Source organism: Heloderma suspectum, chromosome 3 (assembly GCF_057233095.1).
Source record: "Heloderma suspectum isolate Gila_16-S chromosome 3, 16-S_ref, whole genome shotgun sequence".
Lineage (NCBI taxonomy): Eukaryota > Metazoa > Chordata > Lepidosauria > Squamata > Helodermatidae > Heloderma > Heloderma suspectum.
Window position 1 is genome coordinate 281,968,593 of NC_139460.1, and position 72,089 is coordinate 282,040,681.

General features: G+C 43.1%; 1 protein-coding gene across 1 annotated transcript; it reads right to left on the bottom strand.

The window, feature by feature from the left end:
• Positions 1 to 400: 400 nt before the first annotated feature.
• Positions 401 to 43,619, bottom strand: SERPINE2 (serpin family E member 2). Its single transcript, XM_084847121.1, has 9 exons — positions 43,540 to 43,619; positions 19,745 to 20,020; positions 17,562 to 17,789; positions 15,970 to 16,167; positions 10,469 to 10,667; positions 10,253 to 10,353; positions 8,093 to 8,179; positions 7,558 to 7,641; positions 401 to 4,931 (listed from the first exon to the last, which is right to left on the bottom strand). Exons 2-9 carry the CDS (start codon positions 19,998 to 20,000, stop codon positions 4,894 to 4,896), a joined length of 1,191 nt encoding a protein of 396 aa, XP_084703247.1. The 5' UTR covers positions 20,001 to 20,020; positions 43,540 to 43,619; the 3' UTR covers positions 401 to 4,893.
• Positions 43,620 to 72,089: the final 28,470 nt, after the last annotated feature.

Below are 72,089 nucleotides of genomic sequence, written 5' to 3' on the forward strand. Positions count from 1 at the left end.
GGGAAAAGCTAGAGTACCAAGAATCAGAGTTTTCAGGGTTTTTCTTGTTTGAGCTAACATGTTACTATCCTGCACAATCATAGATGTGAAGGCAACATCTGCTGGTGACTCAGACTTGATAAGGCTTCTGGGAATCACTTTCAGAACACCAGCACAGTACAAATGTTTTCCTTCACAGATTGCCATCCTAAGAAACATAGTTTGTATCTATGGAATCAAATGTAGTTGTTCTATACCATTAAATAGCAATTTTCATGGTTTTTGTAGCACGCATCATTCTGTTTACAGATAATTCTATTTTGAGTTTTGGCTCAAAATAGAGGCAGGAACCACAGGGTTTTTAAAAACATTTGGTTTTTGACTTGACATTTTTGGTTTCCAGCCCTATAACAGTAACTCAAATCTTTTAAAAGTTTATTTTTAGCCATTTCTCCAACTTGTGCTTCCTATAATCACTTATAATGAAGTACAGTAATTTATGTGATAGACAAGATAAAATGTAAATACAAATAAGATTTTATTCAATGCTGTATCAGTGATCTGTCACAAGATGGTGCTGTAACCATTTTTTAAAACTTGAATTCAGTCTCAGAAAGCAAGTTAATTAAAAACATTCTGATACCAGCTTGTGCCTCAGTGACGTATTTTTAAAAGAGCATTACTCATTTTGAAGGTTTAAATATTGTGTAGGAGTCATCAAAGCCAGCCTGTATACATACTGACAACTCCACTATGGGTGGTTTCAGAGCACCAGACTGTAATTCAATGTGCCTGGTGCTCAGAAGCCACAGGAAGCTGCATCAGTCCTCAAGCAAACCCCCTGCTAATCCATATACCAAGGGAGTCTAGGCTCTAATACTCACACCTGGATTCATTGGGCAACTGTCACTTTCATAAAGTCACTTTCAGCAGTTTCCATCTGCAAATTGGAATCAATAGCTTTGCTCCTGTGACGGTTGTTAGGTTAAACTGAAGACTGTTAAGCACATCTAGACATTTTAGTAACCTAAAATGTCTGTGTTCCTTTTTGCAATTCCAGTTTAAAAACCAGGTGAATCAAAATACATGTTTGCTGTTGGCAATGCCTGTGCATATGCTTACTGTGTTTGGAGACTTGTTTTGCCTTTAACTTTCATCTGAAGTTCTCAAGGGAATGATCATTTTCCAAAGACAGTTAAAACTGCTATTTAAAACTACTTTGGGCTGCCATTTAGAAGCCAAGGATTAAAGCAGCTGTTTTATTATGCCCCATCCTGATCCTGTCTCATCCTCAGGATGGGACAGGATGAGACTTAAAATAAACCCCAATATAAAACATGGTTTCCTGCTATATGAACTCACAGTGAGTCTCAGGTTTATGTGCTCTCCCCACCCCCACCAAAAGGAGATTAATATCAGAAGTGAAAGCTTCCAAATGATCCACACTTCTATAATATCTTAACTGTACTTTGTTTAAAGTATGGTTAGCAAAAACAAGCCAGGATCAAACACTGTTTTCAGATTCTGGCTTATTCTCACTAGCCATAGTTTAAAGAAACCACCGTTCGCTAAATTCCACCATCATAGGAAACTGTGGTTAGCTTAAGCAGATACTTCTAATCTCTTCTGGCACATATTAAAGGAGATAAAACTGGGATGAATCATAATCTAATGCAAATGGGCAATGATAAACCTAGGGCCAAATGTAAGCGTTTAGAGGGGAGACAGGGAATGTGTGGCCTTCAGATGTTGTTGGACTGCAACTTGCATCAGCCCTAGCCAGCATCGCTAATGGTTAGGGATGGTGGTAGTTAGTCCAATAACCTGGAGGGGCACACATTCTCCATCCGTTTTAGAGCATGTCAAAAAGACAATCCAGTTTACCAATCTTTTTAGAATGAGGAAAGCCTCAAAGTGTAGCATACAACAGCAATCAATAGCTGTTCAGTTACCAGTAGGGATGTCAGAGAATTTTGCCACGAATCTCGGGGAGGCCGAATGCCAGCACATTCAGCCCCCCGAAATTGGTGGCGAAACGGTCTGCCCCCCGCCCCCCCTGGGACGGGACTTACCTTGGATGAATCCTCCTGGCGGCGGTGGCGGCAGCTCCGGCAGCGGTTCGGCGGCCAGTCTTCCGACCGGCTGCCGCCACCACCATTTCCAGTAAAAAAAAAAAAGTGATAGGCCACGTAAAGATTTACGTAGCCTATCACGGCTGAGTAAAAAATAACCGTGTGTACGCAAAAGGGGGCGCCCATGGGTGCCGCCATTTGCGTTCCTTATTTTGGCACGTCTAGTCTACGTAAACATTTACGTAGACTACAGCAAAAATAAGGGGAACGCAAATAGCGTAGCATCTACGCTATTTGCGTTGCCCTTATTTTCGCCATAGTCTGCGTAAATGTTTATGTAGACTAGACGTGCCAAAATAAGGAATGCAAATGGTGGCGCCCATGGGCGCTGCCATTTGCATACGCGCGGTTTTGTTTTTGTTTTGTTTTTTACTCAGCCATGATAGGCTACGTAAACATTTACATAGTCTATCACGGCTGACTGCAGGGACGCAAACGGCGGTGGCTACGGCCACCGCCATTTGCGGCCTGGCCAGCCAGGATTCGGGGGTGGAGGGACGGAGCGCCTCCCCCCCGGCCAGAATTTCGGGGGGGGGGGACGGAGCGCCTCGCCCCCACCGCAAATCAAATTTCCTTACAGGTAAGTGACTTTCGTACATCCCTAGTTACCAGATTCTGTCCTATTCTGCAAGTACTTTATTATTCCCCAAGGAGTGGGTCGCCTATTCTTCAGCTTCCCAAGTTACCATTCCTAACATGCAAGTGCTGAGAAGCAACTGGAACACAAGTATAGCTTAATAAACAAGTTTTCTAAGGGTGCAATCCTATGGCTGCTAGGCAGCGGCTAGACAGCCATAGGATTGTTCGGTTTCCAGGAACTGACCTTAGAGCCCATGCTCTGAGGTCAGTTCCTGGAAAACCGCCGTCCCGTCCCCTGCCGCTTTGTATGTGGCGTGGACTGTCCCTGGGCTCCACCCTCAGATGAGCAGCATGGAACAGGGCAAAAGGAGGCATTTCAGGGGGAGGGGAGCATAGAAGTGCCAGTACAATGCTTCCTATGTGTTGTCTGGCCTCCCCATGCCCCTGCTCCGAAGTCCTGCAGCTAGACAGCCAAAATCAGCTGTCTAACTGCAAATGCAGGGCGGCTGGAGCATGGAGGAGAAATTCCCTCCACGCTCCACCTGCCCTGCATTGGATAGGCAGTTGCCTCTGAGTTCGAAGGCAGCTGCCTATCCCAATAGGATTGCACCCTAAACCTACCATGGACAATTTGCTCATTAAGGTTTCACACCTTCTGACCTAATGGGTCTTGAATGCATGTTGGGAAAAGTAGGAAGCAGCCCTTAGAAATATAAATTAATAAGAAACCATCATAAGTAGTAGCTGGAACAATCCAAAACAAGTATGAAGATGGTAATCTGTACTAACAGCTTTTGAAAGTAGACTGTCCTACGTTAAAATATGAGATGAGTTATTTTTAAACTGAAGTGTATGAGCATTCAACGCTGTTACCTACTATGAAGGATCTTGTAATGTTTCCCTTTCACTTTACATTCAATATTAAAAAAGCACTACATTTCTGAAGCATGCATCCTTGCCACAGGAGACAATATGCCTCATGACCAGGTAGTTGATGCCAGAAGCAGCTTCCATTTAATTGTATCAAGATTAATGTTCATGTGAAACATTCCTGGAGGGGTACAAAGAAAAGTGTCTGGTCTCAGCTGGGACAGCTAAGATTCATTTAGCAGATGGGAAGAATGCATCCTTCCCATTAGACACAACCAAAGTAGTCAGAATCAAGGGACTGCGGACCTCATTTGTTTATTTGCTAAAAATTGCATTACCCAAGAAAGATGCAATGTCAAGTTAATGCAAATTTTTCCCATAGTTAGGGTGCTATAATGGGTATGGACAGTGTCCTTTATGTATGAAGCTATGGATTTTGATTTTCTTTCAACATAGAAATATCTTGCAAGGACAGTTGACATGACATGAGCCTCCAGTGATTATATTTTAAGTTACCTGCATACGTAGTACAGTCTGGAGCATCTCAGAATATTTATTGAACAGAGGTATTCTGACGTGCAGGAGGCAGGAGTAGCTTGTCACATACGAGAGCAGAGCAAAATTCCATCGGATCAGAAAATCAAGCTTGTGTTATCTTCCATTTGGCAGCTGAGTTTACAGTCAACTCCTAGTAGTACAGCTAATTATCTCCCCACCACCACCATCACTTTGAGACTATGCAGTTTTCAACTGTTCATAATGCTTTTATTTTTCCTTTGTACAAAAAAATATAAAATTTAAATCCATAGAAAGTGTATACTAGCAATGACTAGTTTACATTACACCAATGCAAAGGCGTTAACCGGGACATTAGTTGTTTAAGTCTCAGCAATACATGCACAAAATAAAATAAAAAATGGCTAAAGCTTTAAATTTCTAATGGCAATGCCTCATCAAACCACTTAATTGACAACAGTAGTAGTAGAAGGGCATGTACAAATCAAACCGAACAAAAATTGAAGTTGCCCCTTTAGTTCCAACTCTGGTTAAAAGACTTCTCAAATCACAATACAAAATACTTAAACCAAACAAAATTTCAAAAGTTGTTAGCACAGGGAAATAATCAGTAGTTTTAAGAATCTTTAAATTGTTTCGAAAAGGCATTTTATTTTTCCACAAAGAATCCCAGCTACTTAAGATTCCTTTTCAAAACCTAGTTGACCAACCACACTCAAAAGCTAGTTCATAGCCAAAGAATAGTGTACAAAAATATTTAACAGAACAAGGGCATCAATCTTTAAATTTGCTTCAGAAGGAAAATCTCTTCCCACGTTCAAGGTTTGTTGACTTGTCCCATAAACAAAACTGCACCTGAAGAAAATGTTATTGCAGATATTGTATTAATTCACAAACACCCTGTTTTGTACCAAAGCAAACACAATAATCTAGGCAAGAAAACTTTCAGTTAAGGAGCAAGTTTTCATCAATTGATCAGTCAATGACTTGGGTAGCAGCTGTGATCCTCAGAGACAAAGGGTCATTTTTAGGGCCATTTTGGATCTGGTACATTGCTGTAATAGGGAATGTCAAATATAGCACTGTCTTTAAAAAAAAAGAAAGCAGTAGCTTTTGCTTATTAAACAAATAAGGGGGCAGTCCTATACACTGTGCCGTTGCAGCCCAGAAGCCCCCAAACTTGGGGGCTTCTGAGATTTCTATGTCCTGCCAGGCTGAAGCCAGCAGGGTGGGAGGAGCAGTGGAGGCAATCCTTGCCTCTCCACCCTCCAGTCTTCTGTATTTTCACTAGAGAGACTTTTCAGCCCATCTAGCAAAGGCACTTTGGAAGGGGAGGAAAGGAGGTTCAGGATAACTTGTATCTTGGCCTTTCTCATCTTCTCGCCCCCCCACCGGAATACCCACTTTCCTCCTCCCCCAAGGTTGCCTTTCTGATCTCAGGGAAGCAGGTGGTACAGTTCTTTCAACACTGGCTATGAGGGGGAGGGTCAAGTCGGATCTCTGATTCCCCCTTCCTTGGAGGGGTTTCCCGAGCCATCCTGTGGCCCCTGGGATGTTCTCCAAGAGACCCTAGGATTGCTTTCCCAATGTATTAAATAAATTCTCACAAGCTCTTGAATTCAGCATCTCAAAGGCATGGCTTGGTAATATGCAAATTTAAATTTAATACCTCAATCCACTGGTTAGAAGGCAAGGTTTGTAAAAATTCTTTAAATCAGTAGACAGCCATGCATCCGATTTGAGTTTTGAACTAAAGTGGCATTTAGGAGTCAGACTATCCTAGGAGAAAGGACTATTTTGCTTTCATTGATTTAAAGTAGAGGTGAGTGAAAATAGCCTCCCCAAATTCCTAAACTTATTTGCATGTGGCAAAATTGGAGCGACTATTTCACTAGGGCGTAAAGGAATTCACCAACAGTTTCTTGGGGGCTCACCATTACTAGTGGCAGAAGCAGAGCTACTGCCCTCACCCCCTGGTTTGCTTTGCTGCTGTTAACTGCACTGGCAGCCCCACTGCTATTTTTCATGCTCTGCAATTCCCCACCTAGTCTTATTCTGTGCCACTGGGGAAAAATGGCACCCACTACAAAAATGGTGGAGATTATTCTGGAAATATTTGGCAAAATGGTGCTTGGGGGAGGGGGGGAATTCAGAAGAAAACCTCTTTTGAAAAATTTCAGCTTTAATTTAAAGACATTTTAATGCCTATTACTAAAACCTCACAAGATCTCCTTTTCAGTTTATTAAATATCAAGAGCATGATCTAGGAAAACTCAAACACTTTTAATTTTAATTGGAAACATTTAAGTACATACTTACGTACCCCACTGAAAACCTAATGAGGCTTAACAATGTTTAACACTTGGGGTACAACGTATCCACAATTACTAACAAGAGAAGGCAACCACCATCATGCATTTTCCAACCGAGTGCTATATATTGTCTACATTAAAGGTGACAGTAATGAGCAACTGAATTAAATAGATTTTAGGACAAACCCATCATGAATCTTAAACCTAGAGTATTTCATCCATAAATCCACTAAATAAAAAACCTATTAAATTATATACGCTGAGAACGCATCCTGAGTTAAAATTTGAACGTTTTGGGATTGCCAAGTTGACCTGTGTACAGCCCCTTCATGTTGTCTGGTAATTCCCTATATATCTGGATGTATGAAATGTGTTGCTTTACATTTGGTTTGTTATGTGAAAGATCTAACCAGCCATGTACAGCTTTAAGTAAAAGGCACTTACCCTTTTACTAAAGCACCACTTCCTAGAAAATTCAACTGAAATCAGCCTATACAATTCTGTATAAATGCATTTATGATCATGGCATCTTTAAAATATTCAGCCTTTTCCAGCAGATGTTGTTTTTTCCCCATATTTGATGGGGAGGGGAGCAGGGGGAGGGAATGAGACAACTGAAATATTGCATATAGATTTAGTTACAATGTCCTACTACTTTAGTTGCCTTCTCAGTCATTTTCTGAAAAAATGTGTTTTCCCTAAGCAGCTCACTTATGCTGAGCCTAGAATATCAATTAGAAGAAAAACAGAGCAGAGAAGTGGAGCAAAGAGAGGAGATGTGTGTTTTGACAACCAGCCAGCGCTCCTCTTCAGAATCACATAATGTGCCTTTGATGTCCTAAGCTGCCCATGTCTGAGAACTGATGCCAGAAGTCTTCTCCTTCCACAGGGTTGGCATTTTTACCTCAAGCATGCATCATATATGTAGATGAGCTAATGAATATGCTGGTGAAAGAGGGCCTATTAGTTCCTGGCAACAACCCTTGAGTGTTGAAATCGCATACAGCTGCAGATTGCTCTCGCCTCCAAGAGAAGAAACCTCTTATGCTCAATATTAAAGAGAGGAGTTTCAGAGCCTCAGGCTTTGTCTCCCAGGGAATGCTGTTTGTATTTAGTCAGTATTAAAAGAATGAAGACAACATAATGCAAAGCAACATAGAACTGCTTACCTGTAGGATTGTGTCGTATGAAGAATACAAATGGTCTGTCTACTACAAACCAAGGAGGTGATGATCTGGCTATTAAAATTGCAGCTTGGATAAACAAAAAAGAATGATTAGTCACTCTATGGCTCTAAACCAAAATCACCTGAACGGAAAAATTTAAGCAGCATTTGGGGGATGGATGCAGCAGCACAAAGAATCCATTTGCAAGACTAAGCATATTATTCTTAAACAATATTTTGGTTTGGGCAAATAACTAAGGTTTGTGAAATGCTGCCAATCAATAGCTATTGATGCTTACATTTCTCAGGTCAGTGTCCAAGCACCACTGCTTTAAGACTTATTTTTGCTTTCTGGAAGAATGGTATATCCATTAGGAGTTGGGGGTAAAATACAGGAGTGCTTTTTTAAAGTCTGTCAGATGATTCTGGCATGGCAATTCTGTTCCAACAATTCATTAACACTGATGAAATTATGTTAATAAAGTACATGTAGAAGTGTTAGATATTAGTGGTGGTTTGAATGGAAGTCAAATGCTTACTTGTTGTTGCAGAAGCTTTGGTTCCATCTTCACTCACTTCAATTTTTGCTTTTTGCAAGATCTGAGATACATGAATGCTTTCTGATCCTGTTAGAGTAAAAGTAACACATATCCATAAGTCTACATATATACACACTCATGTTACATTCCTTAAAGAATAAAATTTTAATGGGGAGAACCAGAGCAAGTTCTGATTCTATAAAATTCTATAAAATGTCTTGATTGCCATTAAGAGATATTAAAAATATCCCACATGCAAAGGATACTGGTCAAGGTAACATTTATTAGAGATATTTTTATACCACCCTTCAGTAAAAAAAACCTCCCCAGGTGGTATTCATAAGAATACAAAAACAAATTAAAGGACAATATGCAGATAAAATAATAACAGAGGAACTAGAAGACAGCAATTTGAAAAACCAAGTAAAAACAATTAAAAGAACTAAAATTATACCTAATTTTAGGCCTGCAGAAAAATATTTTAAAATATTTTTGCCTGTAATGACAACAGACACCAGTCAAACTTCTCTGGAGAGAAGGTGCCACACTGAGAAGGCCCTCTCGCTTGTAGTCACCCATTTCACGTCAGACAGCAAGGGCACCTGTAGAAGACCCTCTGCTGAAGACCTTGGTAGGCACGTATGTGGTTCTCCAGCTACCGGAGTTACAAATGGTAATGGGCTTTAAAGGTCAAAACCAGTGGTTTGAATGGAACGGCACCGAGAGTGGAACTATTCCCCATGGTCCTCCCTGCATGGCCTCAAAATCTCCTCTGGAAAGTTGGGGGATCCTCCGGAACAGATTTTAGGGGAGCAAGGAGGGAGGAGAGGGAAATAAAGTCCTGTTGCGCAAGTAGAGCCATGTTGGCTTGTGTCTTTTGAGTTTAGTGCTTCATCCCAGGTTCTCCCAATCCTTCTTTTAAGGGCTGGTATTGCACAGCCTACCTTCAAGGCTTTTGGTTCTTGTATAACAGAAACATTTTTGTACAATGGCCTCTTATAAAAACAGCCAGGAAATAGTGAATTAAAAAAAAAAAAACATTAGTAAAAAGCATCTTTTGTCCCTTCTGTACAGTGGCAACAGCATTGCTCTTAATACAGAGAACACAAACTGCACGGTTTCTGGATCTTCTACCAAATTTATTAACAGCTGCAGAACTAGTGGCACACACTGCCAGTTCTTTCCAACCATCGCTACAATAGATGATGCATTCTTTGAGCAAAAGATGAATTATTTCACAATATGAGGTGAAATATTGGTTTTCACTATTTTATAGGAAAAACTCAACACTGAAACCTAAGCACAGTTTTTGAAAACAGTTGTATACACAGTTTGAAGGATTTCGGTTTGGATTTAAAGTTGCAATGCCATTAAGTGTTTATCACTTAAGAGAAACTTATATTTCATAGTAAAGCTTGAGTGTGTGCTTAAAGTGGTGGCCAAAAATACTAGGTGCAAGCATTTTTAAGGAACAACTTTTCCTCCCATGCCAACCAAAGATTTTTTTTAATGGGTAACTGCAGTTCAATGCTGCCTTAATCAATATGTTTTGTTGTAACATGACCATCTTTACTTATACCCACACATTCAAAATTAAAGAAATCTCTGCATATCTAAAAAACACACACAACCCCAATTAGAAGCTGTTCTAATGGGAGTTGGTTGCATTAGATAATTCTAACATTTCCATGCAACTTCACTGAATACCAAAGTCAGTGTGTGCCTTTTAGTTAACTCTGCATATAGGGGATAAGACCTTGATTATAAGACTTATCACCAATTTGATTATCAGGCGTTACACCACAGGTCCAGTAGCAGGACATCTTGGGAAAAAACCTTGATGAGAACTGAACACATGGTTTGGAAATTTTGACACTGCTGCAGATCACAGAGCAGCCTACCCCAACCTAGTGCCCTCCAGATCCTTTACACTACAACTCTCATCAGGCCCTGTCAGCATGATTGCTGGTCAGAGATGATGGGAGTCATAGACCAATATATCCAGAGGGCACCAGGTTGGGGAAGACTGTCATAGAGCAATGTCATATTTTGTTAAATTCAAACATCTTTCACTGACAAGTGGCACAAAGCCAAATTAGGCATACTACAACTCTCTAGTTCTCTTGAAATCATAAACAAGAGAATCAGAGGGTAACTTACTTGTTATTTTTGCAAAGTTTGCCTTGGACTGTTCAAACATATCCCGAATGCCAAGCTCTTTTAGAGGTTCCTTTAAATCTGTTTCTGCTTCTGCTGTAAATCTGGTGGGAGCAACAGAAACAGTGTTGGTCCGAGACTAAAATTAGTGTGTAATTGATAAAGATTTTTCAACAGGAGTTTTCTTGATTCAAGTAAAGTGAGAAAAACAGTACATACTTAGGCAAAATAACCTGCACTCTCTTTTGTACCATAGTTGTCATCCAGCTCTGTATAGTTTTTGTGCTAATGTGAGGAATAATAGCAGACAAAGGAGTCGTACTTTCTGTGGGCAGAGCAATCAACATGCTGATACTTTCACCATGGTATGGCAATTCAATGATATTGTACCACAAGTCGTTGGGAGTGCTTGTTGTGCCTAAGAGAGAGAAAGAAATGGGGGGGGGGATTTAAGATTTAACAAAACTTTCAGCCTGAATTGCATAGCAAGACAACAACGGCTAATGACTCAATAATAAGTAGCTGTTGGATCAAATTTGATCAGGGTGCAGGGAGAGATCAGGGAGGAGGGAGATGTTGGGTTAACCGCTGTCTGGTTTTGCATATCATACTGACAGCTTCTGATTGTGTCGATCGGAGGTGGTTAATAGAAAGTGGCTGCAGCTTGTGCAGTGTGCATCCCTGCAGATTGTCGGTTAAATAACCCACAATTTTCCACTGTGACATGCGAACTGGCCCACTACAACTCCCTACTATTTTCAACAACTCTGGGGTGGGGTCTCTACCATGGGTAGACCAAGCCTGCAGAACACCCCACCCCCCATCTTAGCACTGTCAGAGACAAACATATAAACACAACAAAACGATCTTGGAGCACTTCAAAAAGACTAACATTGATTACAGCATAAGCTTTTGTGGACATGCCCCACCTCATCAGAAGAATGATGTGCTTACATACACAGGTATGGAGAGGGGAAGGGAGAATGCAAATAGTGAAGCTAATGGCCATGAAAGCAAGTGACAGCTTGTGAAAATTCTATGTAAAGCTTAAAATGTATACAAGGCATAGCGGCCATTGAGATAGCAGTAATTGGTGGTAACACAATCATTCTAGCTTTGTTCTGTTAATTAACACCTCTAGCAGGAAAGCAAACACCACCCTGATTTAAGCCTAAACAAATAGAGCTTATCAAGAAGTTTAATTCTAGCTCAGCAATTGTGGTGACTCTGCTGGTTTTGTTTTTACTGGGGAAATCAGAAATGCTGCCAAACCTCCCAAGTGTCATACCAACCATCTCTGTGTAACTTCAAAATACCATTGGTTATTTAGATATGAATTGATATGAATCACATATTCTAAGGACATCAGGACAACAGACAGAGAACACATTACAGTACAAAGGTTGCTCAAGAAGCTTTACCGAGTCAGGATCAAAGAGTAAAATTAGACACCAGTGCTAACGTAAGTTACATTGTACTAGCGTGAGGGACCTCTAGTGTAATGCTCATAGCATTGGCTGGTGCAACAGGATTCTCTAGAAAACCCATTGCACAGTTAATGTTTTGCCACTGTGCTAGAGCAGGGGTAGGCAACTTAATGGTGAGGAATCATGGGAGTTGTAGGCCAAAACATCTGGAGAGCCACAAGGCACCCGCCCCTGCATTAGAGCTCCCTTACACTTGCACAACATAATTTTCATGTTAATATGAGTGTCCAAAATATTATTACATTTCTATACTGCCCCACAGCCAAAGCTCTCAGGCTGGTTTACAAAGGTTAAAACACTAAAAATACAATATACAAACATTTAAAAATAAACTCACAAATAGAAAGTATACACAAAGACAACATATATCTAAAAAAAAACCTTTGAGCTATCAGCCAAACCATAAACAAATCCAGGATCCATTAAGACTCATTACATGCTGCCAAATACCTAGGAAAAGCAAAAAGTCTTGACTTGTCACCACAAGGATAACAATGTTGGTGCCAGGTGGGCCTCCTTTGGGCAAAATACTGCCTAAAGACCCCAGATACATTGAGCAAGAGTACGTAATAGACTTCAGGTGGCAAAATTCATCCCCCATCCCAACACTCCTAATGTTGTGGCCACTGAATATTTTCAGACCTTGTTGGGCTGTTTTACTAGGGGAGAGGCTGCTCCTTTGTTTGGTTTATTTTAATGTTTTGTACTTCTGCAAACTGTGGTAGCTCCATCTTGTTTCTCAGTAGCTCTGTTTTGGCTGCATAGCTGTCACAGTTCAGCACCTGAGTTCTCTATTAGTATATATAATGATACAAACTGCCTGGGTGACAGTGTAACAATAGTAAACAAACTGAATTTGCACGATATACATTTTAGGTGGCAGGAGGGGTACAAACCACTCTCAGCTACATATCATTAGGGCAGAGCCCTTTTCTTTGGGTCAAAGAAGAGAAAGTTTTGTTCATGTAAAGGTAGCAAATATAGCAAAGCCATCGGCACATTCTTCAGAAACAAGCCAAGTGTTCATATTGAGGGACATTTTAGGCAAAAACTACGGCCGAATAAATTACTTTTTTAATCCCAAAGAACGAACCATTGATCAGAAATAAGTCCCAGAAAGGAACTATTGTACTGCTTTGTCTGGATAAAAATCAGTGTTAATACTATAAGAAGATTGTAACTGGCCTGAAGATAACGTGTAGGAATTAAATGTTCAAGAGTATCATCAAAGAGAAAAAAGGATTCAAAGAGAATATCTATTCTTGACTTTGTATTTTAAATGGCTTTAAACAAACACTCAGCTAGTTAACATTCTTTTGCAGGATGTTTGCATGACAAGTCAACTGGCTAAGAAAATGTACAGTGTTCATGAAATACTGTGTACAAAATGCTTTCCAGGTAGGATTTTTTCAGGTTTTATTGTGTACAAAATGCTTTTCAGGTAGGATTAGAGTTTTAGCAAAAGCTTCCATTCTCAAATGCTTCTAGCTTAACATAATTGTTAAACACTGTAACTATATTCACAGTACAGAAAAAAGCAGTATTTTAGAAACTAGTTTCCTGTAACAGCTGGGGTTGGTAAAGAAGTTTGTGCTATTCAAGGACATGAAAACGTTACAATGCAGCACAAACAGTAGGAACAGAAAAGTCAAGATTTCATAGATGCTACCAAACCAGAGCAATTATAATAGCTTGATTGGAAATTAGATTTTGTGCTAGTAATTGTCTTACTGCAGTACTTTTATGATCAGTAGAGTTAGTGCTTCAAAGATGGAGAAACTTATCTAAAATGCCTGAGAAAATAGTGACCTGGTTTGCACATCTGGTGTACAAGCTGGAAAGAGCAGGCACTTTGCTTCCCATGTGCCCGCCACTTCTGCTTTTAATCAACAACCTCCAATCAGCTCGTTCATAGGCTGATGGGAGTGACATGCCAACCCAGACCAATGGGTTGTTTAGTGCTGTTCTCCATTCCTCAGCCCCTTGGCAATTGAGGTATGGTGTTCCACAAGGTACCATCTTGTCCCCAATGTTGTTTAACATTTATATGAAGCTACTGGGAGCAGTAATTAGGGATGTGGAGCCAAGTGCCATCAGTATACTGATGACACACAGCTCTATCTCCCTGTGACATCTGAATCAGGTGAGGCTGTGCAAGTCCTGGATCAGTGCCTAAACTAATAATGGGCTGGATGAGGGCCAATAAACTGAAAATGAATCCTGGCAAGACGGAAACCCTGTGGGTGAACGGTTCCCAGGTCTGGGAGATAGGCTAATGTCCTGTTCTGGATGGGGTTGTACTCCCTCTGAAAGATCAGGTTCATAGTCTCAGGGGTACTTCTAGATCCACCAATGTCACTGGAGCTGTAAGTGGCCATGGCAGCTCGGAATGCCTTTTACCAGCTTCAGCTGGTTCACCACCTACAGCCTCTCCTGGACAGGGGTAATTTGACCACAGTGGTATAGGCACTAGGAACCTCAAGGGTGGATTACTGCAATGTGCTCTATGTGGGGCTGCCGTTAAGGCTGCTCTGGAACTGGAGCTAGTGCAGAATGCAACAGCTTGGCTGTTGTTGGGAGCTGCCCCTTTTCAGCATGCAACTCCTTTACTGAGGGAACTGTACTGGCTGCCTATTTGCTACTGGGCCAGGTTTATGATTTTAGTACTAGTGTACAAAGCCCTAAACAACTTGGGACCAGGATCACTGAAAGAACATCTTCTCTCTTACCAACCTGCCTGGTCACTGAAGTCATCAGAGGGTGTGTTCCTGGTGGTTCCACATGGACCTAAGCCCAACTGGAGCCCAGGAAGAAGAGGCTTCAGTGTGGTGGCCCCTTTCCTATGGAACTCCTTGCCTCTGGAAGCCAGGCAGGTGCCAACACAGTGTAGTTTTTGGTGTCTCCTGAAAACAGCTCTTTTCCAGGAAGCCTTCCTTAGTTGACCAGCCAGTTTTATTGGCACATTGCCTTTAAAAAAAGTTATTTTAATATCATGTTTTATTTGTTTTATCTTTGTATCATTTTATCCCTTGTTGTTCACCACTCTGGAATCTGTTTAGATGTGGAGAGGTACACAAATGTTGTAAATAAATAAAATTTAAATGTTGGTTTTATGTTGTGTGAAACATTTCACATGGGCAAGCTAGAAATAAAATGAGATTCAACTGGCAGATTCTCAAAGCTATACAAGTAGTTTTATTTAATTTATGATGAGCCATGGCATCCCCAGGAACCACTTTGCATATCCAACCCACACTCAGGGGTTGTCATGTCATGTGAACCCGGCGAGTGCAAATTATGCAAGCTTTAAACAACCCTCACATAGCCTATGACCTGTTCTAGGGTTATGCGATGGTTGTTTGGTTGTTTAACCCTTGCATAACCCACGCTCACCAGGTTTGCATGACATGAACCACCCCCCACCCCGGGCAAGGTTTGAATATGCAAAATGGCAGCTGCACATGCATCACATGTTATTTACTGTTTCAGACTTGGTCTCCCCAACCCCCTTGAAACCATACTCTTGAGTACTAGACCTCATGGTACTTGAAACGAGTTGTAACAAGTAAGACTCACTTCCTCTGGCCAACTTCATAAGTCAGTATTTACAGACCATAACTCAGTGGTAGGGCGTGCATGCATATGCATATATATATATAAATATATATATATATATATATATATATATATATATAAAAAGAATTAATCCCTGGCACCTTCAGTTTAAAGGATGAGAAAGCAGGGAATGGGGAAGACTTTTGCCTGGAGACTGTGGAGTGCTGCTCCTCGAGTACACAGTATTGAGCTAGATGGACTTGTAGTCAGAGCTGGTAGAAGGCAGCTTCTTGTTATAACATGAATATTTACGTTTTCCCACATGAACCATATCTTAGTCTGTTTAGGAGTACCAAAGCTGTTTGTAAATATTTACTGAAAGAAACCCCCTCAAAAAATGTAATATTTGGATCTGAGACATCCATACAATTTATTTCCAAACAACAATGTTGAGATTTTATGTAAATTTCCAGAAGATTTTAAGTCACCCAGCTATTAAATATAAATTATGTTTTTACATAATCGCAGCAGAATTTTGCTCACCTAACAATTTATTTCAAAGGTCAGTTCTGCCATACAATATATCCACAATTAATAATCTTTGCTGAAGTTTAGCAATGAATTCTAGAAAAAAGCTATGCATATTTCTAAATTAAGAGTTTTTTTAAAAAAACATACCACATCGGAACACTGACAACTGAGCCAGCATAGGCACTTGGTAAGTCTTTCCATCAGCTCCATTAAATGTTCTCTTTTTTGTGTTCTCTGGCTGAAAACGGGATTTCCATAATCCTTTAAAGTATACTGCATTTACCAGCACTAATCTGGTGAGATCACTATCGATAGCATCTGGAGACAAGACACTGTCAATCATACCTGAAAAGAACAAAAGAAAAAACTATACATTATCAGCACAAAAAACCTGTTAACTATAACAAAGCCTGGGGAGGGGGGAGTAAAATATACTTTGATAACAAGTTGCATTAGTAAAAGCTGAAGCAAAATTCAAAGCAACAGAATCAACAGGAAGCTTCAGTAAGAATGTTCTAATGCACTGAGTGGGAGGTGAGCAGAAGGTTGATATGTACACATGTCCAATAAGACTCCTAGTTGTTGCTTTTCCTCCTCCTTAGAAAGGGGGCACAGAAGGAAGGTGTGATTTAATAAAGAAGGGCTAGGATTACCAACACCTGGGACTAGCCTAAGGTCTCTGATGAATACTCTTCCAGTTTGAGTTTGCAACAGATTTGGGGGGTTGCCTGGATGGAACTTACTGAAATCCACTATAGCCCACCTTGTTCTAAAGGATCCCACTTTCTCAAAGGCTTGCTATGCTTCTACAGAAAGCCCAAGTACGCATGTGCACCAGTCTCAGGATTAGCACGTGCCAGGGCCTTGAAACCTCCAGGCACCAAGACCCCAAAGATTCAAACACATGCCCTCCTCTGGAATGTATGCAGAAATCCCACTCCCAAATTCTAGGGGCATATTACTATACTATTTGATTTTTTAATAGCAATAGATAAAATATTAAGCAAAACGTTGAGCTCATAAACAAGAAATCAACAAGCCACAATCATGTTCAGCCCTCTCACCAGCTCACACACTACCCATCTACTGACAACTGGTGTGTGTTTTTTTTCTTTGAGCTCTATAATGAAAGAATTTAAAGAAACAAGAATAGATTTGTGTTGGTACAGGTGACAGAAGGGATTCTTTTTGCGGAGAATTTGTGCACTTTGGGCAAAATATCCAGATAAGTGAGTATCAAGGAAATTACTACTACTGTATTCTCAGAATGTAATCACGTGGTCTTAGCTTAGAGAATGAGATTTGACATTCTATAAAATCAAGCTATAATACTGCAATTATTTAAAGGTACAATATGTACTCACAAGTGAGGATGTATCCAAAGCAATACAAATGCTTCTGATGTTTTTTTTTAAAGCTCAGATTTTCTTAGAATTTGAATGGTAAATGGAAAAAAGGAAGGGGACCAGTAGTAGCAAGGGGGGCAGAACTATAGTCCCCAAGAAGAGATACTATCAGATCTAAAATACTTATTATTATGCACCCTCAATGCACAATCAATGCACATGGTGCTTTACAAAGTAACCATATCAAAACAGACAGGTGCCTTCTCCAAGCAGCTTACAAGTTAAATTTTAGAGGTAGGGAAGAAAAAGAGAGAGGGCTAATAACTAGAGGAGGAATAGAAAAGAAAGGGGTAACAAAGGGAAAATATAAATTAGCTGCTTATCATTACATACCCTTAGTTTCATTTTTGACCCACTGGTTGATCGTATCAGAGGCAGTGGTTTGGTCCTCAAAGTCAATGCCCTTGACACTGCACTGAAACACCTCATTGTTTCTTGAAACAAAAGGCACTTCCATTTTCAAGCCACTTTTTGCAAAGACTGCATTTGCAATTGTCACAACATCTTTATTCTTCTTTGAGACTATGGCTTTGTTTATCTTTTTCAGTACTTTACCAACTCCTAATGGAAAACAAGAAAGGATCCTTTATAACATAATACTTAAAATCATTAAAATAAGCACTAGTAAGGATGCGAAGACTGAAGATAGATTTGGAATAGTGAACCAACTAAAGCTATGTCCTGTTGTAGGCTTCCCGTAGGCATCTGGCTGGCCATTCTGCCTTTGGTCTGATCCAACATGGCTCTTCTTATTTCCAAAGGAGTAACCATCTTAGTTTGTTGCAGCAAAAACGATTCCTGTGATACCTTAAAGACTAACACATTTATCATGGCATAAGCTTTCACAGCCTAGGGTCCAGGTATGAAGTGTTGTCCTAACTAAAGAAGGGAAGCATGTTTACTCAAAAGCAAGTTCCAATTATTTCATTATAATCCAATTCAAAATAAGTTTGTTTAAGGGATTCTAGAGCCAAGCAAAGATTAGGCATCCTGGAACATGCCACCCACAAACCTAACACAGTAAAGCGTTTTTGCAGTGGGAAGAACTAAAATTGTACTCTTCCAATATTACAGCCTTTTTTGCAGTGTTCAAGCACTGTATTAAGACAACAGAACAATCAAATGCCCTTAACAGATGGAAAACTGCGAGAGAGATAAAACATCCTTGGGAAAGTCACCAAATGTTGGAGGACTTGAAGCCAAATTTCCTAGATCTACCACATTGGTCATAATACTGCATAGCCTCACAAACTCACCACAGACGCATACCCCCTCAGAACAAAGAGGGTCCTGTCCACTGTCACCAGTGATCTAAGTAGAGCCTGAAATCTGGACAACTGGTAGAACTGGGTCATGATACGTTGCTAGCTCTCCTTTTTGCTAAACTGCATGAGAGAACGCAGCCTGAGAGACTGCACTGCTGTAAGAACAACTGCTATGCCCACCATGAATGTCTTATGTTCTCCAGACACCTAACACAAATTGGCTGAGTACTCAACATGTAGGAGTATCGAAACCTTGCTGCAGTGTGTCTTTATCTTGTGTGACCAGGATTTTCTGACTATACCCAAATTAAAATCTCAGTGCACCAAGATTCTTGTGGATGACTTAAAAGTGCTCTGTCAGATATAACAGTGTGGTATTTAAGGTTACTCCATAAAATAATTCAAATCTTCAGGGCTTGGAGAGGGCCTTAGCCATTTGCCAAAAGAGAAAACAGGTAATTGGGTAGCATACCTGCCACAGGACATTACAGTATTCTTATTTCTAGAGGCATGGAGAAATATTCATTTTTGGAAGGTTTCAATCAAGTGAACTTTGTTCACAGTGGTCCTAGCCCTCTGAAATGTGCTCAGAAGCAGCACTGGAGCTTTCAAAACTCAGCATGCTAAGGAAAGCAACAAGGTCTAGGAAGCCCCTGTCAGGGGAGTGTTTCTGGCCGGGGAATGCAAGTCTGACGCCTGCCAATGTTCGGAATGCAGCCTGACAAATGCAAGACCTTGAGCAGCAAAGGAGAACTCTGGAAAGGCTACATGTTGCTACCGCAACAGCACTGAAGGATCCAAAGTGATAAAAGAGCCAAACAAGCGGGCTATGGATTTAATTTGTTACTTAATACAAGGATATTTTCTTGAACATCTGATGGCATGCATGAGAGGATGTCAATCCTACATAGAGGGGCATTTTATGCTTCCCAAACAGCCTTGGCAATGAAACTCGCTCCTGTTTGCTTTGGAACCAAGAGGACAGCCCTTGTTAAACTTGCTGTATTTAGTATCAATGCTGGACACTGTGGCCAAGGATGCTTTCTGGTAAGAGAGATAGTGCTTCACTGCCACTTATGTAATATGCACTAGACCAAGATAACTGGTTAGTGTTCTCAAGCACAGTAGCTACTGTTCTTACGACAGGTCCTTCTTTGTATGCTTATGGAAAATTATAGTATAGGTGAGATTTATTTTAGAGACTGATACAAACATGCCCAAACCCTGCAAGAACAGATCGGAAGAACTGACCATTTACACTGTATCTCATCACTGTTGTCAGCTGCTTTTTTGTCTTGCCATCAGCTCCTAGCTGAAGCATTCCAAGTACTGATGCAATTCCATGTGGAGAAACCACAACATTATCCTTAGATCTGGTTTTGACCAGCTGATTGAAAACTTGGATTCCAATGTCTGAGCCCAGTTCCTCAAGAGAGAGTGGATTTGGTGGGAAGCACATGCACGTTGAAGTCAAGCCAGCAAAGATGAGGGGGAAATGCCAGTTCATGGTTCCCAACCTAAAACAACCTAAAAAGGGGAAATACACACACAAAGTTAAAGAATGGTCAGAAGCATGTCAGTTCTCTATTTCTAGATGCTGTTCACTGGTTGAAAGTCATAAATAAGATTACTTACTATGACTTTATGCAGCTCCATAAATTCAGACATAAAGTCCAGCACTCACAGTTATAGGGTGAGCCTTTCACAAGAGGAAAAGTTAGCCATTGTATGTGGACAAGATGCCAGTAGGAATGAAAATAAATCCAAGTTCAGTACATACAAGACTTAAGCGACTAACTCAGGATCTGAAGCCAGAAAGAGCATTCAAGGTTCCACAGTACTATGCAGTATATATGCTAGCATAAACCATATTATTTTTAAGCACACCAACTCTTCTTACAGGTTACATGTGCCATTCTGTAAGAGAAAGAATTTTCAACATCATAGTGATACGGAAACCATGATTTGCTTGTTAATCTAAGCTTGTGTCTTAGTCAAAACCTCCTCATGTTTTATAATCTTATTACCTGGGCCAAAATCCCAGAATGAACGAAAATTTGTTTTTACTCTTGAAACATATGGTTTAGTAGGAGTCAATTACATATTGGGCTTTATACCTTGCATTCTCATGGCTTCAGTGCACTGGAAACTTCAGTATTATCTTTACACAGAATCTACCTTCTACACACTGTGCTTGTGGCAAGCCCCTTTGTATTCTTGAACCCTCTGTCCTACTTTCCTGAGTATTACTCATGGTTTAGCACTTGGTTCTGTGAGCTATAAGTAAGAGATTGGGATGTACCCTGATCAGCTTTAGACATCTTCTGCTCCATATTTTATTTCTGCCACTAGCACATGATTGAGGTTTCCTTTCTCTCCACTTCAAAACTCTGGAAAATTTTCTAAGTCAATTCTATTGAGTTAAATGTAGCAGAATGCAGCCACAGTTTCTTGATGGACTTGCCCCTCTGCTGCCACCCTTAAATGCCTTGGATTCAAGAGAAAATGCTCCCTTGCTCAGTGTAATCTATGTCACCCAACAGTTCCCTCCCTATTTGTCCCACCACTGCAGCATCCACTCCAGTCACCCTATGTGAAAATGCCCCACTGGAATACCAGAGAGTAAGGAGGTGAAGCAAAGTAAAGAGGTTAGGGAAGAAAAACTTTCTAAGAATGCGGATCTCCTTTTGTCCTAGACTTCTGGCATAGCTGCAATACTATGCAACAAGTGGGCACAGAAACAACAGCTCTGGGACCTCCAACTGCTGCAATTGTACAAAAACAGTAATGCCCCAAGCCCACAGATGGGATGAGCTGAATACTAAATTAAGCCATAACGTGTACTCTTTTCACCCTTCTATTTCATATCTAAGAGGGAAAAACGGTCAGGAAATTAGAGGTCCAATAAAGCTGATAAAGGACGCTCTGCTTTTAACCATGTCTGAGAATGGAGGCATTTTGTTAGTAGAAAAAAAGAACGCCTGCAATGCCACTATAAAAATCCTCTCCTCCTCCTTCATTGATTATGCCAGTGTTTCCAAAACAGGGTGTGGATGGGCTCTTCTATGGCAATATGGGGCATCAGAATAAAAGTGTAGTAGGGGGCAGGGAGGGAAGGAAAAAGGAATGTTGTTGCATAGCTTATCGATTAGAGATTTAGGGTGCAATCCTATACACGTAGGATACAACTCGCAGCATTCCCCACTTAGCATGTCTGGTTTAACAGCTTAAACTTCCCTAAAGTGCTGGCTGAAAAAGAACTATTGCTGACAAAGTAGCAAGTCCTAGGTGCCCTTCACACCCAACCACAGTTGCGTGGGGGCTGCTTCTTCTCCATGATGCAAAATCACACCATGTGCTGACTACATGGAAATACCCTCTGTGTGTGTATGTCCACTAAAATCACATCATAGAAAAGCATATGTATTTTAAGAGGGCACTCCAGAATCTAAAAAAAAAAAAATCTTGCTCTGAACCAGTTGCAAATGCTTCTACACTATTTAGGTAAGACCTCTGGTTGTTGCTGCTACATGATATAACATGTCATGCTATTGGCCTATTTCCTCCTTTATATTTAAGATGTAGGAATATTTAATTCTTCTACAACTTTTAGTATTTCAAATTTTGTATTTTTTGAAGAGTCTGTTCTCTAAACCTTTCCTTGGACACGTATAACTGCAGAGATAGCTTCTGTCAACCTTACAACACATTCTAAACACACACCATACAATTTCAGCCTTTTTTTTCATTCAGTTGACACACGGGATTGAGACAAAAAAACTCCGTTAGAGCTTTCTACCCTCCAAAAAGCCTATAATATATAATGAATTTGTTACGAATTCAGTAGTTTCAGTCATATGCACACTGACTTTACAATATGAAACATGTTATAGGCAATGTCATATATACTTCCCTCGTACTGGGTAGCAGTATGAAGATTTGTATTTCACATGATCAACAATCAGGGTGGGGAGAAGCCAGTCTAACATTTAGTGTATGCCCATGAAAATACAAAGTAATAAAAATTTGTAAGGATTTTGTTTGCTCGTGTATATACCCTTATAAATCAAGCAAGCAACAGTGGGCTGACATGTGGATGAAGCTGTCAAGTACACTCTAGCCTGCTTGAACAATGCCTCAGTTTACTCTAAAAATTATGTTCAGTACACAGGGAACACTTCCAGTTTCCTAATTATAGTTTAACCAAATCTTAGGAATACACACAGCTTGCTTTTAAAAAAGCTCTATTAAGACTAGATTTGAAACTGCCATCCTTCCTACACTTGGAAAGGAGAAGCCAGGATCAGGCCCATCATTTTTTCAGGAGCAAAGCAAACCATAACAACACAAACGTTCAGCTACACATCTGGTCACTAGAAACAGAGCAAAGAGTGAAAAAGCTAGAGACATTTATTTATCTTATCATGAAAGACATTCCAAACACATTCAATTACACTTTGAAGAGCTAACTTACAGCTACAGATTGTCCATTATAAACAAGCTGGTCATCTTTGCCTTCCTGAACCATACTTTATTACTTAGATTAGGTTCATGTAAAATAATTGAGAGCATTTATTCCCAGGGATAAAGAGACAACACAGCATTTCTAAGCTTTTAGCACAGGGTTCATGTTAGAGGGGCAAATCTTTCACTTTTAGACACTGCATTAGCTTGGATCCCAACTTGCTCCTTCGTTCACATAAGGTTGTGCGTGATTTCTGCCAATTCCCTCTCAATCTACAGCCTCCTGCCCCATATCTCATACCATTCCCAAGGCCCCCCAAATTCCAGGATATTTGGGGGGGGGTCACAAAATGCTCCAGGGGATAGGGAAATGTGGGAAAGCCCCGTTTAGTGAACTCTGCCCCATTAAGGGAAGAAACGAAGTCATTATCTTTGCCAGTGGGGGTTGGCGTATCAAAGAGTCCCACTTGCCCCAACACCATTCTAGCAATTTAGGTCCTCCTGCCAGCACAACTCACCTCATCCATGGCCTCTCACCCCTCTAGTTTTCTTGTTCTACTCTTAATCAAAGAGTATTCAAAACATTAAGAGTATATGTGCAGTACTATTACGATGTGAGCCCTATGGCTATTCTTTCTTACAGTAGTGCAGGGGTAATCTTTTAACACACATGTATTACTTCTTCCCTTCACTATCTCACCATTTTTATCTTAACAAGAACAAATGACTGCTAATGAATCACTATCTCCCTCCTCTCTGCTTCAAGAACCAGGCCCTGACTCTTTTTGGCAGACAGAAAGGTGCCAGGGTTTGCAAATATTCCAAGGAACATCCATCAAGATTATACCTGAGTGATAATTTTCAGAAACTGCAGACTGGATCTATAAAATGCAACTTTTTTTTTTTTTAAAGGAAACATCTAGCATGCCAACAATGAGAACCTCATAGATGTAAAATGTGCTGTTGGCTAAAAAAAACCCCTGCTGTTTCACCTATCAGTTCAACGATGGCTATTATGCTGAAGCTGACATCTAAAAAACTGACTTTTTTCAACCTTGAAGGACTAAGTTTAGTCAGGCATAAGCCACAAGCACAGGCAAAACTACAGTGCCTATTTGCAAGGAACCCCACACTGTAGTGTTATATGAAACTGCTTCGTATAGCATGGGTAAGGCATTGCGCCAAAGTAAGTGCCATTACATGAGGGTGCTTTTTGGCCTGAGAAAAACAGCTCTGCCCACACAGAAGCTGGAGGCAAATCAGACAGCTCTTCTGCCAAAGTAGTCGGAGTTTCAACTGAAGATATCTCAGCTTGGGCTGTGTACGTTTTCCCCACCCCACACACAAACAGAGTTCTGCATTCAGATAGTCCAGATTCTACCCCCTGCATAAGTTATACAAGCTGTATGAATCTGCATAGTTTATTCTCCTTTTGCCCAGCCATTGGTTCAGACAATGCACTATGCAGATACCCAGATTGCACAATCACAAGTCACACAGAACCATACAACAGCCAATGGGTTCTGGGTGGCTTGTAACCCATCGCAACAAGCCACCCTGGACAGGTTTGCATGACATGACAAGCTGTGCTGAGAAGGGTAATTATGCTAATCTCCTGGCACGCAACTGGGCAGCAGGGGGGAAATAAGCCACCATAGTTTATTTCTCCTATGTGATTGTGAGAACCCAGTCTTGAAGCACCAGCCCTCAACCACTGCAGATCTTATTCAGCAAACACTGATTTCAGCAGGCATTGCCCACACACTTTTAACTGTATCTTCACAGCCATAAAGGCTAGAAGCTTGTTTGCAAATTACAGCAGGGACTGAGGAAGCTGAATTCTGCACAAGGTACCAAGTTCTGCTCTCCTTGGTTCTTTGGCTGCAGGTCTTGATGGATGTTCCTCCATTCCAATTCTAACAGAACAGACGTAACATTTCACTGTTCAGGACTTAGTTTTTCAGCTAGGTTAAAATACTTCAATTAATCAGGCACCAAGCAAATCCCACTGCTGCAGGGATACAGCTGCCACAGCAGAGCCTTTCTTAAAAAGAGCCAGGGCCTGCAGGAGAAGCCACCACCACTGGGGAAGAGGCGTGCTTGCCGCCGCTGGGCCTGCTGCCGCCGCCGCTGGGCCTGCTGCCGCCGCCGCTGGGCCTGCTGCCGCCGCCGCTGGGCCTGCTGCTGCCGCCGCTGCCACCACCACCAGGCCTTCCTTGTGGACTTCTGCCTGGCAGACCGCCAGTCCCTGCAGGACCAGACCCCCGGGTACCGAGCCAGCTGTGCTGCTCCACCTGCCCCTCCCTGGAGGGGCTACATAAGCTGGCTGGCTGAGGTGGCCTGGGAGAGCCAGGGCCTGCAGGAGAAGCCACCACCACCACCACCACCGGGGAAGAGGCATGCTTGCAGCCGCTGGGCCTGCTGCCGCCGTCACCGCTACCACCGCCACCAGGCCTTCCCTGTGGACTCCTGCCTGGCATTTTTAAGGGGATTTTAATTGTTTTGTTTGTTTGTTTTATTTTGTTGGGGGGATTTTGTTGTGTTTTTAGGGGTGGGTAGCCTGCCTGATAGGCGGGAGCGAGGGGGCATGTGTCCACCTGATGGAGGCAGTGGGGGGAGTGTTGGGGGCCAGAACATACCGAGGCTGGGCGGCAGGCGCTGGCGGAGCGCTAGGGGCAGGCCATGCCAGCTAAGGGGAACAAGGGAGAGATGTGTAGTATCTGTCCCCTGCTCCGGGCCTGTCCAGAGCCAAAGGATGGCTGGGGGAGGCGTGACCCCATCTTCTGGCCTTCGTTTGCTGCTCTGCAATGCCAGGTCTGTTACCCAGAAAACCTCCCTCATCCATGACATGATCCTGGATGAGGGTGCAGACCTGGCATGTATTACGGAGACCTGGCTGGCCGAGGCTGCTGCTCCAACCCTTGCAGCCATGTGTCCAGCTGGATTTTCGTATGCACAGCAGCCGAGGGCTGGGGATCGAGGAGGGGGAGTGGCTGTTATCTACCGAGAGTCCTTGGTCTTCACCAGACCCCCTCTCCGGGAGACCAAGGTTGTTGAGTGCATGTACTGGAGGTTGGGCCCGAAGGGCAGTCTGGGGATTCTGCTCGTGTACCGTCCACCCCGCTGCACGACTGACTCCCTGGCCGAGGTGCTTGAGGTGGTCTCTGATGTGTGTGTACAGTCCCCTAACTTACTGGTGTTGGGGGACTTCAACGTACATTCGGAGGCCATCCTCACAGGAGCACCTCGGGACTTCATGGAGACCATGGCCTCCTGGGAGCTGCACCATATTCTAACTGGGCCCACCCATGTAGCTGGTCATGCACTAGACCTTGTGTTTGTTTCTGGAGAAGCGGGGAGTGATCTGGAAGTCGGGGGTATATCCACCACCCCCTTGCCATGGTCAGATCACTATCTGGTGATGTTGGACTTCTCGGTTCCACAACCCCTCCGCAGGGGTGGAGGACCCATTAAAATGGTCCGCCCCAGGCGTCTTATGGATCCAAATGGATTCCTGAACGCGCTTGGGGATTCTCTGGGGCATGCCAACGGCCACTCGGTCGAGACCCTGGTGGGTGGCTGGAATGCCGCAATCACTGGGGCATTAGATCGGGTGGCTCCGAAACGCCCTCTCCCCCTGAACAGGGCTCGGACTGCACCATGGTTCAATCCGCGGTTACGAGCTCTGAAACAGGAGGTGAGATGGCTAGAGCGCCGGTGGCGGAAGTCTCACTCCAAAGACGATCAGACAAGGGCTAGAGCTATATCTTCAGCCTATCACGTGGCGGTGAAGGCAGCAAAAAAGGAATATTATGCTGCCTCCATCGCGACTGCAGAGTGCTGCCCCAGGAGGCTGTTCCAAGTGGTCCGGAGCCTGGTCGGTCCTGTGGCTCCGGAACCACTGGAGCATTCTAAGGCCTCCTGTGAGGCTTTGGCAAGGCACTTTGCAGATAAAATTGATCAGATTAGGTGTGTTACTCTGCACACTGTGGATACAGTTAGTGAGCAAGAGGCGGCCTGTGGCAAACCGGTTTTGTGGGATCGGTTCCAGCTTCTTCCTCCTGATGAAGTGGACAAGGTGCTTTCATCTGTAAGGCCAACCACCTGCTTACTTGATCCTTGCCCATCTTGGCTCATTATGAGCTGCAGAGAGAGACTGGGTGAGGGGATCAAGGCGGTGGTGAACGCCTCCCTTGAGGAGGGAGTGATGCCATCAGCTCTCAAGGAGGCAGTGATAAGACCGCTCTTAAAGAAGCCCTCCTTGGATCCTCAAGTTCTGAACAACTTTCGCCCAGTCTCAAATCTGCCATTTTTGGGCAAGGTGATTGAGCGGGTGGTGGCGGTGCAGTTGAAGGCACACTTGGAAGAAACTGATTATCTAGACCCATTTCAGTCGGGCTTCAGGCCTGGGCATGGGACAGAAACGGCCTTGGTCGCCTTGGTGGATGATATGAGGAGGGCTCTGGATAGGGGTGAATGCTCCTTCCTCGTTCTCCTCGACCTCTCAGCGGCTTTTGATACCGTTGACCACGGTATCCTCCTGGACCGCCTGGAGGGGTTGGGCATTGGAAACACTGTATTGCGGTGGTTCCGGTCCTTCCTCTCCGGCAGGTACCAGAGGGTAGCACTGGGAGAGGAGGTTTCGGACCCGTGGCCACTTACTTGTGGGGTGCCACAGGGTTCCATCCTCTCCCCGATGCTATTTAACATCTATGTGAAGCCACTGGGGGCTATCATCAGGAGGTTTGGGGTGCAGTGTCATCAATATGCGGATGACACGCAGCTCTACCTCTCATTCAAATCTTCACCAAGGTTGGCCGTAGAATCCCTGTCCAAATGTCTGGAGACGGTGAGTGGCTGGATGGGGAGGAATAAGCTGAAGCTCAACCCTGACAAGACCGAGGTACTTTTGGTGGGAGACAAGAGGAGGCTGGGGGATGTTGACCTGGTGTTGAATGGGGTACGGCTACCCTTGAAAGACCAGGTCCGCAGCCTGGGGGTCATTTTGGACTCCCAGCTGTCCATGGAGGCTCAGGTGTCAGCTGTGAGCCGGACAGCGCTGTATCAACTCCATCTGATACGGCGGCTGCACCCCTACCTTCCCGACCATCTGCTCCCATCGGTAGTACATGCCCTGGTCTCCTCTCGTTTAGACTACTGTAATGCGCTCTACGTGGGGTTACCCTTGAAGACGGTTCGGAAACTGCAGCTGGTACAGAACGCGGCGGCTCGCCTGATTAAAGGCAGCCGCCGGCGAGATCACATCACTCCAGTGCTGAAGGAGTTGCACTGGTTACCAGTTGTTTTCCGGGCCAAATTCAAGGTGTTGGTTTTGACCTTTAAAACCCTATATGGTTCTGGCCCAGCCTATCTTAAGGAGCGCCTCCAGCAACACCAGACAGGCCGCTTAACAAGATCAGCCTCGGATGGCCTTCTCTCTGTCCCATCAGCCAGGACAGCTAGACTGGTGGGGACGAGGGAGAGGGCCTTCTCTGTGGTGGCCCCCACTCTGTGGAACTCCCTCCCTAGGGAACTCCGTCATGCCCCCTCTTTAATGAGCTTCTGTCGTGCATTAAAAACGTGGTTGTTCAGGCAGGCATTTGGGGTGGGTTAGGGTATTTTTTTTAAAAAAAAATTATGGTAAAATTTTATTGTTTTAAATTGTTTATGGTGGGTTGTACATCGCCCAGAGTGGCTGGGTGACCAGTCAGATGGGCGATTAATAAATTTAATAAATAAATAAATAAATAAAAACAAAATGGCTGCCCTGTTGGACTAGACCCAAATTATCTAGCAACTAGAGCAGTTTTGTTACAGCTCAAGCCTGTGGCCAGATGGAGAAGCCCAGCCTTCTCCGACTTGGTGCCCTCCAGAAGTTTTGCCCTATAACTCCCACGATTCCTGACCATTGGCCATGCTGGCTAAGGTTGATGGAAGAGGAAGGGCACAAGGTTGGGGAAGACTGGGGTACACCATAGATAGGAACTTAGGAAGCTGCCTCATACTGAATCAGACCATTGGACCATCTAGCCCAGTATTGTTAAAGACTGACTAGGAGTGGTTTCTCCAGGGTTTAGTGCAGGAAGCTTTCTGGCCCTAGCTGGAGATGTCAGGATTAAATCTGGGACCTTCTGCATGCAAAGTATTCACTCAACCACTGAGCTCTGGCCCCTCCTCTAAATAATGATGCCTTAGTATTTGCTATTTTATCTTCATCTGCTTTCCTAGGAATTCCCAAGACTGAATTTAGCTTTCTCAAGTTAACTATTTCAGTGCGCTTTCCACCATTACAAGATCTTTTCCCTAGGTAGTCGCAGCCTGTTCACATATTCACTGATGGGGTCTGAAGTTAAGATTACTTTTTGTCACACTGCCTCAGTTTTCATATATGCTGAAACATTATATGCCATTTTGCCACTTATTCATACTCTTAGGAAAGATTTCTTTTGAATTCTTCACCGGTTGCTTAAGCTGCCTTACATAGAATTGGTCCTCTAGCCCAGTATTATCTACTCTCTGAGCTGCTGCTGTTCAGAGGTTTTTCATAGACCTCATACCAGAGGTCTTTTTAATCAGAGATGCTGAATATTAAATCTGGGACTTTCCACATGCAAGACATGCACTGTACCACCAAGCTACAACTCATTCATCCAAAAATGTGGTCTCATCTGCAATTTTGATTAGTGCTCTAGATTTTCTGGAAAGAAGTGAATTGGAGAATTTGCAAATTAGGCATTTTGCATCTGAAAGTTTTCAGTTTGCATAGGAAAATTTTCAGATGCCATAGAGAATGATCTAATTTAGCATGTTTTACTTTTATATAGTAAACAACCTTGCTAAAAAAAAAAAAAAAAAAGGACCCCCTGTTAATTTGTCCCAATACACCACATGTATTTGATCTGAAATATTTGAGGGACACTTAAAGCACACGTCACGATTTAAGTGTTTATTATATAGACATTTTGACTGGAATACCTGTAAAAGTTTAAAGACAATAGCATGTGTTTCTCTTACATTGTTTAAATTTAAGAAAAAAGGTTAGTGAAAACTGTTCACACTAACAGTGCAATCCTATGGTCCCAGAGAGAGCATCCCAGGGACTGTAGAATATAGCAGATTTCCCCTCCTGAGGCCATAGACACTGCTATGACCTTGGACGGGGAACTTCGAACAAGAATTTCTCTACCCCACCCCTCAGAGCCACCACAATAAGTTCTGCAGGTGCTTCTCTTCCGTGATCACTATTGTGATCTCAGAGAATTGGGGAGGGTAGGAAGGAGGCATACTGGTGAGAGGAGAGGGGAGAGACCAAGGATCCACCAGATCCAAAGACCTCTCAAGCCCCAGCTCTGTCCCAGCTAGCACAACTCCACCAGATGGATTCAGAAGTCTGTTTGAAAATGCTGAAAAGGAGGAAGGAGAGGCAAAAATCACCTCTGTTGCTCCTCCCACCTTGCTGACATCAGCCAGGCAAGGAAAAGGATTCTCCAAGATCAGACGCTTCCATCTAGTAGGCAGTAATCCGGTAGGATTGCACCATAATAAACTTTAACAACCTGAGAAGTGTGCATGATATGCTGACAACCAGTCATATACAGACTGGCCCAAAAGTGGGTATACAGTATAGTTTATTTGCATTTTTTACATTGTTTATTACATTTATATTTGTTTAACACTGTTTAATCTCGTAAGTGCCCGAAATGCATTCCATCAGTGTTGCAACGTCCTACAACACCTTTGCTGGACAGTGCACACCACACTGTCTGTGACGCCTGGCTGGTTCAGTCTGAGATGTGATAGTCAAATGAGGATTTTCATCTGCCCAATACACACAGTTATGCCTGTTCATGTGGCCTGACAACTTGAAAGAAGCCTCATCTGACCAGATGATCTTATCAAGAAGGTCTGGTTCGTTAGAGACTTGGTTACGCATCATCTCACAGAACTGCAACCGACGGTCTGGGTCGTCTACTCACACATTCTCTCCCCCTCCCATCAACATTCTAAACAACTGTATACCTACTTTTGGGCCACATGGTATATCAACAGAGTTCAACTCTCTTCCACTGAGGCTGCTGTGGCACCTTCAGTTTTGCTGTCATTACTTATTAGTTCCATTTCACACTGAGATATATATGTATTTCAGTGACACATAAGATTTATCCCACATATTTGCTAGCAATAATAATCTAAAAACAATAATAATGTAAAACTGCCAAGCTTGCCCAATATTGTACCTGCAATTAGCATCCTTTCATTGTTACTAATTAACTTACAAAATGGAAATTCCATGGAAAATTTTCCACCAAACATCACTGATTTTGACTATCACACTGAATAAGATCCAGAGTCAAGATGACAAACAAGTTAAATAGCACCAGTTCCAATACAGATTTTTTTTTTGGGGGGGTGCCCCATTCTTGCTTACTTTTTTTTACTTACTAAGGAGTTAAAACCACCTGTTTAGCTCCCCAACACCCTCTGTTTTCTTCGAGGAAGATTAATATGTGACCCTCCCTCTTACCCCATTAAACATGGTAGCATTATTACAGCTCTGTCCCTCCTACCATGCCTAGATAGGAAACTGGGATAATCCCAGAGTGAAGAGATGGTGTAACTGAAGCAGTATGAATGAGCAAGAAAGCTGAGAAGCCACCGATGGCTAACAATCCCATTAATTACTTGCAAGGCTGACAAATGACAATGGCCATTTCCATTTCACATTGCTTTGTAGGGCTAAAATAAGAACACAAGCAACAAAAATATTAGGGAATAACAGACAATATCAGCCTGCTTGCACAACCTACCAACAAAGCAGAAAAAATTCAAATACAAATGTCTTACTGAGAGATGGCAATTCCATATTTAAGCAATAGACTTCATAAGCACAGACTATAATGTAAATGTATTCTTAAAAAAACAAACCCAGAACCAAAGGAAGAACCTCAGTGAGGATGTTGGAGAACTCTTAGAAATTTGATATTAGCAGAAGATTTTCATAAGAGGGCTTCATGACATGCTCAAATTACAAGAGTAAAGGGAATCTGACTGCTCAATAAAAATATGGTTCAACCCCACCTGTAAGTCCAGAACAATTACTTGTCAGGCCCATCATTTCATGGCAACAAGTGACAAAAATATACCGGATATCTGCTTCTTTTACTGACTCAAGTCATGTGGTTATTAGGACAACAGTGTCCCTTGCAAGGTCATTGTTGTGCAGTAAAACAACAACAACAAAAGAGCATGTCAAACACACTTGGGAGCTCATTAAGCACTCTCTGAAGGGCATCATTTTAAAATGAAGCTACCACAACAATTTGCCTGGCTTACAACTGTTCCAGTTAGAGAAAGAGCACCTACTCTGTGGCAAACCTTTAGGACTTGAAAGCAGCATGCAAGAACTGAACAAAATATAGACAAGTATGAAGAGTCGTCTATTATGAAAAGGATTAGACCCCAGCATCACTATGCAGTAGACTTTTAATCATTACAGGGCAATAAGTGACAATATCTGATTTCCACTTTTTCTACTGACTCAAGTCATGTGGTTATTTGGACAATGGTGTTCCTTGGAAGATCACAGTTGTGCATTTAAAAAGAGGGAACATGCCAAACACACTTGGGAGCTCATTAAGTACTCTCTGAAGGGCACCATTTTAAAATGAAACCACCACAACAATTTGCCAGGCTTACAACTGTTCCAGTTACAGAAATAGCACCTATTCTGTAACAGACTTTTAGGGCTTGAAAGCAGCAAGCAAGAACTGCAGCATGCAAGGGTTATCTCTTGTGTAAAGTGTTAGACCCCAGCATCACTATGCAATAGACTTTTTAAGAAAGCTTATCTTAATTAGACAATGGGCCTGTTCACATGTCATGCTAACCCATGGTGGGTGACTAGCCACCCAGGGTGGGTTGTTAAGCGAACAACCCACCCTGGGTGGTTAATGCACCCACCACGCGATTGAGCAAACAACCCATCATGGGTGGGTTGTTTGCCTGATTATCCCCCTCCCTCTCTCTCTGTCTGATCACAGCCAGGAAGGGGGGACTGTCAGGGGTGAAGGTGGTGGGTGACAGCCCCTCCAAGGTGCTGTTTGGGTGCCATTGGAGGTGCTGTCACTAGCAAGGGGAAAGTGATCACAGCCCCCCTGGGAAAGACTGGATGACCTTGCCAAAAGACTCTTTATTTGCCCTTTACCCTTGATGAGCTGGCGGACAACATGCCAACCCATCATAGGTAAAGTAACCCATTCTGCTGACTGTGGGTTCTCATGAAAAACAACTCACCCTGAGAAGCACAGTTTGCGTTCGCACAATATGCTAAGCAATTATGGTTTGTTCAGGAAAACAAACAATTGTTGGTTGGTGTGTCATGTGAACCCAGTTAATGGTTTTTCTTGGAGTCTTACTGAAAGTGTCAGAGGTGCTTTAAAAGGAAAAAAAGCACAATAGACTTAAGATTCCTTCTTCCAAACAATTCCACAAGTGTCCTGTATTATAAGCTGAATTTCTAGAAAAGATTGTACAGAACTTGGAAACTTTGGCTAAACTGTTACTTATTTGTTACTTATTTTTATAACTTTTAAATCTCTGTTGAATTAGGACCAAAGTAGTTGTGACTGCATGCATGAAAATAAAAAGCACACTTTTGTTATGTAAATAGTAGCCACAGAGGCTTCCCTGGAAATGCACAGAAGCTCTGGAAAGGCAATTTGTATTGGGACCACGGCAGGAAAAGAAAAAGTTAACCCCTGCACTCACCCACTGTCCCAAGGTTGCTCAGGCTTCCCTGAGGCTGCTATTTACATAACATTATTGCATTCACACTATTTGTGGCATCTAGTTGGCTCTTAGCTTTATGATTTTAATGATCAAACACTGAGCCAACTCACATGTAACGAGAAGTCATTGTGGGTGAATTTCCCCACAGAGTTTCTTGCTGTGGCACCGGCCACCATTTTGAAAATTCAAGCTGCAGCCGAGGAGGGGAAGGGGGCATGACTTGTCATTATGTGCTCACCCAGCAAGGGTGGGTTGTTGGAGTGGTTAACAAGCCACCCGCAACCTTAAAACAGGCCATGGGTTGAAAATGCAAATCAGCAAACCCCACAGGGAAATTCACCCAAGGTGGCTTGCCATTACATGCAAACCAGGTCATAATCTTGTAAACATTTAAGAGCATTTAAATGTCTGTTGACATTTAAGTCAACAGACATTAAGGATGTAATGTCTGTTGACTGGAAGACACAAGCTAGGATTCCCTTTAAATGACCACTTTTCCTTCCATTTCCAGGGATGTCTCTAAGAGTTGTTACCAACACTTTGCTCAGAAAGCTAGTCTCCCAAGCTCTTAGTGCTTCTCCTCACCTTATTAGTACAGGCATTCCACTGAGAAGGACAAGGCCTTCTTAATGGAAGCTCCGAAGTTCTGTAACTCTCCCCACCAAGGCTTGTCTTGTCCACTGTTACTGTAATTGGAAAAAACCTCTACTAGAAATGCAGATCTTCCTGTGGTTTGTGAGGACATAAAGACCTGGATCAGTGGCTACAGCAGGAGCAAGGGAGTACACTGCCATCCATATGCTCACCGCTTCTGCTGTACTTCCAGTTTGGGAAATAACCCAGGAACACCATTTAAATGTAGGTTTGTTGGGAGTGCTAGTCTGTTATTCATACCTTGGACAATAAATATTTTATGCACACATAACTACTTGAAAAGCTTTGATTCTACACAGATATTCTTATCCTTAAGTGACAGAATATTGAGACATTAACATACAAATTAATATAAAAACATCACTGACAAATTAGGCATCAGGAAATAGTTTGTTGTTCAGTCGTTCAGTCGTGTCCAACTCTTCGTGACCCCATGGACCATAGCACGGCAGGCCTTCCTGTCCTGCGCACTCTCCCGGAGTGTGCTCAGGTTCATATACATTGCATCGGTGATGCTATCTAGCCATCTCATCCTCTGCCAACCCCTTCTCCTTTTGCCTTCAGTCTTTCCCAGCATCAGGGTCTTTTCCAGAGAGTTTTCTCTTCGCATTAGGTGGCCAAAATATTTCAGCTTCAGCATCTGTCCTTCCAATGAGCACTCAGGGTTGTTTTCCTTTAGGATGGACTGATTTGACCTCCTTGCAGTCCAGGGGACTCGTAAGAGTCTTCTCCAGCACCACAGTTCGAAAGCATCAATTCTTCGGCGCTCAGCCTTCCTTAAAGTCCAGCTCTCACAGCCATACGTTACTACTGGGAAAACCATAGCTTTGATTAGACGGACCTTTGTCGGCAAGGTGATGTCTCTGCTTCTTACTATGCTGTCTAGGTTTGCCATAGCTTTCGTCCAAAGGAGCAAGCGTCTTTTAATTTCACGGCTACAGTCACCGTCTGCGGTGATCTTGGAGCCCAAGAAAGTAAAATCTGTCACTGCTTCCATTTCTGCCCCTTCTATATGCCAGGAAGTGATAGGGCCAGATGCCATGATCTTCGTTTTTTTAATGTTGAGTTTCAAACCAGCTTTTGCACTCTCCTCTTTCACCCTCAACAAGAGGCTCTTTAGATCCTCTTCACTTTCTGCTATTAGGGTGGTATCGTCTGCATATCTGAGGTTGTTGATAATTCTCCCGACAATCTTAATTCCGACCTCTGATTCATCCATCCCGGCATTTCTCATGATGTACTCAGCATATAAGGTAAATAAGCAGGGTGACAATATGCAGCCTTGTCGTACTCCTTTCCCAATTTTGAACCAATCGGTTGTTCCATGTCCGGTTCTTACTGCTGCTTCTTGACCCTCGTACAGGTTTCTCAGGAGACAGGTAAGGTGGTCTGGTACTCCCATCTCTTTAAGAATTTGCCACAGTTTGTTGTGATCCACACAATCAAAGGCTTTAGCGTAGTCAATGAAGCAGAAATAGACGTTTTTCTGGAATTCTCTTGCTTTCTCCATGATGCAGCGAATGTTGGCGATTTGATCTCTAGTTCCTCTGCCTCTTCGAAACCCAGCTTATACTTCCGGTAGTTCCGGTTCGCATACTGCTGAAGCCTAGCTTGTAGGATTTTGAGCATCACCTTGCTGGCATGTGAAATGAGAGCTATTGTGAGGTAGTTTGAACACTCTTTGGCATTGCCCTTCTTTGGAATTGGAATGTAAACTGACCTTTTCCAGTCTTGCGGCCATTGCTGAGTGTTCCAAATTTGTTGGCATATTGAATGCAGCACTTTAACAGCATCATCTTTTAGGATCTTAAATAGCTCAGCTGGAATACTGTCATCTCCGCTAGCTTTGTTGTTACTAATGCTTCCTAAGGCCCACTTGACTTCACTCTCGAGGATGTCCGGCTCAAGTTCAGTGACCGCACTATCATGGTTATCAAGGACATTACTATCATGGCTATCAGGGACATTAAGATCTTTCCTGTATAGTTCTTCTGTGTATTCTTTCCACCTCTTCTTCATCTCATCTGCTTCTGTGAGGTCCCTGCCTTCTTTGTCCTTTATCATGCCCATCTTTGCACAAAACGTTCCCTTGAGATCTCCGATTTTCTTGAAGAGATCTCTAGTCTTTCCCATTCTGTTGTTTTCCTCGATTTCTTTGCATTGTTCATTTAAGAAGGCCTTCTTGTCTCTCCTTGCTATTCTCTGGAACTCTGCATTCAGTTGGATATATCTTCCCCTTTCTCCCTTGCTTTTCGCTTCCCTTCTTTCCTCAGCTACTTGTAAAGCCTCATCAGACAGCCACTTTGCTTTCTTGCATTTCTTTTTCTTTGGGATGGATTGAGTTGCTGCCTCCTGAACAATGTTACGGACCTCCGTCCATAGTTCCTCAGGCACTCTGTCTATCAGGTCTAATCCCTGAAATCTATTCCTCACCTCCACTGTATATTCATAAGGGATATGATTTAGGTCATACCTGAATGGTTTAGTGGTTTTCCCTACGTTCTTCAATTTCAGCCGAAATTTTGCAAGAAGCAGCTCATGATCTGAGCCACAGTCAGCTCCAGGTCTTGTTTTTACTGACTGTATGGAGCTTCTCCAAAGTACATAATCAATCTGATTTCGATATTGACCATCTGGTGACGTCCATGTGTAGAGTCGCCTCTTGTGCTGTTGGAAAAGAGTGTTTGCTATGATCAGCATGTTCTCTTGGCAAAACTCTATTAGCTTTTGTCCTGCTTCATTTTGTACACCAAGGCCATGTCTGCCTGTTATCCCGGTGATTTCTTGACTTCCTACTTTAGCATTCCAGTCCCCTATGATGAAGAGGACATCTTTTTTGGGTGTTAGTTCTAGAAGGTGTTGGAGGTCTTCATAGAACCGATCAACCTCAGCTTCTTCGGCATCAGTGGTTGGGGCACAGACTTGAATTACTGCGATGTTGAATGGTTTGCCTTGGATTCGTACTGAGATCATTCTATCGTTTTTAAGATAGTACCCCAGTACTGCTTTTCCCACCCTTTTGTTGACTATGAGTCCTACTCCATTTCTTCTAAGGGATTCTTGGCCACAATAGTAGATATGATGGTCACCTGAATTAAATTTGCCCATTCCCCTCCATTTTAGTTCGCTGATTCCCAAGATGTCGATGTTCAATCTTGCCATCTCATGTTTGACCACCTCCAGCTTACCTTGATTCATTGATCTGACATTCCAGGTTCCTAAACAATATTGTTCTTTACAGCATCGGATTTTCTTTTCACCACCAGACACATCCACAGCTGAGTGTCCTTTCGGCTTTGGCCCAGCTGCTTCACTCTTTCTGGCGCTACTTGGAAATACCCTCTGCTCTTCCCCAGTAGTATTTCGGACACCTTCCGACCTGAGGGGCTCATCTTCCGGCGTCATATCTTTTAGCCTTGTGATACGTTCTATGGGGTTTTCTTGGCAAGAATACTGGAGTGGGTTGCCATTTCCTTCTCCAGTGGACCACATTTTGTCAGAACTCTCTGCCATGACCTGTCCGTCTTGGGTGGCCCTGCACGGCATAGCTTATGGCTTCACTGAGTTACGCAAGCCCCTTCGCCACAACAAGGCAGTGATCCATGAAGGGGCAGGAAATAGTTATTCATACCTTAAAACATTCCAAATGAACTTTTAAATAGACAATTCAAAACAGAGAATAAGGGTGAAACTCTATGCATGTTTAGACAGAACAAAGACTTAAAGGCAACCATGATGGTGGGGGGATGCTGGGAGTTGCAGGACTTTTTTTTTTTCTATCTAAACATGCATAGGATTGCACCTTAAAGTACATAGCTTTATTCCTCTATTCAATTTGCAGACAGCAGAGGGTGCACTTACATGCAGATGAATTCACAGACTAAAAATATTCAGAACCTGAACCTTTTAGACATAAGAGAGAGAGAGAGAGAGAATGAATGAATGAATTCCTGTTGGCTTCTACGGGAAAATATGCAGTACTGTGTTTGACTAAAATGAGTTTATTCAAAGTGTGTTTTGAGTATTCATTTTACTATGTATAACTAAACTGTCTAGACTGACAATTCTACTGTCACTGTAAAGATACTATTTTCAAACTTGGCAGACACACTTAAGACACTGTGGAAACAAAAGTGGTTTTATCTCTGTATGTAAACCTTGACAATACGAAGGTATAATTTCTCAATAAAGTACACTAACAGTTAGTAGAAAAAAGTTAAATAACCCATATTGGCCAGGCTTATGATTTACCATTACCATGTCTATGCCCACCTAAAAATAAGTTTTAAGAAACATTTCTCTACTAAAACTATATTCTTGTTGCACTCCATCATTCCTCTATCCAGGAGCAAAAAAAATAGCTTTATTGCTCCTTGCACTAATGCAGCCTTCCCCAATCTGCATTATTGGGGAATAATAATCCCTGATCTTTGGTTATGCTGGTTAGGGCTGATGGGAGTTGTAGCCAAAATATCTGGAGGGTACCAGGTTGGAAAGGCTGCACTAACAGGAGCCTTACTTGTTATTTTTAAATAAAAATGTAACAACCTATAAACTGTTCAATGACTCTTGTTCATTAAAGCTAAAGTAGTCAAGATGCCTAGACATGTAGGCCAATGTTGTATCTTACCCTAGCCTATGTCCAAAATGTTGGTTCCCAAATGAACTTCATAATGCTCTCCATAAAAATTTCTTTAGGATCACCTCCCTAGAATCCCCAGTAAAAAAGGAGCAAGTTACCCAGTGTTTCCTGAAGCACACACCCCTTTGATGTATTGCTATTCAAAAACATAGTACCCATCATCTGTAAGTACAGAGAGTTCAGTTTTGTTCTTAATACATGTGCTAATTAGCTGAGCAGATTTTAATCCAGAAGTAAGCTTGCATCAGATTTTAAGTTGTCGTGTAAAAAAAAAAAAAGTCAAGCCTGAATTTCCTCAAATGTGTTCCATCATCATCATGCTTTGATTTGTTGGGGCTTATCTTGTGAAATATGCTTTACATGGCAACTGTATGTTGATTGTAATAATTCAGAATTGACTCTTCCCAGAAGAGCCATACTACTTTAACCAATACCATATTGTTTTATCTGTTCACTACCTGTGAAGAGGCACTGAATGCTATCAAGAACGCATTATGTATATTTCACTGTTCATAAAAAAAGCGATTATTAAAAGCACGCAACAGCTTAAGTTTTAGATCTTCAAAAAGTCCTGATCTAAGTCCAGTTCTTCAGAAAGATACCATCTGTTTAAACAAAGTCTTATGGCAATGTAAAGACTAACATATTTATTCTGGCATAAACTTTTGTGGACACTGTCCACTTCATCAGATGCATGAAGTGTTAACAGCAGACTGGCAGATTTATATACACATGATAGGAGGGTGGGGGAGAGAGAGAGAGAAAGATTGACTTGGTTTGCATGATCACTGCAGCCCACCATGGCTTATTAGCCAGTGTGCCAATCCAAGCCCCTGCCACTGTGGCTTGTCATTACAGGCGAACCTGACAAGGGTGGGTTGTTGGGGTGGTTGACAAGCCACCCAGAACCCATGGGCTGTTTTAGGGTTATGGGTGGTTTGCCAATCACCCCAACAACCCACTCTCTCTGGTTTCACACATAACAGGAAGCTACAGCGTGCCCCTGCCACACCCTGAATACTCAAAATTGTGGCTGCTGCCATGACAAAAAGCCCACAGGGAATCCATCATACATGTTGGATTGTTGTTACGGGCAAACTGTACCTGTGTGTAAACTGAGTTGTCAGAGGGAACTGAAATGCAGACAGTACAGACAGTAATACTTTCCTTGGCAGTTGCCTTAACACTTCATGCATCTGATGTTCACAAAAGCTTACCCCTGACTACATTTGTATCTTGAAGGTGCTATAAGACTCTTCGTTGTTTTTCCTGCAATAGCATGGCTACCCCTCTGAAAACCATAAGTTTATTAATTTTAAGTAGGCTACAGTTTTATTTCTTAATCTACACTATGTTCCAGTTCACAAAACCTGATCTCAAATTATTTAAGTTTCAAAAACATTCACACATAGTTCCAAGGTTAATGCAAGACAAGCTGTCTTACCACACGGATATCTATTCAAAGTCACTGGCCACAAGCACAAGAGCTTCCAATGAAACTCAACCAAGGATGCTCACACCCCTCTCTCTAGGCCAAAGTACACATTCACAAACTTCTGAAGTATTATGAGTGAAAACTTCTAGTTCTTTTAGTCTATGTCTGTTATTTGTTCCAGCCATTTAGATTATCTCTTAGTTGTTCAGGTGGACTGTAAATAATTTTGGGAAAAGAAATGTTGCCTTTTTAGAGTGTGCATTTTGTGGCTGACCTAGTTCTTCACTCTGTGCAGTTTCTCAAAGGATGTTGTCAGCAACTGTTCGTTAGAGAGCCAAATGCCTTGCCAAGCTTTAACTAGGAAGACATTCCAGCTCCATGACTGAGTGAACAAAAGATTCATCCCATTTCCTATTAATTGTTTAGGTTCCCACTGATAGGAAAGTCACTCCATTCAGTACAGGTAAGCTAGCTGAAAGGGATGATAGCAGGAAAAGTCACTCCATTCAATATAGATAGGCAGGCTGAAGGGCCTGATAGCACAAATATAATTCCATCCATTATTAAGATAGCACACTCAACCAACAGTGGCATGTGTCTGCATGTTGAGCCCTTCGTTTGTAGTTTTAGAGCTAAATACTCCAGGTGAGCTGCAGTTCTTGGCCACGGTACAGTTTAGTTAAGAACCACCCAGTCACTATACACTTACCTTAACTTCTATTGATCATGTAGCATCTTCTAACAGCAGATTTCCCTAATTGCCAACGATACTGTATTTCAGATTTCAGATATCAGCACAGGAGCAACAACCTCTACTCCTTCCAAGTACTCTACGTCCACAAACATGTCAGTAAGATGAGCTTGCACAATGATTTCCATAATCAAAATGCTGGTCAAACATTAGGCTTATTATAAATCTATTTGCAAAAAGCAATTTCGGAAGAGCTAGACTTTACATAGAAGCTGTCAATTTTCATTAACATCTTTTTAACTAATACGTTCCCATTTTTCTTTAAATATACACAGAAGCTTTTACTTGGGAATATTTAGCAGCAGTGCACAGAGGAAAACTAGAAACAAAGCCTTTAAAATTAAAAAAGCACTTTTGATTCTATATTGACAGTAACAACACATGAAACCCTCTTTAAGAATATTCTTTGGTTTCAAACTCAAGATTTCACCTCTAAAAATATATGAAAGCATCAAAAGAGGGATGTCTACTACATTAATAGTATGTAAACCAGCATTTCACAGGCTATATAGTTTGAACTGTGCTCCTACCCATCTAAGGCCTTGAGGTGTAGTGTATGGTCTCATTTTAAACACATTCCGTTTCATAGTTACCTCACAAATGCCCCTGTTTCCAAGTATAGTGAGAGAATTTCTCACACAAATAATGGGGAACAATATACTTCAGTTTGACACCACAATTATATACATATTGGCAAGGAGTGAAGTCTGTTGACTGGATCAATAAACTGATAGATATTGGCAAGGAAATAGCATGTCACCCTTAACCTGCGTATCTCTTTTCCATTCTTCTTTTCCTGACCTGCACAGGGTTATGCCCTACACTAAGTATGTCTTAAATACGTCATCCATTATCAAAACTTCAGTAGATTCAGTTGTGTGGCTGACACTTTTACTACCATGAGAAAAGGAAGAAAAGTCAAAGGTGCTTTAATAATGTTCCTGTGATCATTATTTTACAGAGACAGATAAAAACATTTTTCCATTATCAGATTTTTTTTACACCGAAGAATGACCACTCCACCATAGACAAAGCTGCCGAAGGAGACAGAGCAAGTGACTTATTTTTAAATAAACAGAGCATCTATAAAAATGTGTTTAACACAGAAAAAAGCAGGGGGTTACGTTTTGCATGCTGCCAGAGTACAATAGGGTTTCTACTAGAAACTGGAGTTACTATTAGGGGTGGGGGGCGAGAAACAAAAGCACACCGTAAAGATTATCAGGAGAATTGCTGTGCAGAAGGAGATATGTTCCTCCTGCAACAGGAATTGATTCACTTTTTACTAGTCACTTGTTCTCTATTATCAAACACCTGCATGTGTGCACAACACGCACAGACCAGATGCCCTAGGCCATACATTTGCAAGTTACCACTCACCCATGGCAAGTAAAAGTTGCCTATGGGTCAAGGACGTAGGAAAGGTTTCATTACCAGATAAGAACGAGCGCTTTTCAATAGCCTAGAAAAATGAAAAAGAGGCTTATGTGGGTATATGTGAGCTAATGACTTTTTTTGTGAGAGCTAGTAACTTGTCTGGACTTATTTTCAAGGTTCTCCAGACCCAAGAGAGGAAGTAGACTCACACAAATATCGGGGCAAAGTGTGAGGAAGCAAAGCACATCACAGTCCTAGATCCATCATAACTGCAACACCAATTCTGTCTAGGGAGCGAAGTTGTAAAAAAAATATATTATCCCAAACACTAAAGATCGCAAGTCTTTAAGAAAGCGTTTTAGGATATCGGGACATTTACTACTGGCGTCAGACTGAGGCTGGTTGATGGAAGTGGAGGAAGAAGTGCATTGCTCCAACTACTCAAGTCAGAAACACGCTTTTCTATACATTAAGCTTTTGCAAGCCTGGCAAAACCTAGCACCATTTCTTTTGCAAACGTAGCAAATCTGTCAGTATGTCTCTCCTACATCCCACAAACTCACCCCTCCCCCATCCCAAACTGCAATTCAACCAGACGAAGAGCTTTAAAGGGCAAAGGATTATCACCTCCCTTAACTGCTGTGGGGCACATATAGTTTGTGAGACTAACTGAAACTGGCCCGGAGAGGAGAGGAGAGGAGGGGAGGGGAGGGGACGGACGGCGTGTGTGTGCGCTGGGGGGCTGACTGGGACCCCTCCCGGGGCGGTAAAGAAAGAACGAGACAGTGAACAGGCCAATTATTCACATACAGAAACCGGCGGGAGGAGAGGGATCCCCCGAAAAGAAATGGTGGCGGAACATGACGCCCACCGCAGGAACACCGCTTCCCCGCGGGATTACCCCCCGAAGACAAGCGGCCGGGGCTCTCGCTCACCTCACAGCTCGCTAGAAACGCGCCTCTCGTCGAAGCAACAGGGGCAGCGGCTGCGGCAACTCCAGTCCCCTCAGCGACTCAACGGAACAGCCGCCCCGAATCCGGCATTTATCCCGCCCGCCGGCGAGAGAGCGCAGAAGCGGCCAGGCGGCGCCCGCGTCGCTCTCCTCCCGCCTCCTCCTCCACAGCCTCCGCCTCCGCTATTCTAACTCCACCATATTCCGCCCTTTTTCATAAGACCGCGCCGCAAGGGGGCCTCGCCACCCGCCCTGCAGCGCCGCTCTCTCTCCGCCTCAAGCGCAGCAGCCGCGCCTCTTCGTCCCTTCCAGGAGCCGAGGAATGTCCGCTGCGCGCTCTCGCTCTCTCTCTGTCTCTCGCTCTCTCGCGCGCGCGCTCTCTCTCGCTTTCTCTCTCTCTCTCGCTTTCTCTCTCTCTCGCGCTCTCTCTCGTTCGCTTTCTCTCGCTCGCTCTGTCGCTCTCGCTCTCTCTCGCTCGCTCGCTTTCTCTCTCGCTCTCGCTCTCTCGCTCGTTCTCGCTCTCTCGCTCTCTCTCTCTGGCTTTCTCTCTCTCTCGCTCTCACACACACACACACACGCACACACACGGGAAAGAAGAAGAGAGCGGCTTGCTTGATCTATTAACACCGCCCGCCCCGGTTTTCATTTAATTCGGCCAGAGGGCGTGAGTCCCAGAACCTGACCTGTTACCTCAGCGCTGGGGGGCAAACTCACGCAGTTTTCTCTTTCCCTTTTCGTTTTTGCACACGGTGGCTTTGCCTCACCAGCCATTTAATGAGTGTTTTAGAACTATTTATTTTAATTAAGTTCCATTTATAGTAGCTCATTACAAGGCAATGTAAAAGAATAATGCCTATCAGGGGAACAACAATTAAAGTAACCTACTCCAGGAATTTAAGTTTAACGGCGTAAGAAGTGAAACCTGGAACAAAATGCTGCAGTGTGAATTGCTCCTGTTCAGGATGACAGCTAGGAGCACCGTTTTCCAGGATACTCCATTCCATACACACACACCGTTTCTCTTTCCCCTCCAACAGTCAGCATTTCATGCCTATTCACCAGTCACCAAACCACATCCTTATTAGGCTGATTGGAGATTTCTCTCTTCCGCCCTAAAGATATGTACTAATGGTTCTCCCAGGCTTGCTATACCTCCCTCTTGTGCATGAGTGGTGCTGTTTTGGCTTGAGGGAAGGGATTGTGGGCACCATCAAAGATTGAGCTTTCCCACCTGCTCTATTCCAACCCTCTGCCTTGGAAGGCTTATCAGAAGCAGCCTCCTGGGTGACGGTTGTTTCAGGGAAGGGACTGGGAATAACCTGAAGGGCTGAGTTTTCCACTTGATCTGTCTCATTTCCGTGGCTTTGGGGAACCTTTTCAGAAGATGCTGCCTTGTGCTTAGGGGCAGCAGTGATCCTTTCAAGAGTCAAGGCTGCTTCTCTGCCTTTTGGCTAAGATCAAGTGTAGTGAACAGTCAAATATATCCAGGGGAGGAAAGGTATTCTGAGAGCCTGCTGCAGTCCCAGCAGAGACAACAGAGTGGAATATGGCAGCTAGAACAACATGGAGTGGGGGTAGACAGAGTTTTTAATTAATGTTTGTATCGTTGTAGTCCAGTGTTTAAGAGTCGTCAGTATCAGAGGGAAGGGGCTACCATGGAAGTGGTGGTGTTATGGCACTGGGTACATCAGGTTTTAGGAAGGCAGTCTTGACGGATGTTTTTTCAGCTTCTGGCCTATCCCCCAGCCTGGATAACAGAGGCAGCCTTTCTGTGGTCCCCTCAAGTCTTAAAAGACTGCTGATAAATGCCAGGTCAGTTAGGGGGAAGGGAGTGACTGTGATCTGGTCCAGGAAGAGAAAGCTGACCTGAAGTGCATAATAGATACCTGGTTGGGTGAAGGGGGAGGTGTAAATCTCTCCCAAACATGTTGTCTATGGTATGGGGTGCAACACCAATTATGGCTTGAGGAAAGGTTACAACATCTGGGATTGTTTAGCTTAAAGAAAAGGTGAGTGAGGGAAGACATGACAGATGTGCACAGAATTATGCATGGTGTGGAAACAGTGGTTGTCTTTCTTGGTACTAGAACCCAGGGTCATCCTAGAACCCAGGGAAGCTGCTTGATAGGAGATAAAACAAAGTACTTTACACAGTGCAGAGATAAACTATGGAATTCAGTACCACAAGATGTAGTTGTGGCCATCAATTTAGATGACTTAAAAAAGGGATTAGACAAATTCATATAGGATAAGATATCAATGGCTACTAGTCCTGATGGCTATATACTATCTCCAATATCAGAAGCAGTATGCCTATGTACACCAGTTGCTGGGGAACATGAGTGGGAGGGTGCTATTGCACTCATGTCCTACTTGTGGGTTTCCCACAGGCAGCTGGTTGGCCACTGTGTGAACAGAATGCTAGACTAGATGGACTCTTGGTCTGAACCAGTACGACTCTTTGTATGTTCTAATGAGAGGAGTAGCTGTGGTCCATAAAGATTCCATCTCCTTGACCAGATACCCCAGCCATCAATCAGCCAGTTTGGGGTGACTGTCCCTGCTTCTGGGTGATAAGAGACAAGGTAGGGGTTCTGTTGTTGTATCCCCACCCTGTTGCCTAATAGTCTCCCTATCTGAGCTGATAGAGGTAGTCTCAGAGTTAGTGAGGACTCCAAGAGATATAATCTCTTAACATCTTAAAGATATATAAACTTTAACATCCACACCAAGACCACCCTGTGTGGAATGGCTCAAGACTTCATGGCTGCCATCACAACAATGGGCCTGTCTCAAATTATATCTGACTGAACACATGTGGCAGAACACACATTGGATTTGGTCTTCTGTATTGAAATGGGGGAAATGAGCAGTGGGTGGGCGAGCCCATGATGACTCCATTGTCATGAAGAGGTCACTATCTGATCAGTTTGGGTTCAAGGCTTTGCAGGAGGACCAACTTTACTGGACAGCCCTCAGTGACAGCCCCTTCATGGATCACTGCCTTGTTGTGGCGAAGGGGCTTGCATAACTCAGTGAAGCCGTAAGCTATGCCATGCAGGGCCACCCAAGATGGACAGGTCATGGCGGAGAGTTCTGACAAAATGTGGTCCACTGGAGAAGGAAATGGCAACCCACTCCAGTATTCTTGCCAAGAAAACCCCATGGAACGTATCACAAGGCTAAAAGATATGATGCCGGAAGATGAGCCCCTCAGGTCGGAAGGTGTCCAATATACTACTGGGGAAGAGCAGAGGAAATTTCCAAGTAGCGCCAGAAAGAGTGAAGCGGCTGGGCCAAAGCCAAAAGGACACTCAGCTGTGGATGTGTCTGGTGGTGAAAAGAAAATCCGATGCTGTAAAGAACAATATTGTTTAGGAACCTGGAATGTAAGGCCAATGAATCAAGGTAAGCTGGAGGTGGTCAAACATGAGATGGCAAGATTGAACATCGACATCTTGGGAATCAGCGAACTAAAATGGACAGGCATAGGCGAATTTAATTCAGGTGACCATCATATCTACTACTGTGGGCAAGAATCCCTTAGAAGAAATGGAGTAGCACTCATAGTCAACAAAAGGGTGGGAAAAGCAGTACTGGGGTACAATCTCAAAAACAATAGAATGATCTCAGTACGAATCCACGGCAAACCATTCAACATCACAGTAATTCAAGTCTATGCCCCAACCACTGAGGCCAAAGAAGCTGGGGTTGATCGGTTCTATGAAGACCTACAACGCCTTCAAATATTAACACCAAAAAAAGATGTCCTCTTCATCATAGGGGATTGGAATGCTAAAGTAGGAAGTCAAGAAATAACTGGGATAACAGGCAGGCATAGCCTTGGTGTACAAAATGAAGCAGGACAAAGGCTAATAGAGTTTTGCCAAGAGAACACGCTGATCATAGCAAACACTCTTTTCCAACAGCACAAGAGGCGACTCTACACATGGACATCACCAGATGGTCAATATCGAAATCAGATTGATTATGTCCTTTGCAGCCAAAGATGGAGAAGCTCCATACAGTCAGTCAAAACAAGACCTGGAGCTGACTGTGGCTCAGATCATGAGCTGCTTCTTGCAAAATTTTGGCTTAAATTTAAGAATGTAGGGAAAACCACTAAACCATTCAGGTATCATATCCCTTATGAATATACAGTGGAGGTGAGGAATAGATTTCAGGGATTAGACCTGATAGACAGAGTGCCTGAGGAACTATGGATGGAGGTCCGTAACATTGTTCAGGAGGCAGCAACTCAATCCATCCCAAAGAAAAAGAAATGCAAGAAAGCAAAGTGGCTGTCTGATGAGGCTTTACAAGTGGCTGAGGAAAGAAGGGAAGTGAAAAGCAAGGGAGAAAGGGGAAGATATATCCAACTGAATGCAGAGTTCCAGAGAATAGCAAGGAGAGACAAGAAGGCCTTCTTAAATGAACAATGCAAAGAAATCGAGGAAAACAACAGAATGGGAAAGACTAGAGATCTCTTCAAGAAAATTGGAGATCTCAAGGGAATGTTTTGTGCAAAGACGGGCATGATAAAGGACAAAGAAGGCAGGGATCTAACAGAAGCAGATGAGATGAAGAAGAGGTGGAAAGAATACACAGAAGAACTATACAGGAAAGATCTTAATATCCCTGATAGCCATGATAGTGCGGTCACTGAACTTGAGCCGGATATCCTCGTGAGTGAAGTCAAGTGGGCCTTAGGAAGCATTACTAACAACAAAGCTAGCGGAGATCACACTATTCCAGCTGAGCTATTTAAAATCCTAAAAGATGATGCTGTTAAAGTGCTGCACTCAATATGCCAACACATTTGGAACACTCAACAATGGCCACAAGACTGGAAAAGGTCAGTTTACATTCCAATTCCAAAGAAGGGCAATGCCAAAGAGTGTTCAAACTACCTCACAATTGCGCTCATTTCACATGCCAGCAAGGTGATGCTCAAAATCCTACAAGCTAGGCTTCAGCAGTATGCGAACCAAGAACTACCGGAAGTACAAGCTGGGTTTCGAAGAGGCAGAGGAACTAGAGATCAAATTGCCAACATTTGCTGGATCATGGAGAAAGCAAGAGAATTCCAGAAAAACGTCTATTTCTGCTTCATTGACTACGCTAAAGCTTTTGATTGTGTGGATCACAACAAACTGTGGCAAATTCCTAAAGTGATGGGAGTACCAGACCACCTTACCTGTCTCCTGAGAAACCTGTACGAGGGTCAAGAGGCAACAGTAAGAACCAGACATGGAACAACCGATTGGTTCAAAATTGGGAAAGGAGTATGACAAGGCTGCATATTGTCACCCTGCTTATTTACCTTATATGCTGAGTACATCATGAGAAATGCCGGGATGGATGAATCAGAGGTCGGAATTAAGATTGCCGGGAGAATTATCAACAACCTCAGATATGCAGACGATACCACCCTAATGGCAGAAAGCGCAGAGGATCTCAAGAGCCTCTTGTTGAGGGTGAAAGAGGAGAGTGCAAAAGCTGGTTTGAAACTCAACATTAAAAAAACGAAGATCATGGCATCTGGCCCCATCACTTCCTGGCATATAGAAGGGGCAGAAATGGAAGCACTCACAGATTTTATTTTCTTGGGCTCCAAGATCACTGCAGACGGTGACTGTAGCCATGAAATTAAAAGACGCTCCTTTGGACGAAAGCTATGGCAAACCTAGACAGCATAGTAAGAAGCAGTGACATCACCTTGCCGACAAAGGTCTGTCTAATCAAAGCTATGGTTTTCCCAGTAGTAATTATGACTGTGAGAGCTGGACTATAAGGAAGGCTGAGTGCCGATGAACTGATGCTTTCGAACTGTGTTGCTGGAGAAGACTCTTACAAGTCCCCTGGACTGCAAGGAGGTCAAATCAGTCCCTCCTAAAGGAAATCAACCCTGAGTTTTCATTGGAAGGACAGATACTGAAGCTGAAGCTCAAATATTTTGGCCACCTAATGCGAAGAGAAAACTCTCTGGAAAAGACCCTGATGCTGGGAAAGACTGAAGGCAAAAGGAGAAGGGGACGGCAGAGGATGAGATGGCTAGATAGCATCACCGATGCAATGAATATGGACTTGAGCATGCTCCGGGAGAGAGCACAGGAAAGGAAGGCCTGGCATGGTATGGTCCATGGGGTCACGAAGAGTCGGACAAGACTGAACGACTGAACAACAACAACCTTACTAGACAGCCCTCAGTGACTTGTGGATCTGGATGGTTTTCTGATGTCCCTGGGAGCCTTTCCCACAGAATTGGCCAGTGATCCTGCTGAAGTCCTGGTCAACTCTTAGAATCAGTGTGTAAACTAGGGCTATCAATACAATTGCCAAACCATAGATTCATATTGGCTCCTTGTATTCTGAGGAGCTGAGAGTGATGAAACTGCAAGGTCAATGACTAGAATGCAGATGGCAGAAGTCTCCAAGTGAATATGACCAAATGCTGATTAGAGTCCATTTTAGGGCTTACACTATGGCTGTAATGGTAGTGAAAAAAATCTGCATAATGTCAGCCAACTCTTTCTGGTGGTCAGGGGCTTACTTGGTACAGGCTCAGTGGCTCAGCAGTTAGAATCTTTGAAGTTCTGTGGTGATCAAGTTACATTACATTTTGAAGCTAAAATGGATTGTAACTGCTCTGACTTGGATGCCACAGTTTCTGACAGGTATAGCCATGGCACCATCTAGTTCTTTTGTTTTTGATACTTTTTGGCGTGTGCTGGTGAAGAAGTTAACAAGCTACTTGGAGGACTGATGACTGCCATCTGCTCTTTAGAGCCTTCCCCTTCCTGACTAGCAATATTTGCGAGGGCTGGACTTACAGTATGATATCAGAACTGGTCAGTGCCTCATTAAGGGATGGGGTAGTTCTGGCTGTCCTAAAGGAGGCAGTAGTGAAACCTCTGTTGAAGAAACCAAATCTACATCCCTTAGCTATGCAGAATTATTGCCCAGTTTCAAATCTACCATTTCTGAATCTGGTCTTGGAACAGGTGGTGTCATGTAGGTTCCAAGCAGTTTTGGATGACACTGATCATTTAAATCCATTCCAGCCTGGCTTCCAGCTTGGATTCAGGACAGAAACTGCTTTAAGGCACAACCCTACATATGTTTAGACAGAAAAAGTCCTACAGTTCCCAGCATTCTCCAGACTGTCATGCTAGCTGGGGAATGCTGGGAATTGTAGGACTTTTTTTCCTGTCTAACCATATATAGGATGGTGCCCTTAGTCTCCCTGGTGGATGACTTATATCAGGGAATGGATAAGGGGAAGAGGTATAATATTTATTGATTCTCCTGGATTTCTCAGCAGCTTTCGATACCATTGACCATGGTATTCTTCTCCTTGGGATGGGACTTGGCACCATGTGTTATGATGGATTAGTCCTCCCTGGATGGCTAGACCCAAAAAATGGGGCTGGGAGGACTTTAGTTCCACCCCTTGCTCATTGGCATTTTGAGTGCCTCGAGATTCTGTCATGTCTTGCTTTTCAACATCTACATGAAACTGCTGAATGATGGGAATCATCCAGAGGTTTAGGCTATCATCAGCTCTACCACATTCTTCCACCATCTAACCACCCAGTGAAGTGATTGAAACCCTGGAACTGTGTCTGGGATAGTATTGGGAATGGGATGGGTGAAAGTTAACAAACTGAAGTTTAATCTGGATAAGATGGAAGTACTATGAGTTGGGAAATCTGCTAATCTGAATAGAGAGTTAGATCTGACAGTATTGGGGTCACACTCCTCAAGAGTCAGGTTTTAGTCTGGAGTGTTCCCGGGCATGGCACTCTTTGTGGAACTGCAGGTGGCATCAGCTGCCAGGAGTGCTTTTGATCAGCTTAAGCTGGTTTGGAAGCTGCAGCCCTATCTAGAGAAAGCTGACCAAACCACAGTGATACTTGCCTTGGTTACATAGGTTACTGTAACACGCTGTACATGGGACTGCCCTTGAAGATGGTTTGAAAATTGCAACTGGTTCAGAATGTGTGAGCTAGAATGAAAGCAAGGAGGAAGAAGCAAGGGAGAGGGAATCCTCCAAAAGAATCTCTAAGAGTTTTTCCCTTGATAAAGACCAAGTGTAGAAACGCATTGGGAATTCAATTGGCGCAGCTGTTTCTTTTTTTTTTTAACTTTGGTTTCCAGCCTAATTCAATGTATTGATTTTGGCCTTTAAAGCCCTAAGTGGTTTGGGACCAAGTTATCTGAAGGATCACCTACACCTGTATAAGCCTGTCCAAGTATTAAGATCAGCAGTATTTGGTGCTTTAACATCATTAGCTGATGCTTCTGAGTGTGTGTGTTTAATTGTAATTTGTATGTGTTTTTTTTTAATATTATAAGCTGCACTAAGCAAAGCTTGATTTCAAGAGTGTTTTGCCAGTATAAATGTGATAGTTTTTAGGTTGGGATTCTAAATGCAAAGGCCAGCAGAATTCAGTTTACTTGTGTGTGTAGTTCCATTTATTACAAACCCTTAATAACAATAATCTAATTCCCATCCTTTTCATTTAGGAATTTAAAAAATACAGATCTCATATTTATTTTATTTATTTATGTACAACATTTGCATATCACTCCCCATCTAAAACAAATTCCAGTGTGGTGAACATAAGAGGTACAATAGTAAAAAAGATAAAAGATTAAAACACCATATTAAAATTATTAAAAACAGAATGCCAATAAAAACCATGGCTGGTTATTTAAGGAATGCTTCTTGGAACAGAACTATTTTCAGGAGGCACGGAAAGCAATACAATGTTGGCACCTGCCTGACCTTCAGGGATAGGGAGTTCCAAAGAAAGGGGGCCACCACACTGAAGGCTCTTCTCCAGGTGGACTCCAACCAGGCCATAGGTCCATGTGGAAATAAGAGGAGCAAGCCCTCTGATGACCTCAGTGACCAGGCAGGTTGTTGTACTAAAAGTAATGAACCTCATTTATGTATGCTAACATTTTAATAAATGAGATTGAATATATAGAGAAGGGAGTGGGGGTAGGCATAAAGCAGCACAGCAAAGCAACAAAGAGGCTCTGGATCTTCTATGGATGCAGTCAATCTTCAGTTAAAATCTGTAAGAAAGACTAAGAACAGATTAATTCAAATATATACTTAGAGCTAAATGTTTCAGCTTCCAACTTCATCAGTAGCTGCGATGTTAAATGGAGTGGTGTGAGTGGTATAAAACATATTAATTGTCCCCACAGGTTAAGGCCATTTGGACTAAGAGTCCTTAGTCTGTAGATCCAGAAATTTTCCTTTCTGTCAAGCATGTCAGTGTCTTTTGTTTGTTCAATTGAAAGCAACTGTAAATCTGAGAGACTTTGTGCAGGGGAATTGAAATACCTTGCAACAGGCAGCTCTAGTTTTTTAGTTAGAATTGCAGATTTCTGGTTATGGAATCTTGTTTTTAGGGTTGTGGTTTTTCCTACATAATTGCTCATGGCATTTTTTTTTTTTTTACATTCAATTAAATAGATCACATTAGTGGAAATGCATGACTGTTACTGATTGTCTAATGCAATAAGTTTTGTTAGTAACTGTGCTCTTAAAAGAGGTGGTTTCTTAAGGATAATTGCAGGTAATGCAACAGGCAAACTCTTTGAAAGAAAATCACATTTCATTTGTTGCAACTACTATCCTGCTGCCCCTAACTACCACCAGATTATGAATGATACTTATCCTATTAGATCCTATTGTGCTTGTTTAATGAAAGCCATTAATTCTCCACCATGCATTGTGTTCAGAAAATCACCCAATATATGCAAATTACTAGTTAAAGCAGCACTTAAATAAGGTATTTGCAATCCAAGATCACACCAATGTAAATCACCCAACTGCATTCCAAGAGCCAATCTAAACTTTGTGAAGCGATTTGGGCAAAATCCGTATTTTCACAGAATTGAATTAGCTCTTTCCACTGTACACGCAGTGCTGTATTCCTCCCCTTTTGCAGTGTATATGGGAACTGAAGCCACATTAGTTGGGGTGGGGTGGGGTGGGGTGGGGTGGGCGAGTCCTGCCGCAAGTAGAAATGTATGTCAGCAATTGCATAGGTGTGGAACAGCCAATGAGCGGAGGCTTGCTCTCCCTCCTTTGCGTGTTCAACAAAGTGCAATGGAGGACTTGCTTACAAGTAGAGGTTCATGACAAACCCCACATATACACACACATACACACACACACACACACACACACACAATTTATCAGGCAGGCAGGCAGGCTGGCAGCCACTGCCACCACCTGGAGACTGAGCAGAATGAGTGGGAGTGCAAGAGGCACTGAGAGCAGAGAGGGTGGAACAGCGAGGAGAGACAGTGACTAGTATGTTGTCTTTTATGTATATTAACTGCCCAGTCAACAGGCTCCCCCCTGCCCCCCCCAAACACAGGCTCAATGAAGTGCTTCTGAGTACATGTTCATGAAAATCAATCTCCCTGGCGTTCACCATTTCTCAGCTATGCTCCTTTGTAGTGGCACATTTTCAAAACAGCAGGGTTGGCTCCCCTCTCCGCTCAATGACTATTTAAAGTGAGAGGCAGCAACTGAGCCTATGTTCACAACAGTGCAGTTTCAAAGCAGCAGGGCTGCTCCTGTACTCAGCAAAGTGGAAGTGAAGGCAATGAGTTACTTCCAGGTAGGCATGTTTACCCCTATGCTCTCCCCACACCCCCAGCCCACGCTACTTTCCCTTCCACCAATCAGTGCTGCTTCCACCAGCCCATGCCAAAGCCCGCTGAGGTCACACAGACTCCTGAACAGCACTGAAGCCACTGTGTCAGTGAAATCTGACACAAAATAAGTTGTGTTTTTTTTTTTGAAAAACGGATTTAGGGCAAGAAGTGCCAGGCTAGCTATGGAGAGCAGCATGGATCATCTGACACTACTGATCTGGGGGTGGAGTAGAACCGGAGTAAAAGCCCCATATAGATGGGGCCCAAGTTCTTTAAACTCGAAAACTTTTGTTTCTAATTTCCTTCTCTGGTGCACAAAAGAAGGGAAAGGGGGAAGGATGAATGCACAAGCATGAGGTTTGGCATGGCTGATTCACATAGTGGGAAACCATGGCTTCCCATTTCATCTGAGCCAGGCCAATGAAAGATGACAGACCTGAGGCCCACAAAACTAATCTGACTTTTTTTTACTCAGTAGTTTGGAAACAATACATATTAATTTAACCCAAATTGGATTTGAATTCAAGAGCAACTAATGGAACTTTGTGGGATAAGTTAAGCAGTTTGGTATACAATGCCAGAGAATGAGAGAGAATGTTGTACTGGACAACACTTCTGTTGGTAAAAGGGCATGTAAGCTTTTAAAGCCTGCATTTAAAATCACCAGTAGAAAAAATATAGTAGACATTTTCAAGAGAAAATGTAATACCCAGTAAGATGTAAATAAACTGCATTTCACTGAGCAGAAATATGGACTGGATGGTAATTTACTGTGATGTACCAGAGAATTGTTGAGCTGATTCTTTTGTACTAGAATTGGAGTCAATCAAGCCCAATTGTTCAGAAACAACTGAAATGGAAAACCATGGGGAGATTTGTACTGATGTGGGAGTAAGGAACTCCAAGTTGAGAACACTGTTGAAAGAGTCATTTCAGAATGTTTAGTTACCTGCTGACAGACATCCACTAATTGGCTGTGTGAAGCTCTACTGATTTGTGTTCTTTTGAGATTACATTTATCAGCTTACTTTGAGTGAACCAGTATTGCAACGTTTAAGCTAATACATTTGTTGTATGTTCTTCCTAATTGTGTATTCACCTATTAGGAACATGGAGAGCTATCTAGTCAGACTATTGGTCCATCTAGCTCAACGTTATCAATACTGGCTGGCAGCAGCAATCCAGGTTTTCAGATTTTCGGCTGCAAACTCCTTCAGATAGGAGTTTTCCCAGTCCTACCTGCAGATGCCAGGTACTGAAACTGGAACCTCTTGCAATCAAAGTATGTGTTCTACCGCGTCAAGGCTGGATGAGGGGTTGGCATGGCTGGCCACCCACTGAGGCCCCTGCCCTGGCAGGGGGCCCACCACCAGGAGCATTCCGACCCTGCTGCTCCTTTGCTTCATGCTTTTGTTATCTGTTTAGTCACCCAGTTTCTGTGCCACAGGAGATAAATGAGTGTGTGGCAACAAGGGAGGATGAGGAGGAATACAATGCATTCCTTGTATACTTCCCTTAAACAAATCTATGGTGCTACCACACTTGGAATACTGTGTACAGTTCTGGTCACCATACCTAAAAAAAGATATTGTACAGCTGAAAAAAGTGCAGAAAAGGACAACTAAAATGATCAAGGGGCTGGAGCATCTCCCCTAAGAGGGAAGGTTACAACAGCTGGGATGGTTTAGCTTGGAAAAAAGGAGGGTAAGGGGAGATATGATAGAGGTCTACAAAATTAGGCATGGTGTGGAGAATGTGGATATAAAGACATTTTTCTCCCTTTCTCAAAATACTAGAACCTGGGGTCATGCCATGAGGCTGATTGGTGGGAGATTCAGGACAGATAAAAGGAAGTACTTCTTCACACAGTGCATAGTTAAACTATGGAATTCGCTACCACAGGAGGTAGTGATGGCCACCAATTTGGATGGCTTTAGAAGGGGTTGGACAGATTCCTGGAGGAAAAGGCTAGCAATGGCTACTGGTCTTGATGACTATGTTCTAGTTTCAGTACCAGAGGCAGTGAGCCTACGTACACCAGATGCTGGGGAACATGGGCAGGAGGGTGCTGTTGCTCGCATGCCCTGCTTGTGGGTCCCTGGTCGACAGTTAGCCACTGTGTGAACAGAATGCTGGACTAGATGGACCCTTGGTCTGATCCAGCAGGGCTCTTCTTCTCTTCTTCTGTTCTTATGAAGAACTGCTACCACCTGCTTGTTCTATCAGTTATTTCCCTGGAAAGTGAACAGGATTCTGTTTTAGAAAGAGGCCCCATGGATGGAAAAGGCCTCCTCATGGAGGGTGTCCACCCAAAATCTGGAGGTGGCACTGACATAGATATTCCTTCACCCACCCTTTCTAATCTTGTATATACCAAATGTGCCTATTTACCAAGGACAGTCCCGATTTTCTGGAGCCAGTCCTCGGAGATCATTACCCACATTTTGTCCTTGGGGGAGATTTTGTGGATGCCATTTAAAAATGTTGTTAATGTAAGTTTGCTAGTGTTGCCATTCATCCATTTCAGCTTTCCACTCCCTTGTATCTAGATTTCTGCCTGAGGGTGGCAGATGGATTTTATCTCTAGTGCACATGTATATATATGCATGCACATGAACAGAAGGCACCATAACACAGCCTTCTTACCTCACTTGCTGCAACTGGTGAGGTTTTGTTTTTGTTTGTATCTACTGATAACATATGGTGGGAGAATTGTGTTTTTCAGCATATCTTTAGCTAAAATAATATATTTTGCTTTTAAATCAGTGCAGGACAACCAACTGAAGAATAAAAAGATAAGAAATGTCATGATCAATCAGATCTATCTATCCAACATTGTGTTCCCAGAAGCCCACAGACAGAACATGATCGTCCAGCCTTGTCCTCTATGAATCCCCTTTTAAAGCCATCCAAGTCTGTGGCCATCAGTACATTTTGTGGTAGTGAATTCCATAGCTTCTCCAGGTCAACTACCTTAGCCCAAGGGATCAAACTTGTTCCCGAGAGCCAGGATGACAACTCCTGTCCAGCAAGTGGATAGTCATACATGTGATGCTCTGTGCAATACACTGGATAGCCCCCCCCCCCCCGTTTCTACCTTCAAAGCTGTTTTTTTATTGCATTTGTTTATCTTGAAAGCTAAGTTATTGACTATCAGAAGGGGGAAGGGTCGACAAACCTAGCTTCTTTACCCTGCTGCTAAACTAAAATGGGTATTTAACTCACCTGTCTGCCTTGATGCTTTGGTACTGGAGCTGAGTTGGAGGAGGAGTATAGAGTTGGAGGAAGAGCGCCTTTAGCAACTGTATGGGCAATGGCCCTGGGTGTGAAAGTAGCAGTATGTAACCAATTCACAAGACATCTGTGAAATGTTGGAATCTGTGTAATCTGCCATCCCATTCTAATGCCAAATTAGTTGTGTGATTCTGTGAATCATGTATTGATCTGTGCAGTGAACTCTCCCTCCCCCAAACAGAAGCACCCATTCTTTATCACAAGGCAATTCTGAAGTCTGGATGAATGATAGGGTTTTCATGGTTGACTGGCGATTTGAACCCAGGTGTCATGTTTCCTAGTCCAATATTCTAATCACTGCACCACACTGGTTTTCTTACAAATTAAGGCCAGAATACTCTGCAATGCAATAGGTATGTGTGCCATGTAACTATGCAGAGCAGAAATGAAAAAAAAAGAGAAGATATTGTCAAAAGACTAAAAGATTCATTTGGATTGGGTGTGATCCATTCTCTGCTGGTAATGTATTAGCAAAATAAGATAAATAGTGAGCTAGCTACTTCCAGTCTTCATAAAGGCTGCAGAGCAGAGGGAGAGAAGGGAAGCTGGGGCACTCCATCAGCTCTGTGACAGACCAGCTGCCTCTGGTTCATTCTCTCCCGCAACTGTCACCTAGTAGCAGCCATTTCATCAGGTTGCAGGAGAGGGCGATATAGGAAGCAGGGCCACTACATCCATTCTGCTGAGACACCAGTTCCTTTTGGCTCCTCCTCTCCCTGAACTGTTTTCACATAGTCATTATAAGGACTTTAGGAACTGGTGTCTGAATGTCTTTTTTTGTACTTCCTTCCCCGTCCATTTTTTCTTTTGTGTTATGACTTTTAGAGCAGGGGTAGGCAGAAGGTAGATCGCCAGATGTTTTGGACTTCAGCTCCCCAAAACCCCTACCAGCGTCACCAACGGTAAGGAATACTGGGAATTTTAAGTCCCAAACATCAGGAGATATACTTTCTGCCCACTCCTGTTTTAGAGTGTAAACCTGAGGGCAGGGACTATGTTTCTTGTTGTTGATCTGTAAATGGCTCTGGGAACTTTTCTGAGTAGGACAACAATTCTAGAAAGCAAGCAAGGTCAAAACTGATCATGTCAAACCTGCAAAAGATGAATTCCAATTCATCACCTTCACACTGAATTCTCCCTTTGAAACTTTTGTTGTTGTTGAAGGATGACCACTGCCAAATCTGCCCCAAAATGTCCAGGGAGACTGAAATGTTCCCCCACTGAATTTGCCCTGTTGCTTATACCAATATCTTGAATTCAGAGATAAATTGTTTCTGTACACTGAGCTTCCATTTAATTGTCCGAGTTAATAGCCATTGATCTCTCTCCCGTGAATTTGCCCATTCCTTTTTTTTTTTTTTAAGCATCTTAAGCTAGTTACTTTCATAAGATTTTGTGATAGTGAATAAAATTTTCTTTTGTTTATGGCAGGGTTTGGCAACTTGTGGCCCTCCACATATTTTGGCCTACAACTCCCAGCAGCCCAAGCCAACATAACCAATGGTGAGGGATCATGGGAATTGTAGGCCAAAAAAATCTGGCAGGCCACAAGTTGCCCACCCCAGGTTTATGGGAACATTCTCTTTATGAAATATTCAGTGCAAACTATTTGAATTCAGTTAATCACAATAGAATAATATTGTAATAACCAGTCCACCTTTTAGATGCCTCTGAACTTAACTATCATGTGATAGCATGATTAAAACTAGTTAAAGGTGAGGATCAAACTTGGTGTGATGTGGAAGATGTCTTAACAGGATTTCCCCTTTTTAAAAGTTAAAAAGCAGTTGCAGAGCTCCTCTGATTCCAATCAGATGGATTGTGCTGGAGGTGTGGAAGTTTAACCCTTTCCACCTGCTCAATTTCCCTAGTTAAAATCTCCTCCTCCCCCTCCCTCCCCCTCACACATAGAGGCACACATGTCAGCTCTCTTTCTGTCTGTCCCTCTCACACACGTACACGTATTCATATGAACTTGAGCACACCCTGGGAGAGAGCGGAGGACAGGAAGGCCTGGCGTGCTATGGTCCATGGGGTAGGGATGGTGGAGAATTTCTCCCCGAAACTTCGGGGGGCCGAGCGCCAACGTGTTGCCATAGGGAGCCGCCATTCCCGTTCCTTATTTGGTCGCTGTAGTCTACGTAAATGTTTACGTAGACTACAGCGACTAAATAAGGAACGCGAATGGCGGCTCCCTATGGGGGCCGCCATTAGCGTACGCGCTTTTTTTTTTTTAAAGTCACCCGTGATAGGCTACGTGACGATTGACGTAGCCTATCACGGCTGACTTTGCAGATCTAGCCGTGATAGGCTACGTGAATCGTCACGTAGCCTATCAGGGGGCGTTTAAAAAAAAAAAAAAAAACTTTCGCGTTCACGGCCGGGTGAGGCGGGAAGCCTCCTCCCCGGCCTGAATTTCAGCCGGGGCGAGGCGGGAAGCCTCCCCCCCGGCCTGAATTTCGGCCGGGGCGAGGCGGGAAGCCTCCCCCCCCGGGCCTGAACTTCGCGGGGGGACCAGCGAAGCACCTCCCCCCCACCGCGAACGTCCTTCAACGACAGGTAAGGGACTTTCGTCCACCCCTACCATGGGGTCACAAAGAGTCGGACACGACTGAACGACTGAACAACAACAAATGTTTTTCCCTGCAGGACAAATAGCAGGTGGCAGGGGCGTGTGTGTGGGAGGGGTGATCTTCATCTGGAAAAGAGTGTGAGGAAAATCCCCCTCCCAGAGCACCATAGTCTTGATCTGGATCACACCCCTCCCAATGGCTTCTGTTAAACATCCAAAAGTTATGGCTGCTGTTAAACATCTAAAAACTATGGGAGTGCCTATTCATGGATGTCACATTGCATTTGATCCTTAATTTAACCTGCATCAGTTGACCTTTGGAACAGTCCCCAAGTCACAAATAGATAAACTAGTTTGCTCAAGGTAAATTAGAAGGCTATGTAAGACTAAGAAACCAAATCTGAATCTCACAATTTCCACTGCAGAGCCTGGAACAATGAACTATTCTTCTTAAAATAGAAATGGAAAAGTAACAAAAGAAAAGAATCAAAGGAAGTGAAAAGAAAAGAAAACCACAAAGGTTTTGCTGCATGTGACTTAAATTAATGGCAGCCCAAAGCAGCAAGAAGACAATTGTGTTTTTATTTTTTTCAGTGAAAATTGCAAATGCATAACATCTTTCTTTTCTTTTTTGCTTCAAAAGTTAAATATTGAGCCAGCATTAGAATGATTCACTACCCTAAAGAAATGCAAGATAAAGAATCAGTGTTACAAAATGTTGGAAGCTGATCTCTGCAAAAAGAAACAATACTGTTCTAGCAAATCATGTCCCTGAACTTTTTGCAATGATATATAACTCAGGGTTATAACACACACGTGCGCATGCGCACACACGCACACACACACTGTTTCTGCAAATTTTGATGAGCCCTCCATCAAATTTTGATGGAGAAAGCAAAGCCTCTAAAGAAATCCAGTTTGGAAATCCTGAATACAGTAATTAAGAAAATAAATAAGTGATAAACGATAGGCAAATATAATCTGTTTAAATTACAGGGCTGGATCCCAACTATTGGAAGTGGACTTCTGCTTGTGGAATGCAGCTTCCTTGCTTCTTCTTTCCTCCTATAAAACTCTACATTCTCCAAAAGCAATTTCTGAGGGTCAGGAGATCCTCCAGAACAGTATGGTGGATTGCCAAAAGAAAGGGAATTGGCAAAAAAATAAATTAAAAAAAAATCACCCCCCTCCCCAATTGCATGACCAGTGCTATATTCTATTCCTGCAAGAGACCCTCGAGTCTCAGCCATTATATACAGGGATTTAATATACAGTATAGATTCGCTGGACAAAAAATATGGCATCCAAACTCAAATTTGTTAGCAGATATAACATCCAATTTGTCTCCCAGGCTCAATCCACCCATTCTACCCTCAGCCTGGGAGAAAGCTCATTAGGAGAACATGCTGAAACAATTCAATTAAGGATGTGGCAGGAGAGTAGCTTGCGCAAAGGCTGGTCCTGATGCTGACCCTGATATAGTGTTATATCTGTAAAAGTGGTGACATAAAAAAATTTCTTGATTTGAATTAATGGAAAGCCCCAAAAAACTGCCCCAACATCCTCTCCTCCTCTCCTCCTGCACAGCTGCACACCCACAGCCTTGTTGGAGGATAGGATTCCAACTAACCCAAAAGCCAGTACTTGCATATAGCCCCCATTAAAGACCCACAGCATAGGTATATCAAGATACATGATATAGGGCTGTTTTACAGAACTTGTATCCCTACAGAAGTGGTTATATTGCAACTCCCATAATGTCCCATCACTGGCTATGCTGGTTAGGGCCTATGGGAGTTGCAGTCCAGCAACATCTGGAGGGCCACAAGTTACCCCTGATCTAGAACTATAAGCACAGAAATGGGAACTTCATTGATGAGGAATTTGGCAGGCAGGGCACTTTATGCAAAGGGAGCATTTTGAACAAACAAACAGGCAATGTTGAAAACAAACTGAGGAAGGGCAGATGAATAACGTCTTTGTTCTCAGATCCCTTACAGCAGACTTCCCCAACCTGGTGCCCTCCAGATGGTTTGGACTACAACTCCCAGCATTCTTGGCCATTGCCTAAGCTGGCTGGGGCTGATGAGAATTGGCCCAAGACATCTGGGGGGTGTGCCAGATTGAGGTAGGCTGCCTTACAGAGATCCCTTGCATTCTTCAGGATCCCAGCACAAACACCCAAAGGAAGCTCAACTGGAATACACTCCACTCGGGGCAGGATCACTAAGCAGCAAAACCTATACCCTCAAAGTATGACTCCTGAACATCCTCCATTCATTCTTTCGTAAGCACCCTCAAGAGCACTCAAACGCCCATGTCCACAGAGTATCTCCTACTTGGTTTGCAGAAAAGAGGGGGCTGTTGTTTGAGCTCAACCTGACCCTCCCTCCTTGTAGGTTCTGACCTGCTAGGACTGGATATTGGTGCAGGAAGGGGTCTGGAATAGGTACTGTGATGTTCCTGCCATGACTGCATGTTGATGGAGGCTTTCCATGCACAAGTCATGTGATGGCATCATCAGTGGTGGAGATGCCAGGGACCTTGCAGGGAAGTGCTTTTGATTTTGTTGCTGAGAGAATACATAAGATCACAACAATATTATTCCTGCATAGCAGGCACCTGATGCAGCAGGAGCATAGCAGAACCTGCCTGTACTAGGATATAACAATGAGTGAACCTGTTAATTGTTTTTCCCCCCAAAGAAGATATTTAATGAAGAACACACATTCTTTTGAGTTCACACTAAATGCTTAACCTGCTAACCACTTAGCTGCTTTTGCTTCTAGCTCTGATCTTCCATTTATCCTGTCCTCTCTAGACAGTGTCCTACTTCTAAACTGCATTAGCATTTAATCTTTGTACCTTTGTCAAGGGCCTTTATAACACCCCCCGCCCCGGTCTTATTTTATCCTTTCCATCCCTAGCAAATTTTCTCAGTTTGTCACTCAGAGGAGTTATGCTATACCATTAAGTGACTTGTCTAACCTCTTTTATTTTTTAGTGGGGCTTCTAAAATTCTGGGCTAGCTCATAGTTCTTAATGATGTGGATGACATCAACCGTACTTTGGTCTTGCATCTCCTAGGGATTGTGATGATACAAAAAAAAGAAAAGAAAACCCTACACAGGGTAGGAGGACCATGACTGGTGATTCAACAGGTAGCTATGGAAGAACACACAGAAACTCTGTTCTCTGATGAAAACATTTGCAAGTAGTGGAAACTTCTCCCCCCCTCCTGCCAATTTACCTCCATAAATACTAACACAGGGGTGATGGACCTCCATTCTGGAGACGCTCTTGGGGAGCCACATTCCAGTGGTGGGTGGGGGTCAAAAGCAAAATGGGGCAGGGCCAAAATATGAAAAATACCAGCATAAGAACATAAGGACATCAAACCCATGGCCTGATGGGAGTCCACCAGGAAAAGAGCCTTCTGTGTGATGGCCCCCCCTTCCTGTGGAACTTCTTGCCACTGGAGGTCAGGCAGGCACCAATGTTGTGTTGTTTTCAGTGCCTCCTAAAAACACTTATTTCAGGAAGCCTTCCTCAAGTGACTGGCCATGTTTTATTAAATTTGGTTTTATCAGAACTGTTTCTTTTAAAAAACAAAATAGTGTTTTTATTCTTTACCCTGTCTGCTGTTCACCACTCTGAGGTCTTTGGATGTGGAACAACATACAAATACTGTAAATCAATCAATCAACCAGTAATAAGAGCCATGCTGGGTCAGACCAAGGGTCCATCTAGTCCAGCATTCTCTTCACACAGTGGCCAACAAGCTGCCCACAGGAACCCCACAAGCAGGACATGAGTGCATATATCAGCTTAAAGCATATTTTAGCTGAAAGCACTTACTGCCATTAACTCAGTCTTAGGAGAGGCATTTCAACCTTTTAAGATAGGGAAAAACTGCACAAAAGCTGTTGTTGTTGTTGTTGTTGTTCAGTCTTTCAGTCGTGTCCGACTCTTCGTGACCCCATGGACCATAGCACGCCAGGCCTTCCTGTCCTGCGCTCTCTCCCGGAGCGTGCTCAAGTCCATATCCATTGCATCGGTGATGCTATCTAGCCATCTCATCCTCTGCTGTCCCCTTCTCCTTTTGCCTTCAGTCTTTCCCAGCATCAGGGTCTTTTCCAGGGAGTTTTCTCTTCGCATTAGGTGGCCAAAATATTTGAGCTTCAGCTTCAGTATCTGTCCTTCCAATGAGCACTCAGGGTTGATTTCCTTTAGGAGCACAAAAGCTGGGAAATCACCAAATGATCAGTGGTCAGGGAAAACGGGGTGGCACCAGGGGAAGGGGCCAAGGGAAGGGGGCATGGCCATCTGGAAAACCCCGGAGAGCTGAGTTGGGACCCTAGGAAGGCCAGATTGGAACTCCGGGCTTGAGGTTCTGCACCCCTGTACTGAAATATACTAAATGAAAGAAACTTTCAATCTGGAGATTCATCTCCATCCTGCTTTTTAAACTCAAGGCCAGAGACATACACTGATGAAGTAGGATAAAAGAAGGAACAGTTGCCCATAATGTTCACACACATCCCACCTTCATCTCTGATGCATAGGTTTTGTAGATTTTAATAGTGTTCTAAAACTCTGGAAAACCCATCAGTTTAATCAGACATGACAATGGGACAGAAAACATAAATATGTGCACCCCAGGTAATGATGTCCCACTTTTGACTGTCTTAAAACTATTGTCTGTCTCTGGATTCAGTGGCTGGGACACACCTATACTGGGAAACATCAGAGAAAAAGGGATGGATGGATGGATGGATGGATGGATGAATGCTTGGATGGATGAAACGATTTCCAGTCCATGTCAGTTTCACATATGTTCATTCATAAACCCATTCCATCTCATTTCTGCATTAATCTGCAAATAACAACAACAACGATAACAATACTAAAAGTCTGCATGAGCATTTGTGTTTAAATATGCATTTTGGTGGATTTTTTGAGCCAAGAACTGTATCGCAAAATTCGGACAAGTGCAAAATCCGAAACATAACTTTGTTCTGGTCTGCAAACATTAGTTGGGGAAGTGCAGATCAGGGTGGTTCGTTTCGAAAAGTGGTCGAAACAAAATCCTTATGCAACCGTACATAGAATAGAAACCATGCTGAGTAACAAGGATGCCGCAGAAATACTTGCTGAAATTGTGATTTTCAGGTTCTCTTGAAACAGCTTGACAATGATGGGGAAGTTTCAGCCTTTTGAGATTATAGTCAACAGGTGACTTACAAACAACAACAAACATTTGAAGAAAAGTACAGGGAGTTTTTTTTAGGTTTTTTAGAGGAGCATGCAAAACATGTAAATGATTTCCCAAATTGCAACATCTGGAAGAAGCCAGGTATATTATTAATTCTGTATGCAGTGCAGTTCAGACATCACAGAAGGAAGTTCAAAATATTTGGCCAGCTTCCAAGTGACAGCAGTTAAGTCCCCCACTCCCTCCCAGCATAGCTCTAATTACACATTCAGAATGGAAAGTGGCAGGTGATGTGTGAAGCAACCAAATGACACATTAGAGTCATTATATATTTATTATTACACTAGGAATACTGTCCTGGAGGATCAGGAAGATGCTGTTGTTGGCAATCTGCCTGTTATCGAGCCATTGCAGATATGCTTCCTGAATGGCAATTAAGTCCCATTTAACATCCCCATCCTTCTCAGGAGCCTCCCAACCAGCCAGAAGCAAAGGAGGAAGCTGTGAGTATTTCTCAATGTCAACATATGTCCACAAGACAAGATTATTAGTTGAAAAGTGAATTCAGCAGATCTTGCTAGAAATTCTAACGTACTGGGTTTAAATATTGTCCTGCAAGGTGTGCAGAAGGCAAGCTGGCGATGAGGCCACCCCACTTTAAGGGCATCATTAGTGGGAAATCCAGATATTGTCAACATTTGTCACTCAAATGTCACAATGACCAAATCAGTCAGATCCCTATTTCCTCCAGCTAATCAGTTTTGTAATGTCTCTTTTGGACAGCCTCTTCCTTCAAAGTCCTTATTTAATAAATCCTGAAAACAAGGCATTCTAAATATTTGAAGCCTGAGCTTCTTGTTCACGGGTGCGGAACGTCTTCCAGCCCAAGGACCACATGCAATTTCAGAGAAGCTCTTGGGAGCTGCATTCCAGTGGTGGCTGGGGAGAAAGCAAAAGGGGTCCAAAGGCAAAAGGGATGTGGCCAAAATTCAAATATACCAGCATATCGTAGCTTAAAGCTTGTACTGCCAATAACTCAGCCTTAGGAGAGACATCTCAACTTTTTAGAACGGGGAAAAAACTGCACAAAAGCGAGGAAACAACCCAAGAATTAGTGACTGGGGGAAAGGAGGTGGGGCCAGGGGAAGGGGTGTGGCCAGGGGAAGGGGTGAGGCCATCTGAGGAACCCCGTAGGTCTGGACTGGGACCTCAGGAAGGCTGGATGAGACTTAGTTACTGGCAGTAAGTGCTTTAAGGTAAAACATGCTGGCATTTGTTTGTATTTTGCCCCCCACACACACACACACTTGTAGGCAGGCCCCTGGAGCTTCTCTGAATTGAATTTGCACCTCAGGCTGAAAGAGGTTCCCCAGCTCTGATCTGGAGGGGCACAGGTATTCCCACCATTGTTTGAAGGATGCGAGTGAGGGTACAACCATGTCTTTGGTCCTGCACATGATCTCAGTTCCATGTGTACTTTTCCAGCTGCACTGGCTGACAGTCAATTTCTGGGCCTGATTCAAAGTGCCTTCCCCCATATGTCATATGTGCCGGCCCAGACCCCAAGATAATCCTCAGGGATCCTTCTCCAGGAGCCCTTGCCAAAAGAAGTGAGGCAACTGGCTACCAGGAAGAGGACCTTTTCTGCTGTGGCACCCTAGGAATAAGCTCCCTAGAGAGGTTCACCTGGTGCCTACATTGTTCTCCTTCCGGTGCCAAGGGGAAGACCTTTTTATTCTCTCAGTAGTTTAGCATTTTAGCTTCCTAAACTTTTAGCTCTGGTGTTTTAAATCAGTATTTTAAATCTCTGCATCTGGTGGTACTGTTATATTGTGGTTTTAAGCTTTCATATTTTATATTGGTTTATGCTGCACTCTGTGTTTTTAATTTTTGTGAACCACTCAGAAAGCTTTGGCTGTTGGGCAGTATAGAAATGAAATAGATAAAAAATAAATAAATGTGTCTTTCACCATATGGCTCTTGAAAGAGGAGAAGGTGATCAGAGAAAATGGCTCATTGCAATTCCTTCACAGTCTTCAGCTTTCATGCCATAAGAAAGCTAAGAGCAATGGCATATAGCCTGTATGCTTAGTTTGAGCCTGAACTTGACAAGACCATGTTGCTTAGTCAAGAAGTAGATCCCAGTGTCATTAGATATGAGTTTGAACATGGCAGACCAAAATCGCCCCCGGTGCTAGGAAATCAACAAGCCAGGTCGTAAGAATGAAATAGGAGGAGCCTGGAACAGTTGGTGACAGAGGATAAAAAAATAATAACCAGAAGAGATGTGGAAAACGAGAACAGAGGCAGAGAGATGCGAAGAGCAGCCTGAAGGAGAGACATAACATAGGCCATTTATTTTTCACACTGACATTGCAGTTATCCCATGACATATACAGCTTCCTTTTCTTGGCACAGTTCTTATAGAGCAGGCTACTGAATGAAGCTCCGGGAGTAGTGGTTTAGTGTAGACAGGATTTGCAGGGATGCAGTGCTAGCGTTTTTTTATTAGCAGGTTTCCTGTGCTCCAGAATATATTCCCCTAAAACTGCCAACTGCTTAAGCATCTGTATTGAGCTTACATTATGGTAGGAACATCTTCACCTGCACCTCTTTGCATTTGATTATTGTTTGCTTATTGCATTTATATACTGTTTGTTTCTGGCAAGGGGAGGAAGATTATGAAGGGAAAGAGCTTTAGCTCAGTGGTGCAGCACATGCTTTCCACGCTGAATGTCCCAAGTTCAACACCTTCCATCTTTAGACAGAACTAGGAAAGACTCCTATCGGAAATCTTGGAGAGCGTCTCCTAGTCAGTGCAAACAATACTGAGCTAAAAATTGCACAGCTTCCAAACTGAGCTTCCAAATTGCACAGTCTGGAAATAAGCTGATGGTTCGTAATATGGCTTCCACCTTCAATTACTGATAGATTAAAATTGTGTTACTTCTAAACTCCTGGTTTAGTTCATTCAAGGTGTGGGGGGGGCAACCACTTTTGGTCTGGGGATCAGCTTGGCCTCCAGATCAAGCTTGGTGGGCCAGATGATGTCAAGGGGGTGGGGCTTCACCCAAAGCCCCTCCTCTCCCATGACATCATTGGCAGTGCCCCACCAGCTTTTTTCCATGCAGAGAGAGGCACAGAGCTCTGTGCCTCTCTCTGCATGGAAAGCAACTTGGCCAGCAACTCCTACAACCGCCAGCCAAATCAAGCAGCTCCTTCCTGCTCTGCTCACATCCCAATCTGGGCACAAGTGGGACAAGAAGGGACTCTGCCAGCCTGGGTATCCCTTTGTTATCTCCAGTCAGAAACTGGAGATTCCCCTTCCCAGGCCAGGAGGCATGCCTAGGTGAGGGAGGTGGAGGGGCCTACAGAAGGGGATCAAAACCCTTCATGGGCTAGGTTAGGCAACCAAGTGGGGTGGATTTGCCCCATGGGCTAGAGATTGCCTTCTCCTGATTTAGTTCTTTCTCTGTTTTATTTGTTTTTGTTTTAATGTAGTCACTGGAGAATTAAACCAGTGTATTTTTACGCTATTCTTAAATAGAGAAAGATTTGAGGGATTTCCCCTCCCTCAATATTCTAGTAAAATAATACTTCCTATAATTTCAGTGGGTTTGTCAAAAATGTGTCTCTATATTGTGATTTTGCTCTCATTCATATACCTTTGTTACACATTTTCCTACACCAATGTATCAGTAACTCCCTTATAAAGAATCCTTCTCTTACAAATTAAATACACAATACAATATTCAATGTACATATATTATATACAAAGAACAATTGTTCCTATATCTTATTATTGTACAATGAATTGTTATGAAAGGAAAGTTATTTCAAGAAAAGAGCTTAATATCTTTCTTCTTATTACTGTCCCAGAGAACAGGAAATCTTTTTCCCTTTGCTTCCAAGAAACATATATATATATATATATATATATACACACACACACACACACACACACACATATACACACACACACACACACACACACATAGTACTCTGTGAAAAAACTTTGATATTTTCTGAAACTTACCATAATGATCCAGCATAAACGCAGCAGGTTACCACTTTACTCCCATAAGGCCTGTTCTCATGTCAAGGGCTCCTTGGTGGCCTCTTTCAGTCTAATCCAGTAGCCAAGTCCAGACACAGACAAAGGGATTCTTTTCAAAGCTTTATTCCTCTTTTACCACTTAACAACTCTACTGTTAGCAACTAGCTATGAGCAGCAGAGTACCTATGCCCTAAGTGGGAACAGTTGGTCCCCGTTTGAAGGAGAATCACTGGCAGACCCTGAACTTATGGGCTAGGGAGAGTCCTTCCCCTTTTCCCTTGGATCCTCTGGGCGCAACCGTTGTTTGCGTGCCAACTGGGCACTACGCCTCCTTTCCGCGCCCTCCATTTGGCGCTGCTCCCTGCATCGGCGTCACGCGTCCAGCAAGTCTTCTTCCCGCGCTTTCTCACTCCCAGGACTGCTATCTATGCCAGGAATGCCGGTGGGAGGAATCTGTGCCAGCTGTTGGCCCTGGGAAGGATGAGCGCGCTCCTCTCCCAGGAGCGACTGCTGTTCCTCAGAATCAGAACTACTCTGGGATTCTATGGGCTCAGTGTCCACCCTGACATCTCATTTGGATTGGAAATAACTAACACAAATGTGTCGAATTTTTCATGACCAGAAAGCCGGCTGTTGTTCAAATACACAGTTAATGAACATAGTTACTTGTCCAGCTTGCATTAGGTTAACATTTCTTGCCACTTAAAATATTCAAAGGCTGATGCCACCTCTTCTGCCTTCCTGCATCCTCCACCTGGGATTTTTCTCTAATTATATTACACATCAATAGTACGTCATTGTCCTAATCCAAGGCTAGTGATCTTCCTGTACACTGACATTCTCAAGGTCTTTGGGAAAAACATCCACTATGTTCAGCAGATGAATACAGAGCAAACAAACCAAAGGAGAGCTACAAGATTTAGGAGAAGGGGCATAGAGCTCAGTAGCAGAGTACATGCTTTATGTACAGAAAGTAACCCTGGCATTTTCAGATTTGTTTTTTAAAAATGCCAGGGTTACTTTCTTAGTGGTGCAAAAAGTGTGGTCTGCAGGCAGCCCCCCAAACCCTGTCTGGCACATTTCCCCCAAACTCCCAGAAAAAATAGAACTAGGATTCTGTGGCAGGAACCATCGAGCCCATGGTTCTGTGGCTCCTGCCATAGAATCCTAGTTCTTCAAGCATCCCTGAAGGGTCCTAAGAAGCAGTACTTGATGGCTTCTGCCTGCTTCCTATCACACTCTAGGAACAGGCCTTCTGTAGCAGGAACCATAGAGCCTGTTCCTAGAGCAGTGGTCCTCTTTCTTTTCTGAAACGGCATTTCCCCCTTTCTGTGGCATAGCGGCGGGGGGAGTGCAGCCTGTGGTGGGTCTTGGGGGAGGGGAATTGGCCCTCAGGCTGCCCAAAGTTGTCCACCCCTGTATTAGTGGCATCCTGGCACTGAACCTGTAGCCACTGTGATGGTAGCCTTGTTATCTGGATTCCTTTTAAACTGAAGATGCTGGGATTTCAACCTGGGACCTTGTATGCACAGAGCAAGTTATTTGCCAGTGAGGTACAGTCCTTTCCCTAGTTCGGCTCTTGATATACTACCATAGACCAATCTTTAGTGTGGCCTGCAGCAAAGACAGACGAGAAGCCTATTCCAGACCAGCAGCGACTTGTGTGACTGGAAGTCTTCATCACAGCTGCCTGACTTCAATAAAATTCCATTTCAGAATCCCTAAGAACCCTTTAATATACATTTACACCTCTTCCAGTTTATAAACACACCACTGGCAGTCTCCCTAGCTTCAGTCAAAAATACATCAGAGTTCAGCGACTTACTTATTGTATTCAATAAGTATTCAAGAATACGTATGTATTCAAATGTTTTCATTTGAATACAGATTAGTCAGTGATATTTATTTCAATATCCAACTAAACATATATGTTTTTCTCCCAACACCCATTTAATTTCCTTGTATCTCCTTGCCTTGTCTTTGACACAGTCCTTGCACTTTCAAACTTTCCATAAAGATTCATCATGATCAAAAGCTATACTCCCACTTTTCATGGCAAATGCATTGTGTTATTTTTTTTAGTCCAGCTCCTACCTACTGCCCTCCAGCTGTTTTGAACTACAACTCCCAGAATTCCTGGATATTGGCCATGCTGGGTGGGGTTGAGGGGAGTTGAAGTCCAAAATATCTGGAAGGCACCAGCTTGAGGAAGTCCATTTGTGTTATGATGTTAACTAACAACAACATTGTGCTTGCTTAAATCTGGCACAAAGAAAGGCTCTAGGTAGAAGAACAGGCATGCTGGCAAGGGCCACTGAAATGGGGTGGAGATGGTGCCTTTTATCCTGCAATTGCCCTGCCTCTTTCACAGAATTTTAGTGGGGGGGGGTCTAGATGACATTTTCCACTCATAACCCTCCTGTGTTTTCCCATCACTACCTCCATCCTTTTGTTACCACTAGGAGCGGTAGAGGCTGCTGACTCCGATGACAGTGGGGCAGTGAATCCACTCTGGGTTTCAGTCAGTACCAGTCAGACTTCTAAAGGGGCTATCCAAGGTGCAATATGCAGATGTGCACCTTGGTTAGCTCCTTTAGAGTTCTGAATGGTTCTGACTGAAACCCAAAGCGGATTCACTGCCCCACTGGCATTGGAGTCACCAGCCTCCACTGACTAGGAGGCCTTAGTCTCGAAGCACCCAGTGAA

What these genes read in the sequence shown, in the direction of transcription:
- SERPINE2 (XM_084847121.1), bottom strand. Translation starts at nt 20,000, where the DNA reads ATGAACTGGCATTTCCCCCTCATCTTTGCTGGCTTGACTTCAACGTGC. An exon ending in GTGCAGGTTATTTTGCCTAA is followed by an intron (nt 10,354 to 10,468) that starts GTATGTACTGTT and finishes TGCTCCCACCAG; the next exon opens with ATTTACAGCAGAAGCAGAAA. An exon ending in CATACGACACAATCCTACAG is followed by an intron (nt 4,932 to 7,557) that starts GTAAGCAGTTCT and finishes CATTTTCTTCAG; the next exon opens with GTGCAGTTTTGTTTATGGGA.